Source organism: Rhamphochromis longiceps, linkage group LG10 (assembly GCF_057381845.1).
Source record: "Rhamphochromis longiceps isolate RC_006_pf linkage group LG10, R_longiceps_female_GT1.1, whole genome shotgun sequence".
Classification (NCBI taxonomy): domain Eukaryota; kingdom Metazoa; phylum Chordata; class Actinopteri; order Cichliformes; family Cichlidae; genus Rhamphochromis; species Rhamphochromis longiceps.
The window spans coordinates 34166256-34237919 of NC_140566.1; the positions used below are offsets into that span (position 1 = coordinate 34166256).

Consider the following 71664-nt stretch of genomic DNA (forward strand, 5'->3'; position numbering starts at 1 on the left):
CCTAAAACTGGACTTTGTATGTGATGATGAGATAGCCTTTATTTGTCAGTTGCAGGTCTTTTGCCCACAACCGAGATGACAGACCTTGCCGACCGTACATACAATACAAACATCACATTGGGGAGACAGGTCAGGTCAGGCAGCGAGGAGGGAAAAAAAAAAAAAAAAAAAAAAAACCCCACACACACAACATTGAAATGTGCAAAACAAAAGGATAATACAGGAATGCACAGGTATCAACACACCATAACTGTCATGAATCGCTGTGCGGCAGGCGGGAGTTGGACCCAAAATGCAGGACTCACAGACTCGAGGGAATGAACTCAAAACACAGCTTTATTTGCCGGTAGAACAAACATACAAACTAAACTAAACTGGGAAGCCACAAACTAAGAACTCACAGCGAGACACAGGGAGATCCACACACAGCATGAGGGACGACGTCACACTGACTCAGAGAAACACAGGGTTTAAATACACTGGGGAGTAACGAGGGGAATGAGACACAGAAGGAGGGCACAGCTGGGAGAAATCAGGACTGACGAGACAAGCAAAGCAGGACACATTCACATAAGAAACGGACCTTCAAAGTAAAACAGGAAGGATCACACAGAGACGCGAACTTGACAGTGGAGACGGCAACTAAGAAACACAGAGACATAACCTATAAGGCAGAGGACTCTAAGAACCGAGAGACACAGAGGGGAACACAGGTGACACTGATAATCATAACGAGACAGGGCGGGGTGAACTGAACATGACATGTACAGGCGTGAGAGTCACAAAGTAAACAGGAAGTGCACAGAGGTTCAGACAGGAGGAGAGAGAGAGCACGGGGAAAAACACAGACATAACGGGATGGGGAAACATGAAACAACCACAAAGGGAGACGAGGGCTCATAAATACACAGAGGGCACACAGGGGGTAAAAGCCATGAAGGGAAAACACTTAGGGAACAACACAACAGGGCAACTCAGAAAACATGGCCTAAATAAGGAATAAAATACAAACATACAAGAAAACCAAGAACACTGGGCCAACATGGCCCAGGACCATGACAGTACCCCCCCCCCTCAAGGGCTGGCTCCCAACAGCCCAAACCCGAAAAAACAAAAACAGAAAACCCACCCAGGGCGGGAGGCGGGGGACCAGGACGGAGGGACCAGAACGGGAAACAAAAACAAACAGAAGACACAGGAGCACATGACCACAGTCCAAATAAAGTTCAGGGGGCCGACCCAGAGCCCACAGGCACAAGAGTTCACGGTTCACACGGTCGGGGGGCCGACCAGGTGGGTGGCACAGGTGACAGAGCTGGTCCGGAGGCCGGCCGTGCGGAAGGCAGCGGCGATGGCGAAGGGGGGGGACAACGACGGAGCAGTTCAGGGGGCCGACCGCGTGGAAGGCAGCGGCGGCGGCGAAGGAGACGACGGAGCAGTTCAGGGGGCCGACCGCGCGGAAGGCAGCGGCGGCCCTCCAGTCTTAGGCGTGCTGGCCATGGCCTGGTGGGCACAGGACCAGTCGAGGCAGGACCAGACGGTGGCGATGCGGGGGCCGGACCAGGCGAAGCACAGGCTGAGGCCGGACCAGACCAGGCATAGCAGAGACAGGTGGCTGAACGGGCTCCTCGGGCCCTCCAGCGGAGACGAGGAGGTGCTGGCTGGGCTCACTGGAACCCCCAGCGGACGAGGTAGATGGCGGCACGGGAGCCGCGGAGTGCTGGATGAGCTCATCCGAGCTTCCAGCAGGAGCCGATGTAGAGCCAGAGAGAATTGGGACCCCGGGCTCAACGTTAAGCTGGCTAGAAAACTGCACTGCTACGGGGAACTGGGCCAAAGGTTCAGGTGCGAGCTGAGCTGCTGGACACACGGGGACCTGAGCTGCTGGACACACGGGGACCTGAGCTGCTGGACACACGGGGACCTGAGCTGCTGGACACACGGGGACCTGAGCTGCTGGACACACGGGGACCTGAGCTGCTGGACACACGGGGACCTGAGCTGCTGGACACACGGGGACCTGAGCTGCTGGACACACGGGGACCTGAGCTGCTGGACACACGGGGACCTGAGCTGCTAACGGTGGAGAAGTAAATGACTGCACAGGGGACCGAACTGATGTCTGTAGTAACAGTGGTGGTGAGAGTGGAGTAGGTGGTGGAGTTAATGACTTCACAGGGGAATGAACTAGAGGTAGTGACGGTTGTGGTGCTGGTGGTTGAGTGGGTGACTGTGCTAAAGGAGGCTGCACTGGGGACACTGGAGACTGCACTGGGGACACTGGAGACTGCACTGGGGACACTGGAGACTGCACTGGGGACACTGGAGACTGCACTGGGGACACTGGAGACTGCACTGGGGACACTGGAGACTGCACTGGGGACACTGGAGACTGCACTAGAGTATTTTTTAGTATTTATTTATTTATTGTCAAGAACAATGAAATTGCGTTTGGGGCTTCCATACAACCCAAAAAAAAAGAAAATAATAAATACCCCTTAAAACCCAAGTGTACATATTTAACCCAGTGTGACTCCAATGCAATAAGACAATCCTTAGCAATAATGTTCGTAGAAATTCAGACAAAGACCTGAGAAACATGACAAAATACAACAATGCAACCCATTCAATATTATTGTACTGTGAGATATGATATCAGATATGATAGTTATCTATTTAAGAAAGGGGGGGGGCAGGAGGGGAAAGAGAATAAAGATATGATGCACCAATGCAGACCAGTTCATTGCTATTAAGAAGTTGGATATGGTTATTGTCCGTGAGAGGGGGGCAGAGAGTTCAGGAGCCTCACAGCCTGTGGATACAGGCTGTTGGCCAGTCTGGATGTTCTGGCCTGTATAGACCTGTACCTTCTCCCTGAGGGCAGCAGATGGAAAAGGTGGCGCGCAGGGTGATGTTGGTCCCGCAGGATACTGTGCACCCTCCTCAGACAGCGAGTGGGGAAGATATTACTGATCTCTGGCAGACTTGTTCCAATAATTCTGCCAGCTTCTTTCACCACCCGCTGGAGTGCTTGCTGATCGGCCTTGGTGCAGCTGGGGAACCACACTAGAAATCCATACGTCAGAACGCTGCTGATGGCACAGTTGTAGAAGTTCAACATCAGAGATCTGGGAATGTGTGCGCTCCGCAGTCTCCTCAGGTAGTAGAGGCGCTGTTGGGCCTTCCGTACAACTGAGGTGATATGGTTGCCCCAGGACAGGTCCTCGGTCACAGTTACCCCCAAGAATTTAAAACTGCTCACCCTCTCCACCGCCTCACTGCCAATGAAGAGAGGCAGATGGTTGTTATGGCCCCTCTTCCGGAAATCTACAATGATCTCCTTGGTCTTTTTGGTGTTTAAGACCAAGTTATTGTCGTGGCACCATGACTCTAGTTGTTGCACCTCTGTCCTATAGTTTGTCTCATCATTGTTGGATATAAGTCCGAGCACTGTAGTGTCATCTGCAAACTTAACAATGAGATTGGACGCGCAGGAGGAAATACAGTCATGGGTGAAGAGAGTGAAGACTGAGTGATGGTTGTAGTGGAGGTGTGACGGGTGGAGGAGTGGCTGAAGTGGCTGCGGGTTGGGCGGCTAGTGGCTCAGCTACAGAGCATATTAACGGCAGGGCTATGGGTTGAATGTCTGACTGAGTAGCAGCCTGAATGGCTGGGTGTAGTGATGGTGGTGGTGGAAGGGAAACAGGTGGTAGTGTGGATGACGGAACTAAGGGCGACTGAGTGGCAGACCGAACTGATGACTGAAGCGATGGTAGAGGTGAAAATGGAGCGTGTAGTGGAGTTAATGGCTGTGCTAGCGGGGACACAGGAGACGCAGCTTGTAGCTGGGCAGCTAAGAGAGCTTCAGGAGGCTGGGCAGCTGATAAACTGTTCACATTACCGTCCATAGCACAAAACACAGCCCCTGAACGAATAGTTCCACGGTTCGACACAAAAAAAAAAAAAAAAAAAAAAGAGTCCTTACTCACCACAGCCGGCGATGTACAAGTCTGAATGTCCGGCTGTGGGGTGGCGCGCTGGCGGCGTGGTCGTCGTTTCTTTTTAGATGATGGCTCTGACGGGCCGAGCGGCTCCACATCCGGCCCTTCAGGCAGGTGGGCAGTAGCAGCTGGGGGATGAAGGTGGAGCTCATTTTGGATTAAATCCTGTTCGAGTGGGTGGAGCGCACTGAGTAGCCAGGGAAGACCAGAGATTAAACGCTGTCGTTTGGTTTCCACAGCACAGCGAAATTCCTTCCCCTCATGTTCGAGCCACAGATGCAGGAGTCTTTCCACGGAGTAGATTATGTCCAGACGCAGTTCTTCTGGTGGGTTGAGTGCTGCTGGGTCCATATCTGGTGACGTCGTACTGTCATGAATCGCTGTGCGGCAGGCGGGAGTTGGACCCAAAATGCAGGACTCACAGACTCGAGGGAATGAACTCAAAACACAGCTTTATTTGCCGGTAGAACAAACATACAAACTAAACTGGGAAGCCACAAACTAAACTGGGAAGCCACAAACTAAACTGGGAAGCCACAAACTAAACTGGGAAGCCACAAACTAAACTGGGAAGCCACAAACTAAACTGGGAAGCCACAAACTAAACTGGGAAGCCACAAACTAAACTGGGAAGCCACAAACTAAACTGGGAAGCCACAAACTAAACTGGGAAGCCACAAACTAAACTGGGAAGCCACAAACTAAGAACTCACAGGGAGATCCACACACAGCATGAGGGACAACGTCACACTGACTCAGAGAAACACAGGGTTTAAATACACTGGGGAGTAACGAGGGGAATGAGACACAGAAGGAGGGCACAGCTGGGAGAAATCAGGACTGACGAGACAAGCAAAGCAGGACACATTCACATAAGAAACGGACCTTCAAAGTAAAACAGGAAGGATCACACAGAGACGCGAACTTGACAGTGGAGACGGCAACTAAGAAACACAGAGACATAACCTATAAGGCAGAGGACTCTAAGAACCGAGAGACAGAGGGGAACACAGGTGACACTGATAATCATAACGAGACAGGGCGGGGTGAACTGAACATGACATGTACAGGCGTGAGAGTCACAAAGTAAACAGGAAGTGCACAGAGGTTCAGACAGGAGGAGAGAGAGCACGGGGAAAACACAGACATAACGGGCTGGGGAAACATGAAACAACCACAAAGGGAGACGAGGGCTCATAAATACACAGAGGGCACACAGGGGGTAAAAGCCATGAAGGGAAAACACTTAGGGAACAACACAACAGGGCAACTCAGAAAACATGGCCTAAATAAGGAATAAAATACAAACATACAAGAAAACCAAGAACACTGGGCCAACATGGCCCAGGACCATGACAATAACACAATAAACACAGACAAGCAACATGGGAAAGAGTTCCAGTGTGTACATCTGATCTGGGACATCATGGGGGAGGTAAGCGTTGGAGGTGGCGTTGGATCCGGGGTAGGGAGGGTGATGCGTGAGTGAGTGCTTATCAGTATCAGTATGTGTATGTGCGTGCGTGTCCATAGTTCAGCTGAGACAGTGTCCTTTGCCCTGCCAGGCTAAGTAAACAGTCTTCCAGCCAACCCAGGTGGCCTTGCAGGGAATGGGAAGGAACAGACTCAACACAGTCGTTATCAGGGAGTTGTTGTTCAGCTCCAGCCTTGAGCTGGCGCCGAAGGGGTAGCCGGGTTATATAAATAAATGTAACTTTTTTTTCATTGAATGTTGGCTTGATCATGTCAGCTGTGACTTCACAGCAGGGGCGGAGCGTGGGGGTGGCTTACTGGGCTCAAGCCCGGGTTGTTTTGTCTTTTGGAGTGTAATTTTTTCATAGTTAGATGTCTGGCTGACAACTGTATAAAACAAAAACTACACACAATATTCGAAGCACATAGTGCACACTGTGGGAATTTACGACTGTGCGTGAATCCCCCCCTGATATTGGTACGATCTGAGCTCAGGCACTAAGCGACTGAGCGAGGGGGCGGGGCAGCTGCTGCCTGTGAGTGAGCTGTTGGAGAAACGGAGCCAGCCATACTAAGGAGAGCTTAAGTTCGACCAGGTAACAAAGCAAATCATTCGTACCATACAAATAATGTAAATGTGACGGTGAATCACGAAAGATTGATATCAAACTGATCACTTGACCAATATTACGTTACTTGCTCTTCAAGTAAATCAACAAATGGCGAAATGAAAAGCCGAACAAATGCTATTTTTTTTAGAGAGTCTTAGCTTATGTGTGTTTATTTCATATTTTCAGTTCTTACCCTCCCCGACTAAATCGGTTTCAGTTATGTACTGTGAAAGAAATCTCCGTCCCGGGTTTCTCCGTGGATCGGGTTTCCTCCAAGGCGTGAGCACCGATAAGCAGAGTTTTGTCCTTTCCTTATAAGATTCCTAATTATTCAAAGTAACGCTCAGGTATGCCGTTCAGCTGGGTTAGTTACGACGTCGGGAGCAGTTAGGAGAACAAAATGATACAGAGACTGTTCAGGTTGCTCTCCCACAATCAACTCAAAGGTTTATTCAGTATACAACAGTTTATATAGAGGAAAAAAAGGTTCGTGTGTCAGCAGGTTCTCAGTTCAAACCGGTACAGACCAAATAAGGAAACGTCTTCCTGCCTTCTGAGCAAAGAAGTATCCTTTGTGTAGTTTATCAGTTCAGCTACAATTTATGATCATCCCAGCAAAATACACTCCTAGACATAGAATACAGAGTTCTTTCATTAGTGAATTCTGAAACAAACCACCTGGCCTTTAACAAGCTCTTTTCTAAAGGATAAGGAAGGGAGGATGGGAGTAAGGAAGTGGTCTCGTCTCTGTGGTATTTTCGACCTTGGGGTACCAGCCTGTGAGTCTTACACATTAATTCTTGGGTCACAGAGAAAGAGAAAAACAACAAATGGGCCTTATTGAGTAACAGTTTTCCTGTATAATATCACTATAAAACAATATCCTGTAAATGCTACCATGGTATCAAAATATCACAACATACTGAAATATAAGAATGGACATTAGAGGCTTCTTTCAAAGAAAAAACTCAGGTAAATGTTATTTTATATATTATGCTTTGTATGTTGTTCAGTATATTTCTATGCAAAACAAGAGGGATTTCAGTACACAGCAGGATATTCACATTTGTAACCAGATATTTACACTTTAGGGAGAAAACATAAAACATTTTTACTGTACAACATCAATTTAGAGTAAACTTGTTTTGCTTTGGATAAATAAATATTGAAATATCTTTTGAATTAGTTAAATGTCAGAATAAAGAGAGACAGAGCTCCTATTTATCATAACTTTGATCAAATGTAGGAGTACATATACACTAAGTTTATTGTTAATTAATAACAAAAGTCCAGACGATTCCATTCTGAGCTGAAGAAGCTTCTGATAGGTTTGTAGAGTCCATGTGAGTAACCTGGTGGCACAGCTGTGGATGCATATAAGGCAAAACACAGAGCCTGTTGCTTTGAAATGGGAAAATCAAGAGATGTCAACCAAAACACCAGAAAAACAACTGTGGAGCTCCATAAGTGTGGCTAAATTTTGAATACAATTTGGTGCCATTTGCAATTAAGAAATACAGACAATTTCTCTCTTTACCCTTAAAGTTAACAAATATGTTTTTTATATTTATCAATCTAAAAAAATAAACGTTTAGTCTGATTTGATGTTACAATTAAAAAAGTGTTTTGATCTGAAGAGTAAATATCTGGTTTCCCCTGTATATTTGATGATTGTCAGCACAAAGAGGGAGAGAGAGGAACAGAGAGGGAGAGAGAGAGAGAGGAGAATGAGGACAGAACAGAGATGAACAAGAGCAGGTGAGACACACATGTTAGTCAAATGGTTGTTTACCAAAAGTATCACTGTATCATAGGTACTCATGTATCTCGTACCTAGTTTTTCTTTTTAGGTTTACTATTTTTCAAATTCTACATTTACTAAGTTATGCAGCTTGTTTGCACAACAAGGCTAAATAATTATATAAACTTTTCTCAATTTAAATATTGTACTTTGGTAGAATTAAAAAAAACAAGTGTAGTTCAGGTCTATGATGATTTTTAGTGCTACTATCTAGAGATGGCACGATACCACTTTTTTATGTCCGATACCGATATCATAAATTTGGATATCTGCTGATACCGATATGAATCCGATATAGTGTTTTTTAATCAACAAAACTGTTTTTTAAATATCTTGCTGCAATTTGCAAGTCTGCAAGTTCATACTCAAGTTTAAAACAACAACTACACTAAAGCTATTCTGTTATACCTGTATACAAAAAAATATTTCATAGTTCAGCAATACTGATCAATCTAATAAACTTAAACCTACACCATCCTCCCTATTCTGGTATTTTAAAGAGTACTTAGCATAAATATTAAGCAACCTAACTAATAGGGTTCCAACTCCCAGCAACAACAAAAATAAATAAATAAAAAATAGGGAACCACCCCTCACACTCCACCTCATGATGCTTAATCGACGTAATCAACCTTAATTTGATGCAGTGTGAAAAAAAATGCACAGAAATCAATTATTTTTCAAGAAATATTAAATAGATTCAACATCTTTCTTCAACAAAATTGCAGACTGCACAGATGGTACCTTCCCAAAGGAAAAAGTACTATAGCTTACTAGGGTATATATATTAGACTTAATAGTCACTATATACAGTAATTGACTTCTATTCATTTTACAGCCGGAGAGCGAGAGGCAGTCGCTTGTTAAGCTTAACGCAGGAATGCTTTACAAACATTCAGAGATGGACTTACACACTTGCTTTACTTCTCTCGGGGATAACTTTGTCGGAGATGAAATGCCGGGTTGCTAGCGAAGCTCCACATGCTATCCAGACCACCGACAGGTCCCGCATGCCACAGCCGCTCTATCACGTGATGCATACTGCTCCGACTGCTAACGTTCTGAGGTGAGTTACGGCGTGTTGCAAGTTTTGTGAGGTGCTTTCGTGATATTTAATGGATCGGATTACATTTTTTATTTTTCTCCGATATCCGATCCAGTAATTTAGGTCAGTATCGGACTGATACCGATACGTAATATCGGATCGGTCCATCTCTACTACTATCATCTAGTTCTGACTCTTGTTCTGTCTTGGTTAAGTCCTGAGTAGTCCTGATTTTGAACTGTTGTAGTCCTGTTTTAATTCTGGATCAGTTCTGGGTCTGGTTGAATCGGGGTTTAGTCCTCGTGTCTTGATGCAGCCCCGACTTTGTTCTGCCTCGCTGCTTAATTAAAAAAATAGTTTAAGGTGTCCTGCATATGTGATATATATTTTTCCCTATATGAAGTCATTCTTTTTTGAACAAAACTCAAAGCAGAGCCTATTAATCTTTCAGTCATTTCTAACCCCCCCCCAAACCATCCCACATGCATACTATCCTTTAGGGCTAAGCCCCGGGTGTTTCAAATGTCTGGCTCCGCCTCTGGACATGATCAAGCCAACATTCAATGAAAAAAAAGTTACATTTATTTATATAACCCGGCTACCCCTTCGGCGCCAGCTCAAGGCTGGAGCTGAACAACAACTCCCTGATAACGACTGTGTTGAGTCTGTTCCTTCCCATTCCCTGCAAGGCCACCTGGGTTGGCTGGAAGACTGTTTACTTAGCCTGGCAGGGCGAAGGACACTGTCTCAGCTGAACTATGGACGCGCACGCACATACACATACTGATACTGATAAGCACTCACTCACGCATCACCCTCCCTACCCCGGATCCAACGCCACCTCCAACGCTTACCTCCCCCATGATGTGGACATTGGGTCAGCTGGAGGCGCAGTCGAAAGATTGCAGCGGTCCCAGATCAGATGTACACACTGGAACTCTTTCCCATGTTGCTTGTCTGTGTTTATTGTGTTATGGTGTGTTGATACCTGTGCATTCCTGTATTATCCTTTTGTGTTGCACATTTCAATGTTTTTTTTCCTCGCTACCTGGCCTGACCTGTCTCCCCAATGTGATGTTTGTATTGTATGTACGGTCGGCAAGGTCTGTCATCTCGGTTGTGGGCAAAAGACCTGCAACTGACAAATAAAGGCTATCTCATCATCACATACAAAGTCCAGTTTTAGGATTACAGAAAATGCTTGGATGGTCTTTGTTTGTGAAGGAGCGTTGGGAACTGATGAACAGAATCAAACTTTTGGGACGATATCTCTTCATTCCTGCTCTGTTTACATGACCCTGATTGTTTATTCATGCAGTCTGCTTCTTCAATCATTCACCAACAGCACCTGTAGGAGGCGTGGTCTTGTGGCTCTGCAGTGTGTGAGGTGGAGGATGAGGGGACATGTGGGGCAGTAAGCTCCTCATTCACGCCTCTTTTCCCCTCGTTATAAAACTCTCAGATTAACAGATGACAGTTATACAGCAGGTTTCTGTTGACAGAATGAAGATCATCATGTTTCTCCCACTTTTGCTTCTGGTCTGCTCTGTTTCAGCAGATCAGACTGAGACTGCAGAGCAACAGTCCTGTCCACAGGACTTCCACGCTGAGCTGAGAGAGCTGACCACCTCACTGGCTTTGCAGACAGAGCGGATCACTGTCCTACAGAGAGAGCAAGGTACCAGTGTGACTCCAGAAATATCCAGAACATCAGAAACAGGAATGACCAACATTCATGGTCATGTGTTTTCTTGTGAAACTGAATATTTTGGTATAGAAATTTCAAAGTAATCTTCATAGAAACTCATGGTACAGGGAAACAAATTCCTTTTGCACTTATTTCAGAAAAAGCAGTAAAGCTGAAGCGACAGAAGACTGAGATCAACCAGTTGAAGCGACAGTCAAAAGGTACTGTGTGGAAACCATCATTGACCTGGTCCATATGATACATTTATTTTATTTTGTCTTTTCATACATTTGATTTTAAAGAAAAAAAAAAAAAAGAAAGAAAACTCCCATAAAAAATGTTTATTTCAAAATAACCTATTATTTTATACCAGGAAAAAGACAGGTTTTTTTCATCTCAACATCAGGAACTGACTGTAATGTGTTTATAATGAAACAGCTCACAGCTCCTCTTCATGGCAAACTCTTCCAAACCAAATAATTCAACATTTACTTAAACACCAGTTTCTGCTGATACAACAATTCTAACCATCATTTAAAGTCTGTGTTATATCTCTACCTGCAGATATAAGTTGCTCGTTTTACTTGTTAGACATCCAGATTTTTTAAACTCTTCATGGATGAAGACATAGCTGTGTAATATCAATATTCCAACAAGGTGGTATTTTTTTTAATGTTGCAGCTGAGAATATCTCCAAAAGTATATGTGAGTTCTGGATATACATATGACCAAAAGATTAGCCTTCAAATCTTGTAGTTTTTCCTCAGGCATTTTTAGTCATTATCGGGGGAGGAACAGTGGAGAGTAGACAGGAAAATGACACACGGGACATGGCAGAATGTAACCCAAATCACTCTTCCAGTGATCTGGGGTAAGCTTTAGTGGCCATCTTTTACATACATTCAGAAAACACAGAGGGGACAGCCAGAGTTCACAGACTGTGGATAAAGATGAGGTGGAGGTGGAGGATGTGGGGACGTGGAGGAGGCCACTGCTCAGTGTAGCATGAACAGAATGAGAGCCACAGTTACTCTCCTACTTATAGATAAAAACCTGTGAATTACTTTGTGCTGTCAGTGAGATTTTTCTTTTTATTTCTATGGTATTTTCTCAGAACTAGAAGCAAAGCTGGAGAGTCAGAAAACTGAGATCAACCAGCTGAAGCAGCTGTCAGAAGGTACTGTATGAAAGCCATCCATCCATTTTCTTTCATTTATTCGGGGCCGGGTTGCAGGGGTAGCAGCCTAAGCACAGAAACTGAGCCCACCATATCTCTACCCACCTCCTCCAGCTTATCCGTACACCAAGACGTTCACAGGCCAGCTGAGAGTTAATATCTCTCAGCTGGCCCGAACTCCTCACCCTATCTTTTAAGCCAAGCCAGAGCTAAGCTCTGTGTTTCCCATGGCGGACCGGTACAGTGCATGCATCACTGCAGGTGCAGCAACAATCTGTCTGTCGATCTCCCATCCTTTCTCCTGTCACTCGTGAACAAGACCCCAAGATACTTAAAGGGGTGAGATCCTCCTCTACTTGGGGAAGGACTTGCGCCACACCCGGAATGGGCACTCCACCATTTTCAGGCTGAGGACCATGACCTCAGATTTGGAGGTACTGATTTTCATTCCCACCGCTTCACACTCGGCTGCAAACCATTCCAGTAAGAGCTGGAGGCAATCACCTGATGAAGCCAACAGCACCACATTAACTGTGAAAAGCAGAGTTGAGATTCTGAGACCACCCGAATGAAAGCCTTCTGCCACTTGGCTATCCCTAGAAATTCATTACAAAAAAGTTATAAACAGAATCGGTGAGAAAGAACAGCCCTGACGGCATCCATCACCCACTGGGAACAAGTCCGACTTATTGTCAGCTAAGTGGACCAAGCAATGGTCTTACAAGGATCAAATGGCCTGTAGCAATAGCCAGAAAACCCCATATTCCTGAAGCACCTCCCAAAGGACACCCCGAGGGACAAGGTCAAATGCCTTCTCCAAGTCCACAAAATACATGTAGACTGGTTGGGCAAACTCCCATGCATCCTCAGGTATCCTTGAAAGGATAAAGAGCTGGTCCAGTGTTCCATGACCAGGTCAAAAACTGCATTGTTCCTCCTGTATCTGAGATTCAGCTAACAGACAGTCTCTCCTTTCCAGCACCCTGGCATGGACTTAGTGATCCCCCTATAGTTGAATCCCACCCTCCAGTCCCCTTCTTAAAAATGGGAACCACAAGCCCAATCTGCCAATCCAGAAGTACTGCCCCTGATCTCCACATAACATTGTAGAGGCGTGTCAACCAAGACAGCCCTACAACATCCAGAGCCTTCAGGAACTTAGGGCAGACCTCATCCACCCCAGGGGCTCTGCCACCAAGGAGTTGTTTAACTGCCTCAGTGACCTCACTTCCGGAGATAGACGAATAGTTCCTCTCATCCCCAGACTATATTTCCTCCTCAAAAGACATGCCAGTGTGATTAAGGAGGTCCTTTAAGTGTTTCTTCCACTGCCCAACAATATTTTCAATCGAAGTGAGCAGTGCTCCACCTGCCTTATACACAGTGCAGGTAGAGCACGGCTTTCCCCTCATGATTCTCCTAATGGTTTGCCAGAATCTCTTCGAGGCAATCAAAAAGTCTTTTTCCATGGCCTCTCCAAACTCCTCCAGCACTCGAGTTTTTGCGTCGGCCACTGCCCAAGCCATGTTCCGCTTGGCCTGTGGGTATCTATCGGCTGCCTCCAAAGTCCTGCAGGCTCACCAAGCCCAATAGGACTCTTCCTTCTGCCTGGTGGCTATCCCCTCACCCTCGGTGTCCACCATTTGGTTCGGGGGTTGCCACCACGACAGGCACAAACCACCTTGCGACCACAGCTCAGGGCCATGGCTTTAGCAATGATGGCGCAGAACATGGTCCATTCTGACTCAATGTTGCCATTCTCCCTCGGGATGCTGTTGAAGCTCTGCTGGAGGTGTGGGCTCTGCTCTGTAGAAATGTTAGGTGCAGATAATTGACTCACATTTGGCTCATCAATTTATAATCTGTCCATAAAGTGGTGTCACTGTGTTTAAATGTCTTTAGTTTGTGCTCAAGGACAATTTCACATTTTTCTCAGAACAAGCAGGAAAGTTGAAGACTGAACTGCAGAACCAGAGGACTGAGGCCAACCAGATGAAGCAGCAGCAGCAACATGGTACTGTGTCGAAATCTGAAATCTAGAAATGCTGAAATATCTCTATATTTGACACATTTTCAGACACATTTCACATTTTTCACATGAAGGCTTTCAGTTGCTGATATTCAAGAAAATTACTTTTGCTGATTCCATATTTTAATTCAAGTTTCAGTTTCGCATAAGATGTTCTAGACCAGCGGTCCCCAACCTTTTTTGCGCCACGGACCGGTTTATGCCCGACAATATTTTTCATGCACCGGCCTTTAAGGTGTCGCGGATAAATACAATAAAATAAAACTAGTACCGGTACCGAAAAAAAGAAAATTTATTCATAAACCCTGAAAACCATACATTTCACACCTGAGCCTCAAATCTCACGGCCCGGTACCAAATGACTCACGGACCGGTACCGGTCCGAGGCCCGGTGGTTGGGGGCCGCTGTTCTAGACTATGACACGTTACTCATGACTCGAAAATTTCATATCTTCTTTTTATGACCTGGATTGTTCCTAATGGGTGTTCATTTACATGGGATACATGGGATAATTAATTCCCAGCCTGGTGGGAATTAATTAAGATAACTAAGTCATGATACTGGAGTATATGAAAGGCAGATTAGAAATTTGTTCCAGGTCCAGCCAAGAGCTGTCTAATAAGCTTGGTTTAATCAATTTTTAATCTATTGGATCAGAAGTAGTGATACAAATTTGGTAGTTGTAGACCACCGTCATGTTTTTTGACCTACCAGTGATGATTTTAAGAGAGGGTTTATTAGGTATCGGTGTAGTTTATTTTAAGCACAATCATAATTTTAATGGTGACAACTATTCCCAATAGCGATTTAAAATTACAATATATGAATTACAATTTAGAGTCAGTACTGCTGATTTACTCTAAGTGATTGAGTAGTCAAATACTGATGAGTGTGAAACCGGCAACAGGGTGTCAGAATGTTTTGAATGGATGATTTTTGTTTGTCTGCCTGTAAGTCCTTTAACCAGTTTCTAATTTTAAGCCTAAAACTCCACGTTCGCACGGCACCACAGTCCAAGCCCCACCACAAATTAGTATTTGAAACTACAGCCAGTCCAAACTTATTCCTAAAATATTCACTCTCAAAAATGGCAATAAATAAAAACTGCAGCCATGTTTGTAGTTCTAATAATGTGGGAGCAGGAGAGCGAGTAGAGGATTTTTGTGATTGTTATCTGTGATTAACAGAGGTGTTGTTTACAGGTGTATCCCCACTCTGTGCAGGTCATCAAAGTGAAAGCACTCTTTGAGCTTCAGAACACACATTAAGTTCATTACTGCATCTAATTTACTGAATGACATTAAACTGAGTTCATGTTTGTCTGAAGCACAAACCAAGATGCAACTAAAACACTGAATAACACAGTTTGTTGTCTTGGCAGAAGCTACAAAATACCTTCCTGTCTGATCTAAAGGACGAGTTTGGGATCCTCAAAAATAGATTCAATCAAATTTCAGTTTGACAGAGTTTGATTTCTTCTGTGACAGTGAAACGCTTTCAGCTGTAAAGTTTTTGTCATGGTCACTTTTTTGGGAAGAGTCTAACTCTAAAACAGGAAGTTTAAAATGAATTTTCTCTCTCTCTCAGTCAAACAGGTGGCGTTCTCAGCCTCTCTGCTGGAACAAGGTGAAGGATATACTGGACCCTTTAACACAGAGACTACTCTGGTCTTCAAACATGTTGTCACAAACATTGGAAATGCCTACAACAAAAACACAGGTAATAACACTGAATGTCACTTCTGAGCTATGTTGATGTCAGGCTGATGTTCCAGATGTTCTAACAGCTGATTTTCCATTTAACAAAAACAAATGTCCCACAGGTATTTTCACTGCACCAGTGAGAGGAGTCTACCACTTTGACTGGAAAGTACTAGGACGTGACAGCGCATCTGTAGGTGCTTTCTTGTTCAGGAATGAAGAGAAAAAATTTCTTGCATATGAAGAACAATCATCTGGGTTCGCAAGTGCCTCTAATGGAGTCTCACTGCTTCTAGAGGTTGGAGATCAGGTGACTGTACGTCTCTGGGCTAATTCAAGGATATATGACAATGAAAACCATCAAACCACCTTCAGTGGTCATCTGATTTTCACCATGTGAGAGGTGTGACAGCTCCAACAATTCCTGTTTGGACTAACCTGTGTGGGCGGAGCTTAGCCATTAGATAAACAGGAAGTAAATCATTTGCCATAATCAGTTTCTTGCTCTCTCTCTCTTTCTGGTTGGGTTCTAGTTTTGTGTTTATTTGTTTCTACTGACTCAGATAATTTACTTCTTCTTGTTATCTTTGATTCAAATAAATCCAGTTAAATGCTCAGTGATTCTCTTCTCTTTGTCCTTTCTTTGAGTCGGCTCTTCATAAAGTGCTGCTCCTCCATTAGGTCCTGACTATTTTCTATAAGTTGGTAAACTGCATCGTTTTTTATTGGCTCCACTGTCCTGTGTTGGTCAGTCTGTTATTTTGGTGACTGCTGGCCCACATGTTTGCTTTTAACTGGAGTCTTTCCTGTTAAGTTGGGCAAAATCCAACAGTTTTTTTCTCTTCTTTGATAATCATGCAGGTGTTTTTCTTAAACTCTTAACAGATGTTAAACTTAATCTGACTATCATGATAAAAATGTAAACATCTGATTTAGTTTGATATAAAATGTGTGTCAGTGCTGTGGAGGAATGTTTCCTTATTTTTCATCTGAATCCAGACACCGCAGCACGGTGGCACGGTGGTTAGCACTGTTGCCGCACAGCAAGAAGGTCCTGAGTTCAATTCCACCATCAGGCCGCGGTCTTTCTGTGTGGAGTTTGCATGTTCGCCCCGTGTTTGCGTGGGTTCTCTCCGGGTACTCCGGCTTCCTTCCACCGTCCAAAGACATGCAGCTTGTGGGGATAGGTTAATTGGATAATCCAAATTGTCACTAGGTGTGAATTTGAGTGCGAATGGTTGTCTGTCCCTATGTGTTAGCCCTGCAACAGACTGGCGACCTGTCCAGGGTGTACCCCGCCTTTCGCCCTATGACAGCTGGGATAGGCTCCCCTGACCCTGAAAAGGATAAGCGAATGGATGGATGAATCCAGACACAGATAACTGACTGCAAACTTACTCGGGGTTATTTCTTTCTATTCTTTACTTTCAAAATAAAAGCATCATTGAACTAACGCTGTTGATTTCTTTATATGTGTTTGATCACTATCCACAGCTCGTGATCATAGGTGAGGGTAGGGATGTAGATCGACCAGTTAATTGAGACCTTTGCTTATTCACTCAGTTCTTTCTTCACCACAATGGATCTGTATAATATAATAATATGTCTTTATCACCAACCCTTCTGTTGATCTCAGAGATGAGATACTACCCAAGTGAAAGCCTTCCACCACTTGGCTAGCTAGACATTGAAAGAAAAGCCTTCCTTTATGGAAGACGTGTCAGTGGAAATAGGGAGGTCCTCAAAGTATTCCTTTTTTTTTTTTGCCTGTCCCGTTTGGATCTTTAGCCATTGTTGTCTGAAGGCCAAGAAAGATGCCAAGTGGATTTACTTTACCAAGTGGATCATCATGGCCTTGCCATATTGGTCCATTTGATTGACCTTTATTATAATTATGTATTTATTTTATTTTCGTTTTTTAAAGACGGGACAGACATGCCTGGGTGATAGGACAGGGAGAAAGAATGAAAGAAAGAGAGGGAGAGAAAGAAAAATAGAGGAGGAGAGAAGAGACGGTGAGAAAGGGGGTAAGAAAAAAAAGAAAAGCAAACAAAACACCTGGATCACCTGTATGGAGATAAAAAACCAAAAGAGAAAACAAACAACAAAGAGCAACATAATAAAAACAACACCATCACAATAAACTAGCTAACAATAGATAACAGTAGATTTTACCTGTTGAGAATGAAAAAAGAAAACAAGCAGAAGAAAACGAAAGCAACATAATAAACAACATCACGATGATCTATAGGAATATAACAGTAAATACTAAATATTAAACATTATTGTGCAGCACGTAAGATCAACAGCGCACAGTGTGCTTTGAGGTAGGAGCCAAAAAGGGTGTAGTTTGTGTGTGTGAGCACCCTGTTATCATGGTTCCGAATAGGTAGATATCTTCAGCGTCCTCAATCGACAGTCCCGCCAGGCACACGATCCTCCATTTCTGCCACCCGTCCATCGTGTATCCGGCAGGGAAAGTCCCTCCAGGACACTCGGGCTCTCCCGAGCCCAGACTTCTCATTGAGAAAAGGATGTCAATAGCATCCAGAGACCAGTTGATCAAATCCATAATTCTCTTTAGGTTTTAGAAACAGACTGTGAGAGCGTGTTCCAGGGAAAGTAATACAAAGAACACGAGACTAGACAAGGACACAAGAGGCTAAGCAGGGAAGCTAAGGGAGAGGAGGAGAGGAGAAAAAGGGCATACGCCTCCTCCGAGAGCCATTTGTTACATTATGCAGAGCTTATCCTTCACTTTGGACCACTCATTTATTTTTATTTTCAGTTGTTACAGACGGGACACACATGGCAACAACTCCACTTCATTGTTAGTCCATTTAAAAAACTTGGTGCTTTTCCTCTGCCTTTTGCAGCAGTTTCAAAGAGCCGGAAAGTAAATAAACGGCAGACAGAAATGAGGCAGGTCAAATCGTCTTGTGTTTCACACATGCACTGTACTGGAACGTAAGTGTTTTTTAGGCCGTTTCAATGTGGACACACAACTCTGTGAAAACAACTGAAAACGATAGTGTGGACGCAAAGCGTTTTCAGACGAACGCGCCGTTTCCAAAGTTATCCGGGCTAGTGTGGACATAGCCTCAGACTATGCTCTTTGAGCGCAAAATTGATAACATTTCGGAGAGGCTCATGGCCCTCCAATGGGTGATTGAGAGACCAGTGACGGACATTTAGATCGACTGTAAAATTGATATGCAGTTGTTCGCACTACAGGAAAACACCATCATTTCATGTGGCTACCATATCAGCGCCAGCCGTGGTTTCAAGGCTGGAGCTTAACAACAAATTCTTCCCTGATAACGGACTGTTTAGACTCTTTGCCGCCATCTTACGCACCCCCATTCTGGACTCCAAACGCCTTCGAAGGCTTCCAAGGCCGAGGTCAGACGGCAGGTCCAGCGCTGGATTAGTAGCGCATGGCAAGATGGCTGTGTGTAATCAGCTCACTTCTCACCCCGTTACCCATCCTGTTGCTTGTCATGTGCTTCATGGGGTTGTGATGTGCTCTCTGTGCAGAGGAGTTTTTTTTGTTTTCTGTTCTCATGCTGACCTCCCACAAGGAGCCCAGTATGAGTAGAGGTCTCTTTTTTCCCTCCTCCATTTGCCCATTGTATTGTACATTTCAATGTTCTTCCAAATTACTACCTGTCTCCCACCTGTCTGTGCTATGTATGTATGGTTGGTTGTCCAATTCCACTGCAGGCGCAAACTTGCATGTGACAAATAAAGGTCTGATCGATCGATCGATTGATTGATATTTACGTGTTACCATAGCGACCAGAGACCCTTAAGGGGCAGAGAGGAGGATGTTACTCTCATTGTTGTTGGCGTATTTCAGGAGGATCCTGCTGATAAAGTTACACAATTAAACAGTGAATTCGCGTTTATTATTATATTTACAAACTAACACTGTCTTGGTCATATCATTTTATTTTGTTGTATTTATCCGTGACACCTTAATGGTCGGTGAAAATATTGTCGGACATTAAACCGGTCCATGCCGCAAAAAAGGTTGGGGGCTGCTGATGACAAGTAAACACTCGTGCAACCGGTAGACCGCATACAAGCTTTTAAAAACTATGCTCAGGTGTCTTTAGCCGCCACACGGTTTCCGTAGTGTAGTGGTTATCACGTTCGCCTAACACGCGAAAGGTCCCCGGTTCGAAACCGGGCGGAAACATTATTTATTTATCTTATTTCACTTTATTTTTTCATGAATTTGTCTTCTTTAAGTAACCAAACCATATGCCATGCAGTCGTGTGGTCTTGGTGCGTTGTGGGTAGGGTTGCCAACCGTCCCTTAAAAAACGGAATCGTCCCGTATTTAGAAACAAAAGTACACGTCCTAATAAGGGACGCACTTTGTCCCGTAATACAGTGAGAATCAAAAGTAGTCTATAAATGTTAATGGAATTAACGCTTTGTTTGAAAGCATAATTCCCAGCCCCTCTCCTGCTTTGTGACCAATGAGCTGACAGCACACTTATGACAATTCGAGTATGACAATTCAGATTATCTCATTGGTCGAGGAAAGGTCGCTTGCGGAGAAAATACCGGAAGACAACAGATGACCACAACAAGAAGCATGGCCAACAGGGAAACAAACGCCGACACTGCGGTGCAAGTCTCGGACAACAGTACACCTAAAGCTGGGCAGACACTGTGCGATTTTTTTCAGTCACGTTATTCAGCTCCTGCTCAAACTGCACGATTGACTCGCAGGGATTAGAAGTTTGCAGGTCACGATGCAGGTCTCACACTATACCGCCCGATGCTCTGATGCGACCTGAGTGCTCACACTGTGCCTCCATAACATGAAGGTTATAACAGAAAATCTGTCGCTCGCTCTCTCTGTCTTTCACTCACACAGACACGCACACCACCATCAACTTTGCTAAATTGCTAATGAAAAACATGATCATGCAGCTGTGATTGAGCAGCAGTGTAAATCCAACTATTTTCACGGTTGTTGTGGTCGTGATAATTTTGTGATGCCACATCGAAAAGGCTCGGATGAGCTTTCCAAAGTTCTACAAGTTGTGCCTCCATCGCTTGTGTCCAGATCACACGCTGCACAGCCGTGCTGCTCCATCTTTTTCACCGATGTTTACGTGTTTGCGCATGAGCAGTGTGAGCGGCTGTGGTGACACCCTCACGAGCGATTGATGATCGGGAGCTGGTCGTGAGGTGTTAATCGCTTCTCGTTACCCCACGTATACTACACGACGCACGATGAAGGCCAAAATCGGGCCGATCACCAAATCGGTCGCACGACTCAAAAATCGGCTCAAAATGGGCCAAAAATCGCACAGTGTGAGCCCAGCATTAGAGCAGCAATGTTTGTTCCCCTCAGAGAAAGAAAAGAAAAAAGGCTGCAAAAGTACAGGGAGGAATGGGAAAAGGAAAACACCTGGCTGGGAAAGTGCACGATAACACCTATAAAGCGTGCTGCACTGTGTGCCGGCGCACTTTTTCCATAGGCATGCTTCTAGTGGTGGGCACAAGAAGAACATGAGGGGCGTGAAAGCTCGGGGAACCCTTAACCAATTTTTTGTCCACCAGGCCACGGCAGAAGCAGTTATGGTATGTAAACACTGGTTTGTTGTTTAAACCCTCTGGTTAAGGTTAATATGGGCATGTGCGGTGAATATCAGCTCTATGTGGCCAGAAGTGTGATAATATAACTTATTTTGTGTAATAAACAACTGCAAGGATGGATGATTACAACAAATAGATGAATAATACATAAAAGTAATACATAGATGAATAATGATGATGAGTTATGATGCGTAATCATGGGAACAAGTGGGTTTACAAACAGGAGCAGCTGATTAGCATTAGAAAAGCTGAAATAATACCTCAACTGAAGCCAATTGTACTAAATGCACTATATGCGCACTGTTACAAGAATATTTTTCGTTCTATTGCTTTCTATTAATTTATATAATTTTAAGTTAAGCAGGACAGAGTTCTTTTAAAGAAAGATTTACTTATATTCTCAAAAGTTAAGAATGACAGGCTTCTGTTTAAGAAAGAGACCTGTTTTACTGTGTTAATGTTGTCATTGTGAGCTAAAAATAAATAGCTAAATGATCACTTGTTTCCCATATGGTCATATCACAAAGAATATGCATCTGCTTAAATCAAATTCAAGTCAAATGGTTAAAAAATAATTTCACACACACAAAAAAAGAGCTACAAAATTCACCACACTGGGAAGAGTGAAGACAACTGGGTTGCCCGGCCCTGGCCACGAGGTGTCCCTTATTTATTTTTCAGGGAGTTGGCAACCCTAGTTGTGGGTAACAAGTGAAACAAATATAAACTGACTGTGTGAAAACTGAATTGTCCGACATGTGTCCCTGAACGCGACCCGTACTCAGGAAGCACGCATGTGTCGCTGCAGCTGTTGTTTAGCGCCGTGTTGCAGTACGTGCTTTAAAAAAGCTATGCAGCCACAGACTTTCTAACTCCCACCAACCACCGATGTGTTCGTTTTCTGCTTCAGCTGTAGGTAAGTGCTTGTATTTCTGCCCTCGGAGCTTCTGTCCACCCGCCGAGACAACCCACAGTTAGCTTTGCAGTCCTAAGCTAACGTTAGCGCGGATGCCGATGTTGGTGTTTCTGCAGCTCCATAAACTCAACAGGAAACTCAGGGAGTTCGCTTTTAACATAAATCTGTGAAGCTAACCTTTCACCCCTGTCCCCAGGACATGCGCAACAATAAGCGAAGAATCTAAGATTTTCAAATACCTGAAATCCGCTGGTTTGGTGCAGAACTGCAGCCTATTGCTGCAAAGAGTAATGCAGCCATTCCAGGCGGAGTAAAAGTTTAATTTGACGCCAGGGAGGATAAATATTGGAGAAAACAATTCAATGAAGAATTCAAGATTAAATCTGTTCGTTCATTTTAAAAATTAGACTAGGAAAATCCCATATTCATACGAAAATTGTCATATTTTAGCAATTTCTTAAAATGATGCATATGCAAGAAAATCTGCAAACAATTGAACCATGATGCACTTTGACCCTTTTTTCTTAATGAGCATTAATGCCATTGTAACAATCATTTCAATGTTTTTTTAAGAGGTAAAAGTAAGTATACTTAAGACTACTGTTAATGCATGTTACTGTTGTTATTAGATGTCAATAAAAACTGAGGGGTTTTGCTTGTATGAAATCTTTATTTGCTTCTTAAAAATATGAGCCACACTCACAGTCGTGACAGAACAACAAAAGGACAACAAACTTGTCTTATTTGCACATTTTCTTAAATGTGCAAACAGCGCCTTCACAGCACGCTTATGGCCACAATTATGTTACACCCACAGTGATGATAACTACTTCAGAGAATAAATAGGAGAAGCTAAGAAAGATGAGCCATGAGTCCATGTGCTGGACTTTGAACGCTTAAAATATTAGTGGGCGGATCGATCCAAATATCGATGATATTGAAACCTATCATTGTATTGATATTGATCGATATGAGCCTAATGCGACTGATACTTTAGTTTCTGCGGTTTCATCAAAGAGGCAACCTGACTGTCTAAGTACCGCTGCAGCACAGAGCAGTCATCTAACTGAAGCACTGAAGAAAAACATTTAGTGCAAATGAAAATTCACCAAATATAATATGGCTCAGGTTTGATTGAATATAATTACCCTTTTGTGTTACCTGTGAAAGTAGATGTGCTGCAGACTTAAACATTTTATAATTTATGTCCTGGGTTTTAACTAATTCATAATCCAAAGGAAAAATCCCCCAAAAACACTTAATGGTCATGAAAATTTATTCAGATCTGGCAATTTGATGATGAATCACCCTTAATTATTAAAACAAGTATTAGTATAATTGATACTGACCCTGTAGTTTCTTGCTATCGGCTCATTACCAAATCTTGCAGTACTGCATGCCACTAGTTTAAAATAAATTAGTTTCTCAGTGTACTGTGGATTTGAAGTGAACACAACTCATGTGTGTTTTACTGTTTAAAAGATAAAACTGAGTTCCTGAACACATCTTTTACATCAATTCTTTTTTTCCATTAAAATACTTTAAAATACAAAACAGTAAGCTAAAGTAATATTTTTACTTACAGTAAAATATTCACCAGCTGAAGTAAAATGTTATTGCAGGTTGAGCTTTAATCATTTCTGCACTGTGCATTATCTCGCACAACCTTTTTCTTGAAGCTGCATTAGTGACACATTCACACAGTATTTTGGTGTCTGGTATCTGCTGATACTGCAGTGCTCTCTGTCAATATGTAAAATCCTCATGACCTTAAATCTATTGACTTGCGTTGTCAGACAGTCTTTCTTTTTACTGATTTGTGCTGATGTGTACAAAATGAATATTTTCCACTTTCAAAAGCGGGAAGAAAAGAGTGCGGCAATCTGTGCTACGCAGGCCTTAAACAGTGAGTGCACAGTACAATTAGCTCAATGTACTGTGCACAGAAAAGAATAGAGAATAGATAAAAGTATAGCTTTTCTTATGTCTTTTTTATACTCTTTTCTTTATACTTTGACTGCATTTTATTTTGACTTTGCACTTAAACCACTTAGGTGTGGCATATTTTAAACTAATTTTCAAATTCTTTCTGTAGTTTAAGATAAGATAACCTTTATTAGTCCCACATGTGGGAAATTTGTTTTGTCACAGCAGAAAGTGGACAGTGCAAAGTTAAATTGCAAAAATTAGAATACAATACGAATAATATACTGAACACAACTGTATAGAATAGAGTAGAATAAAATTAAATACTATACAGTAGAATACAATAGAATAAAATAATCCAATAAGATTCGTTTCAATCCTAACAATAGGATAAAAATAGAATACAAATGATATATACAACTGAGTAAACATACAAGTTTTTAGAAAAAGAGTATTGCACTTAGTGTTATTGCACGTGTGTGGGTTTGTGTGTTTGATCAGCTGTAAAAGTCTTTGTTGTGGAGTCTGACAGCAGTGGGGACACCGTGGGTGCCGCAGCCACCGAAGGAGCTGCTCAGTGCTGTCAGAGTCTCCTGCGTGGGGTGGGAGATGTTGTCCAACAGGGATGACAGCTTAGCCACCATTCTCCTGTCACTCACCACCTACACTGGGTCCAGAGGGCATCCTAGAACAGAGCTGGCCCTTCTGATCAGCCTGTTCAGTCTCTTCCTGTCGCCAGCAGACCACACCATAAAAAATAGCTGAGGCCACCACAGAGTCATAGAAGGTCTTCAGGAGTGGGCCCTTCACTCCAAAAGACCTGAGTCTCCACAGCAGGTACAGCCTGCTCTGCCCTTTCCTGTAGAGGGCGTCCTAATTATGAGTCCAGTCCAGTTTATTGTTCAGATGAACACCAAGGTACCTGTAGCTGTCCACAGCCTCAATGTCCATACCTTGGATGTTCAGTGGTTGCAGTGGAGGATGTTTGTGCCTGCGGAAGTCTAAATGGTAGAACATGATTGCAGAGTCTAATTGCTAATATGTTAGTTATAAAAATTATGAGAAAAAAAAAGATGAGAAAGAAAGAAACTCAGAATGAGCAGAGCTGCTGTAGCAGGCTGCCACACACGGGGGCGCCGGAAGCAGCTAAATGAAGCTCCAAAAACGTATTTTTAGATTTTAAGTCTGTGTTACTCTATTTTTATTAAGCACGGTTTAACTCTGTTTTACAAGTGCTCAATATTTTTTAATGCATACATCACATGGATTTTGATGAAATCAGATCCTGTTGCTTTAAGATTTTTCTAAGCCTAAATAATTGAAACTGTTTTGTCTTTACTTACAGACTGAGAAGATGTGGCAGTGAAGATGATGCCTTCAGATAATATCTTGTTTTCTCTACAAGAAAGCTGTCTAGGAATCTAGCCAGGTGCCTGAGCAAGGACCAGGATTTTTGACATAATCTAGCAGTTTCTAATGACTTTGGGCTTTAAATGTCAATATGGATGGCATTGAGGAGAGCTACATCTGGGAGCGCCGCATTGCCCATGGCATTAGGTATCAAAAAGGAGCAGTCCCCTTCCCAGAATTGGTTGATATTGGTCTGGAGTTCAATGCGGCACTTGAAAGGAAGGAGAAGTTGGATCAGAGCCTGCTGACGAATAGTGTTATGCTGGAAATTTGTCAGTTTGCCAAAACAGTGAACAGGTCTGAGAAGTATTTCCTGTTCGAAATGCTGGAGTTCAACTTCGACCTTGGCTTTGACATAAACAATGACAGTCTGTGCTACATCTATGCAGTTCGTGTCCACAACAAAATTAAACACCTGAAGGAGCAAATAAAGATGAAGCCAAATAGATGGAAAGAAACATTTCAGTTGCCAAATCCAAGTGTTTTAGCCGGGTCCAAAGAAGATGTGTCAGGACGATACTGTCCTAAATGGAACAAAATTGCTGATAGTTCAGTGCTCACTGTCTCCAGCAAGAACTGTCAGTCTTCAGACAACCACGAAGCTGAAACTACCAGAGATGCTAGCAATAAATACACTGTAAAAAAACAAGGAGGAATCCGTTTAAGAAAAACACTGGGCGCTAACCCTTTCTGTGCACAACTTGGTGTGACCCTAGCTATTCGACCAAGTCACGCCCCCAAACAGAAACTGGACCCAAGTCTGCTCACCAACGGTGTGATGATAGAGATGCTTGATTTTTCCCGAGTGCTGTGTGGAAAACACACTTACCTAGTTTATGAACTGGTCAAGCACAACTTTGGTTATGCTTTTGATAAACCTCAGTTCCGAATGTGTCTAAACAGGGTGATAGAGAGAAAATACACCTGTCTGACAGCTGAGGACAAAGACACTTTCAGAAAGGAACTTTTTAAGATCCCGGCTGAGAAGAATAAATTGGAATATAAAGGTAAAAAACGAAAAACACCTGATGCAGATAACCAAGAACTGGAAGCACAAATGCTGGCCACCAATAAAAGACAAACACGGAAGCAGCAGGCTAGCAAAATGCAGGAGATGAAGGAGGATGATTTGTCATACATGTGTCCTGTTGAGTTTGAGACTGAATTGCAGTCAGAAACAGAAGCTGAGCCAGAAAATGTGGAACCTGAAAGTTGTTTGTCAGGAAAAGAGGTAGAAATGAATGTGCTGCAGGATGTAAAGCCAGAAGAGGAAGAAGTCTTCATCTCACCGATGCAGCCTCTGAGTTATGGCCACAAATCTTCTTTGTCACCCACACAGACAAAGGATGCAAGTCAAGAATCGTACTGGTGTCTGTTCTCTGAGGGAAGATGTGCAGAAACCCCAAAGCAGAGGCTGTGGCTGAGGCGCGCCGCTCGCACACAACAGATCCTGATGTCAAGCCGAGTCAATGATATGTTCGCCCACTGCAGAGAGATCGGATTAGACTTCAACTTTTGCTCACCAAAACGGAGCTTAGATCTACAACTGTTGACCAACTGGGTAATGTGGGAGGTTTTCAAGTTAGGAACTGCTTTGTCGAGGAGTGTACGCAGTTTTTTATTTGAAATTCTCTTAAACAACTTTACTCTTACGCTCCAAGATGAGCAACATGAGCGCAATTTCTTAGTTTACATGATGGCAAAACATAAAAATCTTGTGAACCACCCGAAGAGTCAGAATATGGATTTTCTCTGCAAGCCTTTCAAACTCCCTGAGATATACCACATGGTTGATGTGACCAGCAGTTTTCAGACTCAACAGGAACTCCAGAGTCAAGGGCAGAAAGGGTTAGATTCATCAGATTCAGCAAAGAGGGAAGAAGCTGAAAAAGAAGAACACCCTTTTTGTAGAAAGTTGGGTCTAAATCTTTGGTCAACCGTAGAACGCCCGTCAGACCAGAAGCTTGATTTGACCATCCTGACAACAGGCGCTGTGCTTGAGATCTTCAGCTTTGTAAAGGAGCTGTGTGGTGAGGCCCGCAATACTGTTAATGACATCCTTGAGCACAATTTTGATCTTCATCTGCAAAGTGGTGAGACTGAGGCCGCGCAGAAGATCCAGAGATGGTACACAACACAGAAAAGCTTGATGAAAAAGCAAAACATGTCACCGAAAATCAACAGGTGGTTAAATATGATTGTCCCGCTGAATGGCAACTTGCAAGAGATTCCACACTCACCAACCGAAGATGGGGACCCAGATCTAGAAGGGGAATTGGATGGCTTTGGTGGATTTGTCAAACACTTTGACTACCAGAACTGCAAGGAGATCGGACTGGACCTCGACCTCAGCTCCAAATCAGAAACCAAAACGAAACTTGATTTGAAGGTTCTGACAAGAGGAGTTTTGTTTGAGTTGCACCAATATGTGCAACAAAATTACAACCGATACGTTCCTGCTCTGTATGAGATTCTGGAGTACAACTTCGACCTGAGCTCTCAGAGCCACCGGAAGGTGGAGTTCGCCTGGTCCATCGCCTCACAGGTCCTAGCCATGACTGGCAAAAAATGCAGAAAAGGGGATTACCTGACCAAAGTTTTTGAGCTCCCTTTCGAGGCCCCCAAGTTCCCTGAGTCTTCCCAGGTGGTCTTTAAAGAGGAGCCGAAGGATGACTTTGGCGAGCCGGACCTTAATAATGACAATGATGACATTGTGTTTGTCCGAAAACTGAAGCCTGTTGATATGGAAGTCGAGATAGAATAAAGTTCTAGCTGCTGTTTGTATTTCAAATGTCAGTTTTCAGGATAGAGTTGCGACTGAACTGCTTTATATCTACCAGGTTAAATCAGTTAAATTCACCTTTACCCATTCATATAGAAATGGGGATCCTCTTTCTGTTTCTGTTCAGCATGTGCCTAAAATCCAACTTGACCTTAACCCTGGTGGGCATAAAGAGGATGAGACTGCTTGATCGAGTTTTGTTTTGGTCTATAAAGTGGCAAAAAACAGCTCTCGCAATCACATTTTTCTTTTTTTAACTGTTGACATCTTGGGATTACTTGTAGCAAATATCTTTTAACTTGAAGAAGAAATACTTGCATTTAAAAAACTGAAACTTGATCATGTTTGAATTCAGTCAGGAAGGCCAAATACATTTTTAGGATGTGCTGCAGGTGTTTACAGGGGCAGGAAAAATAAAGATTCTCTAACTTGATTTCTTGAAATCAGAGTTTAATGTTAGTGCCCAGCAGATCCAGCTGTGTCTCAGGATGTGGGGTCTTTGCAGTCTTAGACGATAAAGGTTCTAAAATGTGAACGACGTGTTACTGCTGGGCCTCCTCGACTGGTTCAGTGCTGCTTTAGAGTAGAGTAGAGTTCTTTTGCTGTAGAGTTCTTTTGCTTACCATTAGGTGCGTTACGACTGGAGTGTAACAGAAAAAAGCGGTGCCACTTTTTTTTTCTCCAAACGAGGAAGTAGACTATCCACGTTAATGTAAACCGGTCGAAATTCAACCATCAGTGACGTGAGTTAAAGAGGACAGAATGAATGGTCACGGCTGGCATTGGTATTTAATTGTTTTGACTGATTCGTGATGTCACCTCCGTCATTTAATAAAATGTGAAAGAAAACATTCCACCTTAAAATTTGGTCAGTGTTCATTATTATTTGTCTCTTGACTTTATTTCAATAGTAAAGATCAAAAGTCGGTGAAATATCCTGTTATTGTAAAAGTTTACATAAAGCCGCGCTCACTGCTGTGGTTTAATGTTCACGTCGCTCATTTTCTTGATTTACATGAAAAAAAGAAAATGAGTTTTGAGCTTTCGAGTCATGACCAGATGTTTTGGCAGGGGGTACAGATGTTCCAGTTCATATTTTGTTTATTTTATATGTGAAGGAAAATCAGAAGTCATCATTTTTAACTTTTATTGGCAAACCAAATTTATTCAAAGATTCAGTGTTTTCTAGCTTTTGAAATTGTCTGTGTGCAAAATATCGGTTTGTTAGTCTGGTCAGCCCTTAAAAAGTTGGTGGATACTTTTTTAAACTTAGTTTTTACATTAAACGTGACATGCATGGCCCAGGTAAATAAAAGTGATCACAACATGCACATTAATGGGACATCGAGTGCTCTTGAAGTTCTGACTGCAGGATTGTAGGTTGCAGCTCCTGCCCAGGATGTTAAATCTTTTATTCCTTACTAAATATTGTAAATGTGTTAAAAACACCTGTTAAAAATGTTGAAACCTGCACAAACATGTGTGGACTTGTAATAAATCACAAATGTGCTTCAACTAAACTAATGCAGCTTGCAGTGTGCTGTCACAATAATTACAGGCTTCCAGTGGATTATATAACCAACCCTGCAGATTTGAACTGATGGAGTCAATTTGCATTTTAAGTGATTCAATTCAAAGTGTAAAAATAACCCAATGAGACTAATTGACTTGTAAACTTTCATTAGTATATCCTCACATGATGGGTACATTAATTTTTAAGTTGATCATTACACCATATTTAGTCAGGCTTTTTCAGGGCTTCCCATCATGCACTCTGTCATGGCCCATTTATCCTCTGCAGGCTGCAGCTGGGATGCTTTTGGTCTCAAATTAAACAGGTGTCACTCATCAGTTCCTCTGAAAGCCTTCAGGACATTTAATAAACAAAGGAGAGGAGATGAAGCTGCAGTGTTTCTGTTCAGTGTCCACTAGATGGAGCCAAAGGCCAGGTTTATAAATTTGCAACAGGACAACTGATATAAAACGATGCACTTAGATTAACTGCACAGAAAATGAAGTTTTACATTTTGATTATGTTGGAGAGGTTTTTTTTCTCACTGGAATTTCAGCCGAGTGCACGTCAAACAGAAACCGTCTGCAGCTTTTATTTTTCGGTAAAGGAGACGCCATCTTGTAGCCCAAACGTCCACAGAGCAGCCCAGCTCAACAGCCATTCATCTCGCTTTGATGAGAAGCTGTTGTGTTCCTTTCTGGCACCAGCAGAGTAGCTTTGCTTGATTCACAGTTCAGAATAATCCTTTCTGTCAGTCTGGGCCTTGATTTCATTCGTCCTCTGTTAAGTAAGTGGTTTAGCTTCTCTGTTAAACCAACTTCTTTTTCATGAACTGTTGAAAAGAAACGCTTGGAGATCCAGGGGGTGGGGCTTCTGTGCCTGAGATAACCATATTAGGAGCTTCCTCTCTGTGTGACATCAAACAGAAAGTATACACACACACACACACATATATACTGACGTGAGGAGAAGCAGTAAGGATCCACTTTAAGGAGGATTCAGAGTCTGGGTTTTCTCCTGGCCTGCTGCACGTGCTCAGTGTTTTATTCTTCTGCCCACATTGATTTTTTTTTCTATTGTGATGACATCACAGAGAAAAAACACATTTTTCTGAATCCTGAACAAATCCACTGAAACCTCACTGGATTAAAAGCTCACAAAAGTCTCATTTTTAAGCTGAAAGTTTTCTTTTATTTTGAGTGACCACTGGGTGACAAATTAAAGAGAAAAACCTCCACGCAGTGTCTCAGCCGGGTGCTGGGCAGCTTCAGCGCTTCTTATCATTGACTCTCAAAGTATCCTGGAGGATGGACACTGAATTTCCCACTGATATTCCCACACTGGGACTTTTGGACCAACAAACCGGTCCAAAAACTCCCAAATCTGTTGACTGTAGGGCTCACTGGATATGACTTCCATTAAAACACTGAGTCAGTGATCCTCGTGTGCTGAACATGGAGGCATTTCTTTAACAGATTGTTAAAACAGAAGCATTTTAAAACAGGTTCAAAATCAGAGTCTTGCTTCTCAAACAGCAGATAAGAGATTTATTTTGCTGTGTGTTATTTAACCATGTGTGATTATGGATGCACAGCAGCCACCAGGACACGTCCCGGTTCTCCTGATGGAGAAAGACAAAAATCTTTGCTCCTGTTTTGCAGCATGTAACACGTAATCTGAAAGTAACACGTCATGATGCCTTCATGTGCTGTTATTTGTTAAAGGGTGAATGCGGGGATCACATGTTGGTGTTTGTTCACATCTGGAGATAATTCTCAGGGTTTGGTCTCTAAGTTCAGGTGAAAAACGGACACTGATGGGAGAAGTCTTGAGTCTGTGATGGTGAAGCCGGCAGCCTCCGTCCCCGCATGGATAAAGGTTTTTAAAGAAGCGGACGGGCTGGAGCAGCACACTTTGGTCCTGTTGGATTATGACAGAGCTCTGCTGTGAGCCCACAGAGTCTCTGAGCAGATCATGAGCTGCGGTGAAGACGAGTGGGAAATGTGTGGGAGAGCAGCTGCAGAGGTGAGGAGTGTGCACATCCATATGTCGGTGCAGATGAGGCACTCTGGGGATGGAGCGTGTCGCTGCATGGGGAGCTCAGATTTGTCTGTGTGACACTTTGGAGTATAGCACACACACACACATGTAACTGCACTCATCCTGTGTGCCCTCATGCTGGTGATGGGGGTCATATCCACGGGAATAATTCACACCTCTCATTGTGAACACACTCACACACACCGAGCACTTTATTACCTATCCACCTGACAGCTGCTTCACAAAACCTCGAGAGCAGATGAAAGCTGGAGTTCACAGATATCCAGGATTCATTTAGCCCTGACTCGGTTACACTGAGGCAGGAGCATAGACTGTCAGTTATGACGGAGGCTTACTCTGTGCAGTCAGCTGTTCCACATTTTGCTGTGGTTTCTTTAGCCTGCACCGACATGCTCACAACACTTTTTTTAAAGGTCCTCTCCTGCAACGCTTCGTCTGAGCTCCCTGTCCTGCAATAGCTATCAAGCGACTACGCTCTTAAATTGACGACTTAATGAGAAATTCATAAAAACAAAACAAACAAGCAGAGCTTTAAAAGAGAAATCGTCTATCCAGACTGTGTTTTTTCCTGTGTCAGGCTCTAACATGTTTATTTCTGCTGTAAAGTTGGATGTTTTAACATGAAATTCTATGTGGACTCACTCAGTTTTGCAGCCGACTCAAGTGGCCAAAAGAGGAACTGCAGTTTTTCACATTTCACTGTCTGTGAAGGTTCTCAGTAATCTAAGGTCCACTGTGGACAACTGTCCTTGAACAGAGGGTGGGGCTTATGACACCACCTGTCTGTTATCTATAATCCAATTTTGAGACTTCTTCCCAGACGCCTTAACGCCCACATTCTTGCCCTGACAGCCAAAGGAGCAACATCTCCAGATTATTAACAGCAGCCACTTTTTCTGTTTGTACCGCGTGTGCCCTGGCCTGAAGAAGACCCTGCGGGGTCGAAACGTTGCCCCGGGCACACTACCATTTGGCCTATTTTGAATTTATTAAAAATTTATTTGTTTTTTTTATTTTTATTTTATTAAACTATAATACCAAAGGATGCATCATCCACGGCTTCATCACAGACAAGGGTTAGGGTTAGAGCCTTCAGTTTTCAGGCCCCTCTTCTGTGGAACCAGCTTCCAGTTTGGATTCAGGAGACAGACACTATCTCTACTTTCAAGATTAGGCTTCAAACTTTCCTTTTTGCTAAAGCATATAGTTAGGGATGGACTTCCTAAGGATATATGCTGAGAGGAATCCCCCCCCCCCCCTTTCATAGTGAGTATGAAAGAATTTCTCTACTTTGAATGTCCTCTTGTGTTTAATGTTGTATTTACTGGATGCTGAGGTGAGGGTTGTGTAAGGATGAGGGCGACAGTATTAACAGGGACTGTCTCTGTTTGTGTTATGTGGATTGTATATTGTGGCATAAAATGGAAAAATTCAAGTAAAGCACCAGACTTCACAAGCACAGCGCAGCACTGCAGACTTCAGTCATAGCAGATTGGCTTTAGTCGACCTCGGCAGTTAAATCATAGGAGACCGGCTCACACTGGCCCGCTGAGCAAAAGGCTTTCTGCTATCTATACCGACATGAAAGGAGTGTAAGAGCAGTGACAGCTTCATTTCCTCGATCACCAGCGTGGCAGGCAGGCTGTAAGGAGGTCAGGAGTGAGCGTCCGTCTCAACAGTATTCCTGCAAGCTGCACAAAGACAGCTGAACGCAATGTTTTCCTGTGACAGTCCGACTCATTAAATCTGCACTTTAGTGGCCTCGGGCTGCCAGTTACTGTAGTCACGGCATGTTGGCTGATGTTTTTCCACTGAAATCTTAGTTCATTGACTGCAGCCGTCACTGAAACTGAGCTGGAGGCGAAACAGAAAAGAAGAAACACATTCTTTTTTTATCTGTGGCTCCCAGTTAAAGAAGCTGTTGCACTTCAGCTCTCAGACAGTATAAAAGATGGAAGCAACTTCTGAAGAACTGCTTTAAACCTGCAGTCTCACTCATGGCCATCCATTAGGAAACAACCTTCTTCACTCACCTCCGCACGTCACTTCCTGATTAGTTTATGAAGTCAGACACTCATTTGAACTCCCACTAAAAAAAAAAAGAAGATGTTCATTTTGTAAATTTGGAGTCATTCTTAAAGTCTGAAAGGAGATTTAACCAGGGACAAAGGTTGGCTCTGCATAATCCTCTTTATCAAAGGAAAAGTAGGCTTCATTCACCAATGGATAAGGTCACAGTGACTACATCCATCTTTTATACTGTGTGTTGCTAGTTTCAACAGTGTGGAGGCAGGAAAATAATCCAGGTTTAAGTGAAGTCTTGATTTTCTCATTTTTAATCTCCCTGTTAGTACAGTTTCATTAATAACGGAGGAAATGGTCTGCAGCTCACTAACCCCCAGGCTGCTGCAACAAGGACTCCAGTCTTCAGTGTGTGAGTCATCAGCTCGACCAGGTGATGAGGTAGCGTTGTTTCAAACTGTACGGGGCGCATTTTAGCTGAAATTATGTTTGCAATCCTTCACCAGCTGATTGCTAACAACCCCATTTTGTCACATCATTTTCTTAGCTGGTTAGCTTTAGCTATAATGGTAACTTAGGTGTCACCTTTGACTCGAGTTTCACATTGGATGGGCATGTGAAATCTCTGGTTCGGTCTTGTTTTTATCATTTAAGAAATGTGGCTAAGCTAAGCCCGATTTTATCTCGCCCTGAACTGGAGATTGCTATACATGCATTTATTTCGTCACGCTTGGATTATTGTAATTCGCTGTTTATGTGTCTAAGCAAAGGTTCTCTGGATCGTCTGCAGGTTGTGCAAAACGCTGCAGCTAGGCTTTTGACGAAATCCTCCAAGTACTCACATGTGACACCGTTGTTATCTCAGTTACACTGGCTTCCTGTTAAATTTAGAGTTGATTTTAAGATCCTAGTCTTGACCTACAGAGCTGGGGACGGACTGGCACCAGCCTACATCTTTGATCTGCTACAGCCCGATGTCCCCAGCAGGTCTTTGAGGTCATCTGATCAGGGCTTACTTGCTATAAAAAATACTAAGAGGAGGACTGAGGGTGACAGAGCTTTTGCCACTGTGGCCCCGAGACTGTGGAACTCTCTCCCCATTAAGAACTGTGGACTCAGCAGCTGTTTTTAAAAAACAACTCAAAACTTACCTTTTTAAAACTGCTTTTGGTTAATTTTTTGCCTGTTTTATTTTCTCTTTTTAAATCTTTTTATGACTTGTAATCTTATGTGCAGCATTTTGTGATTCTGTCTTGAAAGGTGCTATAGAAATAAAAATGTATTTATTTATTATTTAACGTGTCCCACTCCTGCTGGTGGAAATTTGGGTGGTTTCTCTCTTTCTGCTATGTACCCAAGATGGCAACAACTGACAATGAGAAGTTACTGTATGAGTATTTTGTGAATACAAAATCCAGCATCCACTAAGATCTACGATCTAAGACGCCACTACCAGTGACCACAACCGCAGATGGGATTGTTTTGTAGACATACAGTGAAAACGATCCAGCTCCACAAGTGCAGATAAATGATCTCTTATTATGGATGTTTTTTCCTTTTTACCTCATTTGACCTAAGGTCTGATGAGGTTATGTCATGGTGAGGTGTCCATCCATCCATCTGTCCACAGTTCATAAGACCTGTTACTCCTCTGAATCTAAACCACTTACACACAATGATAAACTAATGGGTTCAAAGTCACATTTGTCATTTTCCTGGCAGCAACCTTTGAACTGACGCTCTGGTTTCAGACCAGTCTTTCAGTTAATCTGTAAAAGACTCGTTCGTGTGCAAGTGTAGAATTCAGAAATGTGCATTCTGATGGTTTATGGTACTTTACTCCTCCTTTTTACAGGTGAAGGAAAGAAGACGTTTTATAGAATTTATTCCAAAGTCAGAACTAGAGGACCAGAAGCCAGAGCTTGTCTGTGTCTTTGGGGGCCACTCCACTTCCTGTTAATACTGTTGTACAGATATTTGCTTCAGTTCAAATGGAGGTAAAAAAATGGGTGCTCATGAGATTGTCCTCAAAATTGATGAATGAATGAAACCAAAACACTGCCAACTGTCCACCTGTGGCTGAAGAGCAGCTTGTAGCCCTGACAGTTCAGACGCTGACCTGCTGGTAAGCATCGTTTAAGGAGGTCTCCTGGGAACTACTGGCCCTCCAAAACGTTATATTCTGCCTACACTCGGATATTCTGAACCAATCAAATGCAGAAAATATGTGCATGCTTGGTCAGTTAAGGCACCCTGTCGCTCTGTTAAACATCAACAGAAACGTCCTTGTGAAGAAGCCAGTTGTGGTGGTTGTCAGGAAGTTACTGACTTGAAGTGTTGTTTGATGAGAAAAGTCAGAATGTTGGATGCTGCAAAGTACCTGATGGTTCTGTGGCGCCTCTAATGACTCACAGTTATTCACTCATTTTAAAAAACTGAAACTGTAAAACAAAAAATGTCTGAATTATTGGTTCAGAATATCCGAGTGTAGGCAGAATATAAAGTTTTGGAGGGCCAGTAGTTCCCAGGAGACCCCCTTAAATGATGCTTACCAGCAGGTCAGCCCCTGAACTGTCAGGGCTACAAGCTGCTCTTCAGCCACAGGTGGACAGTTAGCAGTGTTTTCTAGCCTTTACAAGACAGTTTCACTGTGATCCTCCTGTTTCCTCTCCTGTTATGTAAGTCCTTCTGTCTTGTGGAGGCGTCTTACATAAGCACTGAGGCTTAATTCCTCCATGCAAACCCCAACAAAACCCTCCTTGTCCTTTTTCTACAAATTTTCCCCTTGTTGCTTCTTCTTCTTCTGTGATATCCTCTCGCTTTCCCTCGTCTGTTGTTCCTTACCTCCTCTTACCTTTAAACTTCCTTCTTCCTTGTCCTGTCATACTCTTTTGTTGGTTGCATAAATTAAAACAAAACTCTGTAAACACTTTGCAGTTTCAGGTGCACCCAAGCTACCTCTGTCTCGTCAGGACCTGTGCAGGTTTTGGAGCCTTAAGGTGAGATGACGTCTCGGCCTGATAACGTGAACGGTGCAGAAACACCACAACCTGCAGAAGGCCAAGCTGCAAACTGCAGGTAACTTAGGTGATAGATGAAATAAATAAAGATGCATTTAACTAACTGCATGCACTCACTGGGTTTGTCTGCTTTTGTTTAGTGCAGGACTTTCACCTATAGAACATAAAGAGTTGACATCTTTCATGAGCATGAAGGGAACTATAGCTTGTAAAGAGCTCTTAAAACACACACAGGACCACAGACGTGTTAAAGTGAAGCCATTCTTTTTTATTTTTTTTTATTGACATTTTAGAATCACTATACAATACCATCAACTTCAGCTATCTGTCAGTACATATATTTTTTCTTTTTTTTTCTATATTTAAACAACTAAAATATCCATACAATAAGAATGAAAGAAGAAGAAGCAAAACAGGAAACAACAAACAAAATAAATAAAAAATACATAAGGAAAAAGAAAAAGGAAAGAAAAATAAATAAATAAATATAGGGAGTGTGTTTTTGTTTCCATTAATGTAACTAATATTTCCTCTAGTCTTCTAGTAGTTAACAAAGTCAAAATCTAAAGCAAAAGCAAAATGTGAAGCCATTCTGCTCCTTTATATCCTCAGACTCTAACAGAGTGGAGTTGTACGATTTACTGCTCAAAATAATCCTTCTGTACCTTATCCCAGGCCTCAGTTCTATCAATCAATCAATCAATCAATCAATCAATCAATCAATCAATCAATCAATCAATCAATCAATCAATCAATCAATCAATGTTTAGGACGAGCGTCCTCTGCTGTAAGAGCAAAGATATGACAGAAAATAAGGAAAAGCAGATATGAGCACTTAAAGGCCACAGAAGGAGCAGGAGCAGTGTAAAAACAGCTGACTTGGTAGAATTGCAGAGTTGGTTGTTTACCTGTGACCTACCCGACAAACACCACAAATCCATCACTATTTCATAAAGCACAACACGTGCAGTGCTTTCCCAGTAAGTTTTTATCACTTTGCTGTTAAAAATTCTGTCTCATGTTCATGAAAACATGATGGAAGGCGGCACGGTTCAGGTGGTTCTCCCTGAGATGCCTCAGGATGTTACTGCAGAGCTCACTCACAGCCTGAGCCAGAGAATGGAAGGAAAACAAAACAGTGACGTGCTCCTGCAGCACTGCTGTCCTGATGCAACACCTTTCACTGAAATCAATTTAGGCAAACAGCAAGATTAGGACATGCAACAGCCTGACAGACGGCCGAGGGAAAATCACATGCACACAGTACACAAGTACCATGAAGCACCATCTATGTGCTACACCTACTGAATGTGCTGTGGACAGCCACGATGAAGCTCCTGCCACACAGCTTATGTTAATGTGGGAGGAGGTCTGGAGCTCCAGCAGAGAGCCAGTGACCCCCTTTATGTGGACTGTGAGCTGTTGTGGCTCCTCGGTGCTTCCCCTTTGGAAGAATACCACTTATAGCTGTCTGTGGAAAATTACACAGCGGCATCCTATGACAGTACCACACTGAAACTCAGAGGCAAAAATCAATAAAGTACAGATGCAGGAAGAAGAACAGGAAATGCACAATATACCAAAATAAAGCAGGTAATGAATGCAACTGAAACATGTGAAATCACGGTTGATACTCAGCATGAGATCTGACAATGATGACAAAGCCTGAGGCTCACCGTGAGAGAAAGAACAACACTTTCATTTAACTTCAATTGAAATCAGGTTCAGATGTTTTTTAATGAGTAAAGTCCAATAAATGTATCGAGTCCAGAGAGACAGCCCATGGGTTGTGGTTCACTGTCAAAGACTCTTTTTCAGCAACTGCTTTTGGAGAAAATCCCTGAAATATTTCCCTCAGGCGTCGGTGGAGACCAAAAACAGAGCAACAAGAGTTTGCATGATTTAAAACGGTTGTTACGCTAACAAAACAAAAATGACATCATCCGACTGACTCAGTGAGACGGAGTAGATCCTCTTGGTTTAAATATTCAAACTGCGTGTCTGTGTGTGCGTGAACTGAAATTAAAATGAAAAAGAAAGAAATGCATCCGCATTGGCGTTTGTGTCCGTGTCTCTGTGCGTGTGTGGTAGATGGTTGGAGGGCTGTTGAATGATGCAGAAAGCGAATGTGCTCTGGGAACAAAAACACACCAACAACACACACGGGGGACTGCAGAGAGGGAGGGAGAGAGCGAGGCAGGGGAGTACAGCATGTTGGAAAGTGGAAAGATTCTCCGCGTGGAAGTCCACACTCACACAAACACAGAGTAATAAGATCCTTTTCACCACCTGGCTGAGTCCGAGGTTGCTGATCTTCCACATATGTTGTGCTGTGAAGTGACAACACCTCGTAGGGTCATGAGACGCAGCGTGTTTCCTGTTTCTGGCCAACACAGAGACGACCTCAGCTGGTCACCACAGAGGGGGACGTTAGCTGAAGCCATGAAAGACTTCTCATATTGGGAGAAGTTTATCTGACCCAACCTTAATGCATTTCTTTAAACCATCCGTGGTTCTCACCTCAGATGTTTCTGATTTCTTTCCCTCTGTGAGACATCAGAAGTGTAGAAGCTGGATTAGCATCATGGACTGTGGGAACCTCAAAGACTCGCACACAGATACACGCTAATTACCAACACTGGAGCCTGGACTTCTAGGATGGTCAACACGGGGTACACCTCTCACACCAGTATCCGGATGGCTGACGTTGTTGTTCTGAAGTTCTGACTGTAAACGTGTTTATTTCTGCTTTGATACTGGAGTCCGTGCAGACCGACATCAAGTGGACATCAGAAGAACTGCAGATGTTTGTTCTTCTGCGCTGACAGCTTCGGAGGGTGCTGTCGATGTCCCAACGCTGTTGTGATAAGGAGGCGGCAGAGATGCACAGAGTGTGGCCCCGCCCACTTCAGTTTTACTCAACCAATGGAATGTTTTTTCAGACTTTAGCTTCCGAAATATACATTTTTCTTTTTCCTCCTGTCCTCCAGTTTAGCCAATCTGGAACCACACACACACACACACACACACACACACACACACACACACACACACACACACACACACACACACACACACACACACACACACACACACACACACCATCTGTTTTCTCCAATTCCCTAAATCTGTCTGAATCATCTGGAGTCACAGCTAAATCTCCTTCAGGACTCAGTTTGTGTGCCTGTACATGTGTGTACTTGTATTACTCATATTGGGAGGACAAATATCTTCCCCACACTCCCAACTTGGGGACTCATCTTCCTTCGGGGGACAAAAATTAAGTTCCCATAAGGTACATCGGTAAATTTCTGGGTCACGGTGAGGGGAAGCTTCCAGGATTAATACAGGCTGGAAAGATGGAAGCATGTGTGGCAGTGAGTATTTCTATCTTTGTGAGCACCAGTTTGAGTTTTAGACTCAAATACTTTAACACGAGCTTTCAAAGTTTTTTTCCTTTTAAATTTGGTTGCAGGTTAGAATGAAGTCACTGCACGTCCTCACAAAAAATGTGTTGATGGCTGAGAGCAGTCCCAGCTGAACGTGGAACAGAGAGTTGCTGATGAGTGAAATATTTGTCCTTTTTTTGTTTTCTAACAGCACGCTGTCTCCACATACTCGGCTTGTCATCTGCCTTTTGCCCTCCAAAGTAAATGATAAGTCACTGGATGATAATACGTCACTTCATCGCACGACTGGAGCCTGAGAAATTCTAAATACACAAGAACACACATGCTCCAGGCATTTGTTTTTTATGAGGTTGATAGAAAAGGTCAAATAATAGATAGAATTCCTTTTTTTAGACATTTTCAGATGCTTGTATTGCAGCAGTAAATTTTTCTGTAATTATGAGGGATGTCACAGCACAATCGTTACGATTTAAGGCATGAAGGGAGGATAACCTGTTGCATAACCAGGTCCTGTGAAAGGCTGTACCCCCTTTGCTTTGTGCTCTCCGTTCAAGGTTTCCTCCATCTAGCATCTACAGACAGGGAAGGCGCTGACTTGATGTATGTAGGCTCAGACCTGTGGGGAGGAGAGGCACTGAAATCAGAATAATAATCAGACCACTTCATTGAATCCAGAGGAAATTATGTGCTGCAGCTCATGAAGGTAAATCAGGGGAAAAAAGATTGTTTTCTTAAATGTTATAGTGATGAAATAAGAATGAGTTTTAATGACATTTTTAAGGAAACAATATTCAAAATGTGAAAAGTCACAGACTATAAGAAGATCCTTGAATCTCAGCTTTGATCAAACTTGCATGGTTAACTTTGCCATCTGTCTGTCCATCCGTCCACACGTCTGGGTCATGGGGGTATATGTCAGTGTTACATGGTGAGAGGCAGCTTTACAGACTGTTCTACTTTAAATAAAGCCTGGCTAACAGTGACGTTGATGTTTTTTACAGAAAGTCGAACCTCTACAACCGAGAGTAAAAGCAGAAAGGACAGAAACGTGAATGCTTCTGGTACACAGCAAAACTGAAGACGGATGTGAGCGTGAGTGATGTCTTTTATTTTTCCTGGGAGTGTTGTGTCGACTGGTAAAGTGCTTAGAGAGCATGAAGCAGCTGGACAGACCTGATAACTAGTGTGCTACCTGCCAAACACACACACACACACACACACACACACACACACACACACACACACACACACACACACACACACACACACACACACACACACACACACACACACACACACATTGTGAACTTATTCATGTAAATATTCAAACATTCTTCTTGGTTGTTTTCATTTAAAGAAAAAGACATTTGAACCTCTTTGAAATAGATAAAGGAGTGCTTCTTCTTGAACAGAGAAAATTAGCATTTCCAGTCATTAATTCAACCAACATGAATACATTTTAAATCTTTGGCATGTTTTCTGAAAGACATAGTTTCTGTGTATTAATTTATAGGAATGCACCCCCAGATTCACCTTGAATGCTGAAACTGAGGAAGCTTTCGGGTGACCTCGACATGAGGTGAACATGCAACCCTCTCAGCTGGAATCAGATGCGCTTCCATTGCACCACAAGGTCCCACTTGCACACCTTCTTTTCCTCTCTACACAAGTTGTTAAATGCAGGCCTGTAAAAGGACTAATTTGACCGGTCAACAGAACTAGGACTACCAAAAGACACCACAAGGCCAGCCAAAAATAAGCCAGCGGATACCAAGACCTCCTCACTGGTCAACATGAAGCTAAGTGTTTTGGGTATGTCAAACTGGGAGACCAAGGACCCAGTGGAGAGGCTATGCCTCTCAGCTGGTGTGAGAACACCTCAGTGTCCCCCAGCAAAAGGTGGAGGTTGGAGGAGGTGGCTCTGGAGAGGAATGTGCAGCATTTATTTTACCACTCTGCTGGCTCCATAGTTCTGTCCAACATGTTTCCTAAACAAACAACCCCAGAAATTCATTGACCCAGATGTGATGAGAAAACAGATCACACAATTTTGTCACAAGGTCCAGTTGGTAGCCAAAAAAAGTTTAGGGAGTTTTGGAAATAGATAAAGTTGTTCTTGAACAAAAAAAACTTCTTCAATTGTCAACTCAACAATGTGTAGTAACAGAACAGTGCCTTCAGCTTTGACTTGGAAGTTGAAGGCACTCATTTTGACCTTGGCATGAGTTGAACACACAACCTTCTGAGCTGAAATCAGATGCGCTACCATTGCGCCACGAGGCAAGACACATGAGCTGGAAAAGTTTATGGAATTTTTTTCTCATTGAAAAACTTCAAGACTTCAGTAAATCTGAACTTTTTGTTTTTGAAGCCTGACGAGTCAGAAATGGAACCCCCCAGTACACCACCAGTTTCATATTTTGAAGGGGTTGGTTGGGTCGGGTAAATTGACTGATTTTCAGTTACAACCTTGTTTTCATGCTCTCATTATAGCAAAGGGTCTGCTTGTCCCGCAACATAATTAATATGGGCCATGAACACTACTACAAAGAAGGACGTCAAAGCAAGAGTATACCTGCTGCTTGGACTGTGGCATTTCCTTAGACTCTGGTAACACGGGGTTGTTTTTTTGTAGCCATTTCCCCCATTGCCCGATTTTAAAAATGGCTGTTTTAATTTTCGTAAACTAGACGCTGCCAGCTGAGGTTCTTTCTAATAGTTGAGAAAGTGGAGTGGGTAGGGGTGAGCTGTTGTTACTTTTAACCCATCGTTTTCTCCTGTTTTTGGATAGGACAAGGAGGTCAGACTCTGTCTTTGTTTTGCTTCTTTTTTCTCTCCATGGGCTTATAAGTGCGGGCATCATAGCTTAGCTTTGTGCTGTTTATCATTTTGGCCTCGGCTGACGCTGAAGTGTTGATGCTCCTGTTCTGTTGTTTTCCCTCAGTACTTCATAAATAAACGCCATGTAATAATCAGTGATTGTTTCCTGTGGCTGCTTGGGTCTTGGGGGGTCAATAGACTATGTGCCTCATCCATTGCAGGAGCAGCCTGGACCCAGAAACAGGGAAAAAAACGAGAAAAGTAAAAATATAGTTAGTTGAAAACATTAAATGTTGCGGGTATTTTACAAACTGCTGAGACTGTTTGATTTTGTTTGTTCCCTCCAAATGTTAAAGTTTCATTGGGTTACATGTTGTAAAGTAAAATGTCCATTATAAGAAACTAACTGCTAAAAAGCATTGTTAGTAGCCGTGTTTCAAAGAGAAGTAAATGTTTGCTAATTCATATACATTACAGCATTTCTTTGGGTCAGTAAGTTTTATTCTGACTCCTCATGTTATGCTTAAAAACTGTTTACGCTGCAGTTTGGAGTGCCACGCTAAAATTACCTAAAGATAGCTGCAACTGCTGTGTGAATGTAGCGACTCAAGCTGAGCACTCAACACGCCAGACGTTAACCTCCCCGTCAGCCTGAAATGTACCTGAGGATGATGAACGACTGTGAGGAGACGAAACCGAACACACCAAGGAAGAAGAAAATGACCATAGAGAGAAAGTACTTCTGTTTTTAGACATTTTGCTTTTCTTCATTCCTGGAAGTTGTTCTTTCTGCAGATGCTATTTTTTTCCCTCTTGTTTCCTTCTGTCTGTCTTTTCTCCAGACTTGGTATTTTGCCAGGAGCAACAAGGTGAATTAACAGAGGACCCTAATCCAGACGGACATGAGCCGGTGGATCCTGTCGCCCACAGGTTAGCTGAAGGCTAATCAGTAAATTCAAACTGACTGTCGGGAAGAGACGCTGCTTATCACACTCCTGAGGGAGGAAGAGCCAAAGGCATGCTAACTCATTTTATATAGAAAGAAGAACTGATGAGGTAAATGGCATTCTACAAACTGAAATTAACAATTAACATCGACTGTGAACGATCAAGCAGCCTGTTTATTGTCATCATGAATACATTTAAATAACTTTTTCTCCTGCTTTGATCACATTTTTTCAGTTTTAGTGAAGTTGAACCACAGTTTTATGACCCTACACCTGTTTTTATAGCTCCTGATACATGTCAGGTACACAACGTGACCCACTTTTAAAAACAGTCCACAGCTCGAGGTCGGAAGGACTGGTACTGCCAGCGAATCACTGCTCAGCACATTGTCACAGCAACTGATTTTTATCCTCTTATTAATTTCATCTGTTTCTAGTATAGATAAAACCTAATTGGTTTGGTGTAGGCAGTAAATGGTTTGGGCTTAACTATGAAATTGTCCCTGTTTAAAAAGCTCAGTGTAAAAGACAGACTGTGACGCCAAACAGCTTTGAAGTCCTGATATAAAGTTTCAAGCTGAGGCTTTTCTCAAAACCAAGGAATGGATACAACTCATCTGGAAATTAATTGTCAACCACAAGTTGTTAGCCAATGGGCAAACCTTATGTAATCCTACTTCTTACATTTAGAGTGACCAAAATTTACTAATTGGAATGAATATTTCATGCTGTGAATTAAAATATGCTGTATAGCCCACAAAGTCATCGGTTGTTTAGTTTTACTGGATGGCTTTTGAAAGGAAAACACATAAAGGCACTTCTGCGTTGAGTTTATACTCTTTATTGCTTCACCACTGAAGACTCTCAACAACATGTGCTGAAGGCACAACCTCACTTCCAGAATGTTGGGTTGGTGTGTAAAGTGTAAATAAAAAATAGAAGTCAAAGATCTGTAAATCATGGAAACTCGTATTTTATTCACAGTAGAACAAAGCAGACAGACAAAAAGTGACATTTTGATTCTGATGGCAGCAACACATGTCGTTGAAGAAGGTAACAGTGGAAGAATTAAATCCTTCCAGTACTTACTGACATTGCTGATGAATGTAATCAGACTCAAGCTTTCAAGACCTTTCAGTAACACAATGTCCTTTTTCAGAGGCTGCCTCCTTCGGATCCACCATCTACACAGACTCTGATGTTTCGACATGTAAAAGCATTGATGGACATAACCAGCATACAATTTGATAACCCCAAATCAACTGCACATAGCTCACTCATGCGACGGAACATTCGTTCAGACAGATCCAAACCTTTGTCCCTTGCGGTTGTCTTTCTGTGTTTCGGTGCATGTTTGCCTTGTGATGATCAGTGAGTTGAGGTGGGAGGTCATCACGCTTCTTAATTCTCAGCTGCATGGCCGCAAGCAGGGAGGGGAGGAAAGCAGAGTGAAGAAGTGGAGGTTTATGAAACAAACTGATGGCTGGAACAACTGCGTAGCACATATGGCCTTAGGCAGGGAAAGACAGGAGGGGAATACAAGATGGAAGAGGAGGACTGAGAAAGGAGAAGTAAGAAGAAGAAAATGAGAGAAAAAAGCTGGCCTTACACCAAATCATCTAAAAGACACAACCTGAGGCCTGTTTCAGATTGTTTGGTTGGAAAGTCCAAAGTTTCCCCGTCAGAAAGCAGCACATCCTCGTGTCCAAAATGACCATGTCTTTTTTCCTACTGCCACAAAGGTCATCAGTGATGTTCTGCAGACGGTTATGACAAAAAGATCTTTTAAAAACAATCAGCTTTGCTTAATCCACCATTTCGGAGCTAAAATAAAAATATATAAATGGAAACAAACCATAAACCAAAATGTTCATGTCAGCTTTTTGTTTGTTCCCTTTAGAACATCCATACAAACAACCTGAAGGAAAGCTTTTAAAGAATAGCAGCGTCAAACAGACGAGCGCTTGAAGTTTGTTTTGCCAGATATTTACTTGGTTTAGGTACCAAAACCACTCAATAAAGAAAATTAGTGATTATCTTAGCAGGTTTTTACACTTTACCATGGAATCCAGTGTGTGTTTTGTACTCCTACAGTGCAGATGTTATCAGTGTGAGTTATGGTGTCACATTCTGTTGAGGGGCCTGAAAAAACATTTAATAAACCAAACTCAGGACATCCATCCATATGACCTAGTTAGAGTGTTTAGATTTAGTTTATCCAGCGGACTTCTTCACACTTTCTCTTTCCTCCTTCCAGCTATACTTAGTGTTACTCGTCCCTGTTTGTAAACTGCCACAAATCCAAACAGGGATTTAAGAGTTTTTAGTGTGTCAGCGCCTTCCTGTCCCCTCCAGATCCATTTTCTCTCTCTTTTTTTGGCCCAGTTATCCGAGGAGGATCCAGAAACCTGTCAGGCCTATCAGCACTGCCCAGCGGAGCATTGGAGCCAGACGGACAGATTGGACACAACGGGAGAAAAATGAGCAGAGACTCGTGGGTAATTTGGCGTGATGATACGATTTGATGCAACATCTGCGACCATTTTCTTTCCCACTGAGTTTCTGTTTCTATGAGCCTGCTCTTTAATCAGGAGGCAGTTGTCTGTTAAATGGATGATTGAGTTTATGGGAAAATAGAAGATCTGTGTAGGTTCGGGGGCTGGACTGAATGAACTGGATTGAAACTAAAACTGTATGGATAAATTACTGCATAATGAGTGGATGGAAAGGCTCGATGAGTCAGTATATGAACAATGCATCACAATTGTTGTTGCTAATTTATCTTTTTTGAAGATACAACTCTGTAAAAACAAACTGAGTAGAAACAAATTGAGTTGTCAATTTCAAACAAAACAATCCTCAAACTGAAAAATTAGAATTGAATATTTAAATAGGAGGCATGCTTTTTAATGTTTGGTATCATGTGAACAGATTTGACTGTTGATCACTCATTCACTATGCTTGTTCCATCTACAATAAACACACAAATCAGAAAGCAACATGGGGTTGGAATCTTGCCCAAGGATATTTGGCATGGAGACTGGAATAGTTGGTCCCAGAAATGACAACCTGGGGCCCGTTCTTCGTACGTCGCTCACTACATCCAAGATCAAATGACAAATCCAAGATCAAACCATCGCGCTAACCGTGAGCTCGCTAATCCGGTTCTCCGAACACACCTTCCGTTGACGATTAGTACAGCTGGACGCAGTAATGTGAGATCACTGGGTGTCGTAAAAGGGGCTACGCATCGATAGTAGAAACATTGATCGGCAACCCTCTGATTGGTCGGCGAAAATGTCGAAGGAGCGCGCTCGGCTCGGTATTTTTCGGCAGCAGAGCAAGAACTCCTGAGTGAGGGATTTCAGGAGTTTCAGAGTTTAATCAGAACGCAAGGGAACACTGCAAAGGCTGCAAAAGCAAGGAGAGAGGGCTGGCAGAAAGTTGCTGACAAATTAAACTCGTAAGTAATTTAATAATAACAATAATAATGGAGTGGATCTATATAGCGCTTTTCAAGGCACCCAAAGCGCTTTACAATGCCACTATTCATTCACTCTCACATTCACACACTGGTGGAGGCAGCTACGGTTGTAGCCACAGCTGCCCTGGGGCAGACTGACAGAAGCCAGGCTGCCATATCGCGCCATCGGCCCCTCTGGCCAACACCAGTAGGCGGTAGGGTAGATTTATTATATTACACTATATTATCCAATATTATATTACATTATATTATATTGTTATATTATATCCTCTTTCACATTAGAGCCACAACAGGACCCACTAGAACATGGGAACAAGTAAAAGTGAAATATAAGAATATTCTATAGAATGGTAATATTTATCACTTATATTGCTTTTCGTCTCTTGGAAAGAGACCCTGAAATAATCTGTTTGTTTGTTTATAACAGCAACCAAGAAAAGGGCAGAGCAAAAAAAGACAGGTGGTGGTCCTGCACCCCCTCGTCAACAAGTTGGTTAAGTAAATAATACCCTCACGGGGAAATCGATATCTCTCAATGAGCACACTGTCGCGCTGAGCTAAAGGATCCTGTCTGTCCCGCAATATATGCTGAATTCTGAGGACTCTCCTTATCAATCTTGCACCTTCCGCAATGGGTTGCTCGCGTAAACGGACAGGACATGGCTGCGACAGGCTTCCCAAATCCACCTTCGCTTTTATAGCCGTGGTCTCTCATCTTGATTACACGAAGTAATTTACAATTACTACTCTGAAATATGAATTACATCTGAAATAATCACATACATGTAATAGAATGTTAATAGTACATTTCCCTTTTTTAGGAAATGACCTGTATGTATCTGTGTGACATCAATAAAAGGATCAAGTGCTGCATTATCTTCAGTTACATTGATGTTATTTATTTATCGCTGTTGTTTTCGTATAAATGAAGCGGACATACCTGCGTGGCCGCGATCTAATCCTGTTTACATAAAGTAAACCTGCTCCCGAGAAGGTTTACGCTTACGGCTCTGTTGCTATGACAGCAAGTCCCGGATGAGCTTCGGGGAACCGAACGATCCAAGATCACGCGAAATCGTCAACAATCTAATCCAGCTAACTTACTTAGCGAGGTACGAAGAACAGGCCCCTGCTCTACCTCCAGAGTTACAGGCACCTCACATACTATTGTTATTTGTCTTATCTATTATAAGTAAGAACAAGCCTAAAGACACTGCTCCAGGTGAGGCTTGAACTCACAACCTCAGCATTGCTCAGCCCAGTACTGCCTATAAGTACCACGCGCTAACCGATTGCGCTACTGGAGCTTCAGGCAAATGATGTCCTGATGTATCAATCAGCAGTTTGCTTCTGTCCACTTTTGATCACCTGCTCTTATTTCACCTATTGTACCTGGAAGTTGATGATTGTCACAGAAGGATGTCACTGCTAGTGGCTTCCTGTGTGGATGAGTCCTCTCAGGAGATATGTCAAACTTAGCAACTCAGAAAACTGAACTTTACTTTGTCTGTAATGTGCTTTTTCACATCTACTGCTTTTCATTATCGAAACCTAAGCAAATTAAAGCTGTTGCTTAGTGTTTCCTGACACACTCTCTCTCTTTTGTGGTGTAAAACTAGTTTTTTAATCTAACCTGTCATGTTCCCCATAGTGAGGATTTTTAAAGCAGGTAAATGTCTGCATTTGGAGGGTTGGGGGTGATAAAGGTGGAGATCATTTTACTTCTGACACCCCCGAGAAACCTTCTGTGGTATTACTTTCCCGTTAAAAATCTTTCATTAGTGTTTGATCAGGTTTCAAGAGTAAAACTACTCGATTAGGTTTACAAGGTAAACCGTTTAGATAGAAAATAAAATAACTGTAAATAAAACTAGGTTTGAGTGTAAAAAATTGTTGCTACTTTTTCTTGTTTGTAAGGATGATTTATCCCGGAGGACTGAAAAAACATCTGGTAGACCTGCAAACAGGGCGTGAAACATACTGTATCATAGTTTAATTTATATTGGTTTCAAAGTTTATTTGAGAGAAACAAATATTCAGCGAGTCTGCGTTCAAAACAGAGCCCAGTCCAATGGACATGTGGGGCATAATTAGTATAAGCCTGCACGCACATGAAAAGATTAGCTTACCAAAGGTAGCTTGTTAGCATTACTAGCACCAGCTGTTTTCCTTTGTTGCATGCTAGCATCCACACACAGGTGCCAAATGTGGTTACACATCGCTTCAGTAGCACCACAACATGTTTGAACCAACATGGAACTGGAGTTTTATGTTGATAAAACATGAAGAATTCGTTTTACCAACGAATTTTTTTAGTGCTGACTAGCAGGAACACCAACATTAAAATGTATCCCTAGTCCCTCAAGACAGGTCGATCCTTCTATTGTGGCCATTTCATCTTTTGTCAAGATATCAGGCTGTGAAGTAGGAAAACTGATTAATTACTGGGCGAATCATTGCATACCCTCAATAATTTCAACTGTGTGACTTGATTAATGATAGAAGGATTGATAGTGATGAACATTAGTAGACAAAATAGACTAATGAGTGATGAGATTAATGGATTGAAGTATAGATGAATAAACATGTGGCCTGCCTGTGTGCTGTCAGAATGGATGGATGGACGAGTAAATGTTGGATGCTGTATGTGAGGATGATGGATGGAGCCCTGCTGGCTCTCCAGATTGATGGATAACAGACTGGATGGATGGTTGAACTGTAAGCATGAACCGTGAAGTGTTTCCAAAAATATTCCAGTCAGAAAAAACAAAAACTCCACCTGACAAATTTCCCAAGCGAGGAGGAGAACAATGGGAAAAGTGAGTAAGTGTGCAAATAAATAACCGAGTTCAGTGGCTTCACAAAGACATGAAGAGGATTAAGATGAGAAAAATAAACACAACACAGTATAACTCCAAAGGGTTTATGAAGAGGGCAACAGTTTGATATGAAGGAGAATAACAGGAGTGGGCATGCTGTCACAATCATGTGTGGAGAGTGTGTTTACTCTGAAAAATAATGCAGCGAGTGCTGTGTTATGATTAATCATCCCGCCTTAAGGCTGATTTTAATCGGCCGGAGATATTATGTTTTAAACAGAGATCAGAAGAAATAAAGTCTGTTGAATACATTTTTCACTCTGCATTTACTGGTCAGCTTTCTTTGAGATAACGTGAACGTGCAGTCAGTTGTAGAGAAACTCTTAGTACTGATGCACTTTGACGTATCCATCCATGCATTCTCTGCTGCTTATCCAGGTTCGGGTTTAAACAGGCACATCGGGACTTCCCTCCCCACGGCCACTTTATCCAGCTCATCTTGGGGGACACTGAAGCTGGGTCTGCCCCAGGGCTTTCTCTTCTCCCACTAAAGGGCATCCTAGTCCTTCAATGTGGATGAGTAGCAGCTCTACTGTGAGCCTCTCAAATGGTAAATGGGCTGATGTACATATGATGTACATACAGTGCAGACAAGTACTTTGTCTGATATTTGCACACACTCCAACAGATGAATTAGTAGCAAGGATACTACAGGGTCACCAGTAATTGGACCGGCGACCCTCTGACCCACTCTTCCTCCTGTGTCAGGGTTGGTTCTTACAGCCAGCAGTGACCTTGTGGAGTTTAAGCTGTCAGCTAAAACAAGCAATTTTGGTGGTTGTATGTGTGCCAAGTTGCATCACTGTTACGCAGAAAACTAATCACGCACTAGAATTTAGCTCGACAATTTTAAGTGCAAACTTCATGGACCATCTATACCACACGGCCAAAACTATTGTTTACAAGTGATCACATTTAAGGTGTAGCAGCTGTCACCTGTAGAAAGGGCTACACTTCCTAAGAGACTAAGTTGTAGAGTTGCAACACAAAACCAGAAATTTTGAAAAGTGCACAAAATAAAGTGTAAGGTTTATTTTGTGCAGTTCCCTCCTTTACATGAGCAACTGTATACTGTAATACTGAAGGTGAGAGTTGTGTGTATAAAACGAGGAAATTAAATGACAAAATGCAGAATCATTCCTTTGTGTGAAATAACCTGTTACTTACACAGCCCCTCTGTGAGTCTGAGTCCCTCCACCTGCCTAAACCAACCAATGTGTGTCATGAGAAACGGCACATATTTGTGGCAATAGTAAAAAAAAACAACTATACAGGTCAGACCTCAAAGACCTCGTAATTGTTTTGATTTCAATTTGGATTTACGCCATCAACTTATCAGAAGGAAGTGAGTCATTGCTATCCATCCCATTCAGATTGTTCGCAGGGACCCTTCAGTGCACAGTGCCATTAAAGTTATTGAAGGCAAAGATGGTTTCCAGATGCTGTTTTGTAGGTAATATTCTTGATCCCTTCCTTGCTGTTGGTACCAGAGTTTTGGTGTCAGATTGATGGTTTAGAACGCCAAAAAGTGTTGCCCCATTTATGATGAACAGCTTCTGTTGTGCACAGTGAGCCGTGGATGTGGAGGTGTTGGTTATTTAGCAGGCTTTGTGGTGAGTCATCATTCATCCTCTTGTGAGGTTCATCTGTTAAACACTCTGCCAGTGCTGTTGTTTTTCAGGCATTAACATACTGAACCAATGAGTCTGCAATATTAGCATAAAACTAAGCCTTCAATGGTGACACTTCATCATTATTGTGGATATAAACGCCTTTTTCAAAACTGCAACTCAAGTAACTGTCTCCAAACTTTAGCTTGTAAACTGGATATACTTTTGTTTTTTCAGACTATTCTTGGTAAACACTGAGGATGGTTGTGTGGGAAAATCTCAGCAGACCAACAGTCTCTGAAGTACCAACCCCACCCTAGCATGATTGCTCATGCTACATTCAAAGTTACTTAAATCAACTTCCCATTTCTTCCCATTCTCGTGATTCAGCTGAACTTCAGTAGTGGTGTGACACACCTGGTTATAACGACACTCGTTATAACCAGGTGTTATAACTCCTGGCTCTGTAAACACTGCCAGGAGTTTATGGCTCAGTCTCTTTCGGGTCATGCTGCATAAAATATACATTTTGTTTTGTTTGGATTCACAGTCGAGTCCACGCCTTGCGTGTCACACCCTGTTTCAAATACCAAAATGGTGACAGCACAAACACTCATCTAGAGGCTCCATAGCAAGACAAACCAGTGGGGGGCGTCACCGTGGATACGTTCGTCTTTTATATTGTCTATGGTAGTGACACTCTCAGGGGGCCAGCACTTACCTCCCGTCACCATGTGGGGCTGCCGGCGTACAAACACGTCTCATATCTCATGTAATACAACTTTCCTGCGTAGCTCCCTTTTGATTTGGATTCAGTTGCTTCAAAGGCAAACGTCCTTTTACAAGAGAAGAAGAACCACCTGCGGGGCCGTCTCACCCTGAAAAGTGTGTCTGAAAGAAAGAAAGAGTGTGAGACTCTAAATTTGTACGAGTGTGTGTGAGAGGAAAAATTGTGTGCGTGTGTCTTGTAGAAAGTCTCGCTCCTCATCTCTGACATTTCCAGGTCACTCAGTTATCAAATGGCTTCTCCGCCCCCTCGCTTTCCTCTCCCTCTTTTTCTCTGGTTTTACCTCACCATCTCTGGGAGGCAGAGAGGGTGAAAGAAAGGAGGAGAGGAAATCAGATTAAAGGTGGAAAAGACAGAAAGAAGAGTGTTTGATTTGATTTTGATTTGATATACCTTTATTAGTCCCACAACGGGAAATTTAATAAGGCTGCCGACGTATTGCACGCAATGGCGGCACCATCTTACCCTCCGACCATACATACAGTACATTACACAAAACATCACATGGGGAAGACAGGTCAGAGAGGTCTAACAATGGAAAATGCACCACATGAGGAAAGATAAGGAGAAAAAAATAACTCCCCCCAGACTGAGCTCCAACAGGGAGATGGAGGGGGGGGGGGAGTGTGTGCATATCAGTGTATATGTATGCGTGTGCGTGTCCAGAGTTCAGTTGAGACAGTGTCCTTCGCCCTGCCAGGCTAAGTAAACAGTCTTCCAGCCAACCCAGGTGGCCTTGCATGGAATGGGGGGAACAGACTAAACACAGTCGTTATCAGGGTGTTTTTTGTTCGGCTCCAGCCTTGAGACAACAGCTGGTGCCAAAGGGGTAACCGCATGAAGTGATGGTGCTTTTTACTTTAGTGCAAACAACTCATATGAATTTCAAAGCAGTTCTAACAGTCCAACACTGGTCTCTCAATCTCCCATTGGAGAGCCGCGGGCTTTGCCATACTTGCGTTCTGTGATGTTGTCATTCTTGTGCTCAAAGAGGCGATTTCTGAGAGCTCACGACAGTTTGCCTCCCCGAGATGTAATCCAGTCTGCAGTCAGAGATCTTATTCTGAGTATTTACAGCAGCCGTAAGCCTCTCCAAGATCTTATCCGTGCTGCACTCAATGAGCCCATTTTGAGAAACTCACGCCTCTCCCATCGTTTCAATCCCAGCGGGCAGCCTTGTGGGGGGTTTGAACAGCCGGTTCCGCTTCCTTAATTCTTCGATAAGTCAGGGCCAAGCCAGCTCCGATCAGCCAGAACCCTGTTATCATGGTTCCGAATAGGTAGATATCTTCAGCACTCAGGCTCACCCAAGCCCAAACTTCTCGTTGAGAAAGAGGTGTCAATTGCATTCAGGGACCAGTTGATCAAATCCATAATTCCTCTTTTAGGTTTTAGAGAACAGACTGTGAGAGAGTGTTCCAGGGAAAATACAAAAAAACCCCCACGAGACTAGACAAGGACATAAGAGGCTAAGCAGGGAAGCTAAGGGAGAGGAGGAGAGGAGAAAAGTGCGACCGCCTTTGTCAAGAGCAAGAGCAGAACCCATGATGGAAGTCTGGTGGGTTTTGCTTAATCAGTATGTATAGAGTCCCACAGGGTCAGCCAAATATCAAAACAAAAGTCTAAATCTCTGTGGGTTATAAACAGCACATATTCTAATAATCCAATAATCAGCCAACTCCAGAGTAAACTGATTATCCGGTCGTTAAGTGATGACGTGACGAATCCTACTTCCGGGCCTAAAGTAGTCTGCGTTTAATATGGCTTTTGTGTTGTTAACATGTTTAATGTTTTGTATTTTCTTCTATTTAATCTCAAAAAGCTCCTAAAACAGTCAGTGATCACGTTAACTTTTATCAAGTGGGAATAAAGTTAGCTTGTTTATATTATGCTAACATAGCTGTGTCGCTAGCGGGCACGTAGCACATCATTATATACCAGCTAGCCCAACTTCAGTAACCCTACAAACATCACTGCTGTTTAGTTTTCTGTCTTCATTTATGTTGGAAGTGATAACAGAGCTGTACGTTTTAATTTGTTTCCAAAACCCCGCAGTCAAGACATGCTATGTTGTATTTAGATAGAAGCTAGCGAGCTAACTCCCTGCTAACTTCTAACTCTGTTAAATGTCATAAATTCCGTTTTCATGGATGCCTGGATGTTAAACTCAATTGTTACACCTGGTAGAGCAGAACGCTGATCATTTTATTAAAGATGAAAGACTTTAGACAGTTTTTCAACTCTCAGTAATGCCATAGTGATCGTTTGATATATGGACCTGCAGCGGAGTTTAGGCCCAGACACGGCTAGTGACGTCAGACTTAACGACCGGATAGCTGTCAGCTGCAGAAGTGTTACTCCACATCTTTCTCTCACAGATGATTGACATACTGGGTGAGTTTGCCCAGATGGTCCACAGTTAGACTTACTGATGATGGACACTGGTCTCCCTCAGAAATACCATTTGTCATCGATTCTTTTCATAACTTGAGAAGAAGAAGAAGAGTCATCTGCAAGTTGTCGTATTTGGTGACCACGGGATCGCTTCTCTAGTGTTTTTGCAAAACCTCCATCTTACACCGAGGCAGTTTGTAGAAGCATGCAAAGTAAAAGTGCTGAGAATTAACCACTCCAAATCTGAAAATCTGTAAATCTGTGGCACAATCTGCTTATAAATGGGGAAAAGGTGGAATGCCAAGTCCGGGTTAGGGAGTTTTTCCTTCCCACTGTCACCAAAGTGCTTGGTCATGGGGGTGGTGTGACTGTTGGGGTTTCTCTGTATGACTAAAGGGTCTTTACCTTACAATATTAAACACATTGAAGTGACTGTTGTTGTGATTCAGCGCCATGTAAGTTACACCGAACTGAATTGACATGACTGTCAGTCATCTCTAGCTGCCATGTTGCTGCTAGTCACTTCCTGTGTGTAGGAGGATCCGAGTTTGCGCCACTACTCCTCCATACTGTTAAGGAAGTGGTTGGAGAGAGGGAGGTGACAAGTGAAGTAATTAAGTGCATTTATCTTTATTTTTACTATGATAATGTGTAGAGACACCTTCTACCATAAAGATGAAACTGCTCTGAATTAAATTATGATAAACTTTGTTTGGCATTAGTGTCACAGCAACCTCAACGTTAAACACAATCTCCAGTTTGGCATTTTTCCCGTGTTGTTTTGAAGTCGTAACTACTTTGTGTAAAACATGAACCACTGAAAAGTTTGCAGAGAGTTTCACATGTTTTTCTTTAGTTGAGTCTGATTCTGTTCACGGTTTTCATCTGCAGGCTTCGTCCAACAAATAGAAAACCTCGTGCTGTCTGTGTCTGAGGAACAAAGCAACAGACGAGCTTCAGTCTCTGGAAAACAAATTGATTTCTGCTGTTTAAAGTTTTTATGCTGCGCTTCCACAGTCTGTCTCTGAGAAAACCAAAGATAAAACCTTTTATTACTTACTTTACTTTTATTTTCTTCTTTTATTGCAGCTGTTCTCCAACGTCATAAAGTTTAAACTTTCCACCCACAGATGAATATGAAAGACTAAATAATAACACATGAATTAGTGACACCGTGGCAGTTTCCTCTCTAACCAATAATCCCTGAAGTCAAAGTCAAAATATTCTACACTTTGCCCAGCAGTCAGAGACCCAAACATGTTGAGTTAGTTATCAAAGAAACAAGGAAATTGGAAAAAAATCCCCATTTGGGAAGTGGTTACCAGCAAAGACCCAATCAGCTGTTTCCCTTTTGGCTTTCTGCTGGTTAAGTAATTGATTAATAAATCAAAGCTCAGCCGAGGCTACCAGAGTGCTCCCCGCAGAATGCTAATGTTTCCACGCTACCCTTTCCTCTTTTTGTTTAGCTCTCCTGGTTAATTTCTTGTTAATCTTATTATGTTTATTTAAAACTGAGAACACATCACCCTCCGTGCAGACCGCAGCATGGGAAGGCTGGATGTAGACGGAGAGTTATTGTTCATCACCAGAAAATAGAAAAAAATAAGCTGCTGATTTTAACCCGTATACATGTCCAAATTCTGAAAGGAAAATGGAAGTGATGAGATTATGCTTTTTGTATACAGCACACACATTTCTACAGAGCAGCAGTGTGTGTGTGTGTTTGTGTGTGTGTCAGGGAAACTGTGCGTAGGAGGGGGAATACACAATTTGTTGTGCTTACAGCTGAGGTGCTGAAATCAGCAAAAACATTTTGCTTCAGAAGAGTTTTGCTCCCACTTACGGCTGCTTTCACTGCACATTCCCCTGTTACAGCTGAGAGGGACGCAGGCGCGCGCACGGCTGCTGTAATTGGTTCGCTTCACCTGCTGAGACTCACTCACTCACTCACTCACACACACACACACACACACACACACACACACACACACACACACACACACACATACAGGTGACAGGTAAACAGAATTGTCAAAATGACAAGACAACCCTGTTTAGGGAGTCAGCTGACTCCCAAAGCAGCAGCCCAACACTCAGAGCTGGATTAATGCTCCAGAGTGAGGACGTGATGAAATATTCAGCCCTGCTTGTTAACTGAACACACTCACAGAATTTTGGTCCAAACCAGTTTAAAAGAGGTGGTTTCATGCACTCAGGGCAGTAACCTGAAGAGTTTATCTCTGGGGAATTCATGGATGGGAAGAACCTCTGCTTAGTATTCCACCTTTAATCTGTTTACAAAATAATATTTAATTAGTATTTTTTTTTAAAATATCGAATTTTTAGTGAAATGGGAGCCTGTGTTGGAGGTTTCAGGTGTTAAAAGTCTAACATAAAACCAAAAACGTCCTTGAATAATCACAATACTTTGATATAATATTCATTAAGCACTTAAATGTGCTCTACGCAACGGTGCTTTCATGTATTAGATGCTTTTTATGCCAAGTACACATTAACTTCATAAAAAAGTGTTTGGTTTTTGCTAACATCATGTGCATCATGTAACATCATGTAACATTTATTACGTTTATAAGTTAGTGAGGAACATTAGCTACTGTTAGCTTAGAAACCGTGAATCACTAACACTATCGGTTAAGATAACTCTTTATTGTCATTGCACAGTCATACCTAGAACAGTCCAATGAAATTAGAAACTGTCCCACGGTGGCACTACGCACAACACAACACAACACAACACAACACAACACAAACAAGACAACACCACTCAGTAAGTTAATAAATAAAAAGAAGAAATAAAAAGAATGAGTGTATGGATGCTCCATATAAGAACCTGTCCATTTACCATTTACTGTAGATTGTTGTCAAATGACTTCGCCAGCTAATGTAATTCATGATACTAAACAATGTCAAACAGCATCTAAGCCATCAGCTATCTGTGACTCAGCTAGCTGTGGTGAAGCATTGGGAGCTTCATCATGAAAAACCACAGATTTCACTTAAATGGCTATTGGTGTTCTTGGAGCTGCTCTTTAAGCTTCTTTATGATATTTTAAAGGTCTTTTGTGGGTTTTACTGAGGCGGATTTACTGTTTTCTGTTTTTGTCATGAAATGCTTGAAATAAACAGCTTATAAATAATAGTGCCTTTTTCAGCTCTCATCACCAAGTCATTTTTTATTATATCATCACTGGTTTTTCTTTACACAGTGAGGATAAGAACAGGTGCTGTGCTGCGTCAACAATTACTCTGACATTTACAGTGAACGATGATGGAGGAAGCTATTGCTCCTCCATCTCCCACATCAGCCCAGAGGCAAACAGATCAGCAGTATCTGGTAATGATAATATGGCGGTATGAAAGTACAAACACACGCTCAGCCACTGTGCAACTTCCCAAAGAGTCCTCAAATAAGGGGATTTTTTTTTGTTCTTGCTTTATAAGTTAGATTAGATAGTAAATGTTAGCATTTTTTCTAATTGGTTCAATACTTGTCAGCCCAGACTCTTTGATTTCATGTTTGCAGTGATTGAGATTGCATAGAGATGCTTTAACTTCTCACAGAGTGACCATATGCAGATGGCTGACCACTGTGATGCTTCTTTTACAGCCTGGATATTTGTGAGAGTTAAGATGTAGATCGATTTGGCATCTCCAGTGTTTTTCAGGCCTTTTTTCAGCTGAAGTGCTTCTGACTCTGGGCTCATTCTTTGGAGATTCCATCAGGTCTTTCCTCGTCAGCAGCTAATGTCTGATGTTTTCTGGGAGAGTTTTGTGAGATCCTCTGGGTTCATAAACTGGGAATTTGTACTTCAAGTTCAAGTCAGTCCTGTCTTCTCTAATAAATCTTACTGGCCATAGTCCAATCATTTTCAAACGTTGGCAGATTCTGGTTCATCTTGTCATCAAAGTCCTCAAAGAAAGAAAATGCTGTTCTGTACGGCTGACCAAACAAGACAGCAAGTATCTGACGAAGATGCACCAAGCTGCAGTTGCCCATTGTGGGGACAAACAGACCTGGCTGGGATCTGTTTTGCCCTGTGAGCTGAATAAATTCATGAGCAGTCGTGACTCAGATTTGTTCAAGTGGAAGAAAATGATAGATGGAAAATTTCCCTTACTACATTCATTAGCTCAGTAAAGACTTGTGCTGGATCTCTGCACTTGTGAAAATGAGCTACTGTTACCTTAAAGTGCAATGTTGGCATTTGCTGCTCAGATATTGATGGACAAAGCTGATACACTGGTATACATAATTTTTGTTTTGCTCATTCTGCAAATTCTGTGCGCCGATCTGGGTCATCCCGATCTGCAAGCAGTTTGCTGACTGTAGCATGGGAGATGGGTGGTCTCGTAGGGTGTCTTACATTGAAATCTGCTGCAATGACCCGGTTACTGCGTTCACCAGATATCAACACAATTTCGATCCGCTCCTCACGTGTTAACCTCTTCGACATGTCAATGGCTGTGAACAAAGAGAAACTTGTAAATAACTCATGAAAGAATAAAGTTAGGTTGAAACCAAGCACACCATTGTTGTTCTTGTGACATTACCAATAAGTTTGATGTGTCACATGATCGTCTTCCTATTGAAAAAACAAAAATTGTATCCAAGATGGCCGACTTCTAAATGGCCACCATGGTCACCACCCATCTTGAGGAGTTTGCCCCCTCACATATACTAATGTGCCACAAACAGGACTTTAATATCACCAACCATTCCCATGTTATTACGGTGCATCCATATAAATGGCCCACCCTGCACATGGAAACAACATCACCATGTGTCTTTCTGTGGTTCTGTTCTTTTTAGCTTTGACCCAGGAGATGATGTCAGGGTTTCAGCCATGTTTCCTGGGACTGTGTTATTAAAGGAAGGCGATGATATTAGCCAAAGTGCACCTTCTCATCCAGCCAGCATTCATCCTTGAGGTCTTTTCACTTGCAAAACTGAACAACAGCATTTGAAAAGAGTAAACCTCAGCTCTGTGTCACATGGTGTTTTTATGTCTGCCCGATGAAGGCCATGCGCTGCAACGCTCTGCTCGGATAATAGCTGTTCTATAATGTTGTTGTGCGCGCTGTCTTTGCCTTCTTTAAAGACGCCCTTACATACAGATGCTCACGTTGGAGAAGGTCGTGTTGAGTGGACGGTTTAACAAAAGTTAGGTTTCGGTAACTGTGACAAAAGTTTCCCTTAATCAAGTTTGGGAGAGTTGACGGGTGTGATTAACGAGGCCCCGTGCTTTCAGGCCAGTGTTATCAGGTGCATAATTAAACCTGTAAATCAGCGAGACATACATGTACAGTAAGCACGATATGGCTGATATCGTCTAACACAGAGTTGTGTAAGAATTAAGAAGCCCCCTTGCTGTCCCTGTGAAAGGCTTTCTCATTATTACAGCTTCATATTGGACTCACAGGAGCAATAGCAGCAGTGCTTTATTAGCCTACAGATCAGGCTATTAAACATTTTAAGATGAGTTGAGCTTCATTAACGACATCCTGTATCCATATGTGTCATCTAATCTGTCTGACCTCAGGGGAGCTGACGCGGGGAAGGAGGAAGGATGGAGACCTGTTATTTTAGGGTGAGTAACAAGGAAAATCTGCCTGTTTTTCCCACACAAACAACATTCACGTTATTTGATTGGTTATGAAATATTAACCTGAAATACAAAACATGTCCCAGCAGGCACCTGAATCTTTAAACGCACTGTTCATAATTCAGAACTCTGATCAATAAATCATAACAGGGGCGATCGTGGCTCAAAGAGTTGGAAGTTTGTCTTGTAATCAGAAGGTTGCCGGTTCGAGCCCCGGCTCTGACAGTCTCGGTCGTTGTGTCCTTGGGCAAGACACTTTACCTGCCGCCTACTGGTGTTGGCCAGAGGCGCCGATGGCGCGATATGGCAGCCTCGCTTCTGTCAGTCTGCCCCAGGACAGCTGTGGCTACAACTGTAGCTGCCTCCACCAGTGTGTGAATGTGAGAGTGAAAGAATAGTGGAATTGTAAAGTGCTTTGAGGGCCCCGGAAAGTGCTATATAAATGCAATCCATTATTATTATATGGATGAAACGGGCCGTGTATTCAGGGCTGACTTACTGACTCAAACAACAGCGTGGATGTGTTGCGTTATTTATAATTTACACTCGGGGTAAAAAGGCAGTTCGGGGTTATTAACAGTAACCTTACAAACGTATTCAGATGGTGAGAAAGGCAGACGGCGTGCGTGTGTACAGCTCAATGATTTCTTTCCACATTAATCAAAAAACCTTGAACTTAAGAAACCACACAGAGCTCTCACACACTCTGATACTGTGTGTGTGTTTTCACTGCATAATAGATGACCGACACAGCGCCCTCCCTCACACCGCAGGCCAACACGCAGCTTTACACGGACACAGGAAGTTGTTCGTCTGAACCACGACTCCGTGAAGAAGTGCGTTCCCAGGCGAAGCGTCAGATGACAGTTCTGTGCAGTCACCCCTCAAATAAGGAGGCGCTGGAAGTAAGATTGTGTGGTTATTTAGTGTGACATAAACTCATTTAACATCTTATTTTAATGTCTTGTGGTGCCAGAACAGTTTAAAGTCTATGTTACCAAAGTTCACAGGAAGCTCAGGCTTTGAGACCTGAGTGAGGAATTTGTAGAAATGATAAAAATCATTTGGTCCTGGAAAGATAAAGTAAATTTGAGGTTGTCAAAGGAGCTTGCAAAGAAAAGCGTCTGGACTTCTTTAAGTTACTTGAAGACGTTTCACCTCTCATCCGAGAAGCTTCTTCAGTTCTAAGGTCAAATGGTGGAGAGTCCCAGATATAAACCTAGTGGGAGTGACCCCCCACAGAGGGACAAAAGGACCCCCTGATGATCCTCTAATCGCCTGAGCCAAGGTGTGAAACTGGGTGTGGGTCACAATCAGCCAGAGTTTCGGGTGAGTTCATTGTGATACCTGGCCCCACCTTATCATGCGAATTCCTGAGGTCAGATGGCCCAAGATGTGAGTGGGGGGAATTCCCACTAGGTTTATATCTGGGACTCTCCACCATTTGACCTTAGAACTGAAGAAGCTTCTCGGATGAGAGGTGAAACGTCTTCAAGCAACTTAAAGAAGTCCAGACGCTTTTCTTTGCAAGCTCCTTTGACTATGATGACCTGGATGACTGAGAACCTTCACAGACATAAATTTGAGATTATATGGAAAAAGCAAAAGAGGATCCCAAAAGAAAGACTTTACATTAATTTCTTGTGATTTATTTAACATTATTAAAATTTTTTAATCCATATACGTCTCAGCTTATTCAGATTAAAATAATATTTTTCAAGAGTGTTCAGGCCAAGATGGAGAAAAGAAATAGACCTTCTGTTTCTGAAAAAAGAGGAAAGGAATGAAACACAAGTGTGGAGTCGTCCAACAGGAAACTTTCAGTGTTACGAACTTCATTTTCCTCACAGGGGAGTTTAAGTTCACACCAATCACATATTCATTCTTTTGAATTCACTGAACTTCAGAAACTAAAGAGTTTTTATGTTTCAGAAGGACAAACATTGCTGCATGTTAAAAAAAATCTTAAATCTGTGACAAACTTGGTCATCAGTCATATAACATACTGATGACTGCTGACACTCCACCCACTCCACCCTGCCTGCACCTCTCTGCAGTGTCACTCATTAATTTCTGTCTGACTTTCATTCATTTTCTCTCTGGAGCATACCTCCACCTCCACCTCTGTAGGTTCTCCTCCACCACCTACTCTCCTTACAGTTTTCTATCAGGCTGGAAACTGTTTATTTCTGCTGTTTTTCTGTCTCGACTCAGTTTTGGAACTAGTTTTAGCAATAGCCTTGTGTTGCAGCCGTACTGATAGCTTATCAATGCTTTATCACCACGTCATTTACTTTAATTCAGATAATAATCCAAATCAAAAGGAAAAGTTAAGACTATGTGATAGGATAAGAACAACAAGCTCCATGTGAGTGCATATTTTCTCTTCTTTTTGAAACATCTGGACTTATTTGGTTTACTGAGAGCTGAAGCTTCTGAGTTTCAGAGGTGTGAAAGCTTTGTTTATGACGCGCAGCTCTCTGCTGCTGCTGAAGCAGAGTTTAAAGTAGGCCACCTAAAAGGCAGAACAAAGCACAGAGAATGCTGGGGTAACTTTTGCTTTAAAAATACATGAGGCGGCGCCCGCCACTCCCCACCTATCAAACATTAAGGAGCAGCGGAAAACACGTTTAACGCACACTCGTTCCCTCACAAGTACATGAAGATACACGGAGGCAAACATCAGACACATGCAGACCTGAAGACGTGCTTTTAGAAACAGACAAACATACACAGATATATAAGCTGCTCCTTAACAGTACTTTAAACACACACACACACACACACACACACACACACACACACACACACACACACACACACACACACACACACACACACACACACACACACACACTGTGGGCCACAGAGGCTTTTACTCGCTGTCAGCTGCCTAATCACCCTTAAAGAGTCTTAACGAGCTCAGTACAACCTGGGAATCGATGACATGTCTCACTTTATTCTGAGGTTAATCCACCACATCTGTCGGCTACTGTCATTTGTTTTTAAATGAGATAATGAAGTATTTGTTTTTTTTATAGTAAAGTATGATTACACAATGAAAGATTGTGGATCATAAATTCATCGAACAGCAGATGTGTTTATCTGCATGAAAGCCATGAAAAGAAGGTTTGTAAAGCATGCAGTGTGTTCTGACTACAGAGAAACTTGAGAAAAATTCAGGATGTTTTAATGGAGTCTGGTGACTCACTGTGAACAGGTAAGTTAAGGAAATCACAGCTCTGAGTTTAAATATTTAATCACATGAAACTGGAGAAAACCTGTCAGGCTGATTTGAGCACAGTGTAAATTTAAAATTGGAGAACACTCACAAGCCACTTCATTAGGAACACCTGTAAAGCCTAATGTATTCCAACCAATTGGATGTAAAGTAATAGTTTTACGTGAGAAGTTAAAACTGAACCGAGTGGCTGCATCGAGGTCCAGCAAGAGATAATCAGGATGATTGTGAAGTGAAAATCATGCAAAGCTAATTTAGTAGAATACAATAAGAAAGCTTTGGACTGTCCTCCTTTAACCTCCTAGGACCTGGCGTCCACATATGTGGACATCGCATTTTGGGATGTCTAGACCAAAATACTTAATTTTTCTCTACAAGGGCCTGATATCCACTTACGAGGATGTTATACTGCCACTGTTCTATCAAAATTTAAAACCAATGTCCTCATATGTGGATGTCATTTGTCTCAGAAACAAAAATAAGGTAAAAAAAAAAGATCTGGTAATTCTTTGTTTTACATTCATCAGGTCCCAAACGACCCAAATAGCAAAAAAAAAAAAGAAAGTAAAAATACATGCCATGAAATAGTTCGGGTGTTAGGAGGTTAAAGTGTTCCTAATATTACATCTACCTGACTAACATATGTTCAGACTTAACAGTATGACATTAATAACAAACACTAAGTTGGCTTTCACAACAGCAATCAGCCTCTCTTCCCAAAGCTCCTTTCCTAACGCACACTAATGATGTCGTACTGCAAACATTAGTAGATCGGGTTCCTGGGCCATTACTGCTGATACCGATACTTTTAACCTAAATTGCCCGCTTAATCACCGTGATTTTGGTTTTCCACAATGATTAGTTAACAAAACAAAACACACCTTTCAGTAATTTAAATTTTGTTTTTTGGAGACCTTGAATATAAATGTGTGTGTTTAAATATGCTACAGGCTTAAAATCACCAGAAATGACAATCAACTCAAAAAGGTTCAGACATTTTCCATAGTGCATGTTTCAGGCTTTCCCCGCGACCCAGCCCCGGATAAGCGGAAGAAAATGGATAGATGGATGTTTCAGGTTTATGTTTTCATTTCTCCAGCACTGGTATCAATACTATCAATATTGGTATCGATCCACCCACCTCTAACATGCACAGTTACACATGAGCAGTCCTCATATGAACGAGCATCAGCCAAAATAGAGACTGCTACAACAGAGGCTCTATTGTATGTACTGCATGAATGATGAATGGCCTACAGTATGCTCCGTAGTTTATCTCACAACGCTAATGGTGCTGGTCAGTCAGTCCTTATCAGGAAATGCAAAGCAGGGTCTGAGGGTTCCAACATAAAGCTGAACCTCCATGATTACGACATTTCACTGCAGCTTTTACTGCAACAACATTAGACTCAAAGTAGGGGAGAAACCCGCTGTCATATGGTCTACGTGCTGCTGCTGAGGAGAGACATTTCTGTAGTATATGTCGGGATGAGGAACGTGAGCATTGATGCTGAGCTGACGTGAGTTCCTCAGGAAGTGGATTTTCATGTAAACCACATGATGGCTTGGTTTGGAAAAGGAGTCGCTTGCTGTGGTTGCAGAGCGGATAGCGAGCGAGTAGGGGAACTCTGGTTAACAGACCAAACATTACTCGAAAATCCACTGGCCTTAAAGTCTGGCTTCATGGATTCATCCTTATTTTAAATGCCTCTTCATGCATTCATCTTGGAGTGGTCTGGCAGTAGTAGGTAGGAATGTTTCTTTTCCAATGAATGAATAATGGATAACTTTTTTAAATACAGTTCACAGGAACTGACCATATTCTTGTCGTTCCTAACAGTGAACACGGAGAAAAATTTAAATTTTTCAGGAGTTACTGCTGGAGGATTCTGCTGCATTGCTCCTCATCCTACACCCGAGGTTTCTAATAACTTTCTGTGTGTGTAGTGAAAGATGTGCAGGAGTGGCTTCAGTGATTACAAAGCCCTGAGTTCCAGAGCTTCACAACAGATACTGCATGGACGCTTTGGTGTAACTGTGAGCTCAATGGTTAGTCAGTCATAATTAGTGAAGAAGCATACACAGTGAGGAAATATCAGTTAGGTCCAAAGACTTTTAGTGAACACAGGTAAAATAAATGTGACTCAGAGTGGGCAATCCCGAGTACACTGGCAACAACTAATGGAAGTGAGAGTTTCCATTGACAGAAGATTATGTAGAAAATGTGTAACTGTGCTGTGAGCACAGACTGACATCATCCACTGGTTTCCAAAGCTTTGTTTCAAAGCCTTAAGGAAGACATTTGCAGTGATGTGGTGACCAGAGATTAAAGATGAGATGATGGGTGCAGTAAGTGCTGGGATGGGAAGCTGGAAGGTCTTGAACCTTTCCCAACTTTGAGACAGGCGATCGAGTCGACCAATGAGAGTGAAGGATGCATTCATTGGCATGTGAGTTGAAAGATCTTGGCAACCGACGCCTGCAGTGTCCACTAGTGGCCAATCAGCAGTGACGAAGCAGTGTGAGATGAGCTCCCTTTTAGATCCATGATTCCCAAAAACAACGACGTAGAAACAATAATGACTTATTTTGTTCAGGGCAGAGTTCTCGACCTGTGAAACACATGCGGTCCTGCAGTATCCTCCCCCTGTTACATCCAACACCTGTGCCGTTTGCAACAACTGAAACACTTTCTATGTGGATGGGGTCTTCAGGTTTTCCAGTCAAGTCAGACCTGTACTTTCCTTTGTTTCTAAATTTGTGATTTGTTACCAGCAAACTTTGGGTTGTGGGTCTGGATGTGAAACCAGTGCATAAGAGCCTTAGACCTGCTTTCTGTCGTCCATCGCTCCAGAGTAGATGGGCTATTTGTTTGTGTAGCTTCCATTGAGGCTCCAGTAGTCAGCAGGTCTCGGACTTTGTTGAGTCGTTACAATAATTATCCATTTAAATAGAGTAATAGCAGCACACCATCCACCAAGCAGACCAAACAGCTTGCTTTTATTAACTGCAGTAAGCACCTCTGAACAACATCTCATCACAGTGATGTGTTAAACATGCTGGAGTCCAGCCCTGATCACTCAGCGAGGCTTTGTTGTGTTTCAGCCTGTGTGCAAAGCTGGAGACTGAATCACTCTGTGAGAAGGAAAGCAGCCCGAGGACACTGCTGTCATTGTGTGTGTGGTGCTGTCAGAGTTTGTGTGCGATCACTGGATGTGTGTGTGTACTGTCAGCAGTGATGTATTGATGGCTGAGAGGATTTGATTACACTGAAAAGCTAGAAGGAAAAAAAAATCTCAATTACTTCTTTCTTCATATTTTTGTTGAGGAATGAAGAAAGGATAATTAGGACGACCCTGTTAATGTTAGAGTCACACCCTGAGCTGAATCTCGCTGTGTCAGCTGATCAACAGTTAGGATGAATTTGGAAATAATCTGGATTCTGATTCAGTGGAAGGTCTGAAATGTTTTCAGGTTTGAATTAAAGACATTAAAAGGTCTCTACTACTCAAACTTTAATGGTACAGAGTCTAAATTCAGAGTTTAATGTAATAAACTACTTTTCTCCATGGATGCATTAATAGTTCTGGATACAGCGCTGCAGCCCAGGCTTGCTGCTAATCTTTCCCCGTGGAGTCCTGGTATAGAGACACCTGTGTAAACCGCTGACTACTGTTTTGACTCTTTCTGATATGAATTTCAGATTAATGCAGGTGTAATAATTGTAAATCCCCTCAGAGGTTGAAAAAGTCACACAGATGTTCTTGACGTTTCTCTGGAGAAATGACCTGATTGGCTGAGTAGTGTCACATGGGATGATTTACAAAGCATGTGATTGGTCGGTGTGTTTCCTGTGTGCATAATTTGACTACTGTGTGAACAAATAATTAGATCATTAAAATAACTGTGGATAGAGTTAAATAGAAACAGTTTGTTAAAATCTAATGGGTCCTTACAGAGTGAAGTCTGGGTCCAGACCGCCGTCTGCTAATTGGTGACCTAGGATTTAGAATCAAAGATGGCTGCAACCTCGTGGGGGCGCTAGTTTAAAACACTCGTCTTCTTTCCCCACTTGTTGGCTGTGTTTGCTGGCATGAAAAATCATTGTGCAACAATTTATGTCCATTTTACTAACAAAGAGATTTTCAGTGTCAAGAGAGCGTCTTGGTTAATTAATTCTTTGCACAGGTTCAGCTGAATGTTGTAAAAACAGAGGCAGCAGCATTCGAACAGCAGTGAAATCTCTGTCTTTCTTTCCTCTGCTGCATTCAAACGCTGCCAAACCAGCAGAGCAGCGTTTGGCTGTCAGTCAGGCCGTGTTGCTCCAGAGGAGAGCGGCAGACTCAGTAACAACCTGCTGACTAACGATAAACTGCGACACCGAACAAGTGAGATGTGAACTCGACACCTGTCCTGACAGCATGACTGTGTGAATGAAAACAGATGATTGTGCTCTTCAAAAGGATGATCGCAGCTCAAATTCACACTGCAGTTTAGTCCTAATCTGGAAGCAGTTCAGCAACACACTGGCAGTCGATCAAGCTGCAAGTACACATGTTACAGCTGTAGGACAAGAGCTCCGGAGATAAGGAGCTGCAGTGATGTAGCATCGGAGTGTCTAAGAGTGTCTTTTAGTCATTCTGTCTCGGGCCCAAACAATCTGATTCACAAAGAAAAAACAGCGAGGAAAACATTACCCGACACGCCGCCAGCGCATCAACACGGACAGCATTGTTTGCTTCATCACAGCGGCTTTATTTCTAGTTTGGTAAACTGTTTGTTGATTGGTTGTTTTTCTTTGCTGAGGTGAAGCCAAGCTCATGTTTTTCACAATTAAATACCAAATTAAGACCCAAATATTCACATTCCAGATATGAACTACATGCTTTTTGTTCTTACACGAATCAGTCTTTACATCAGCCTCAAGTAAGTAAAAACAACCTTGAGATAACAAACAAATGGCACACGCACAGGTGAACAACCCCGTGGAGTCTGGGATTCCTTTGCAAAGGAGACGACATTAGAAAGCAAAAACTAAAGATTTACAACAAGTTCTGCTTCAAGCACCGACCACTAGAGCTAAAGAATGAAAAGTGCGAGGTATAGGTAAGATAAGATAAGATAAGATAAGATAACCTTTATTAGTCCCACACGTGGGAAATTTGTTTTGTCACAGCAGGAAGTGGACAGTGCAAAAGTTATGAGGCAAAAATTAGAATACAATAAGAATAAATACAGTACACAACTGTACAGAATAGAATAAAATAAAATACTATATACAGTAGAATAAAATAAAATAAATATACAATAAGATAAAAATAGAATACAAATACAAATACTATATACAACTGAGTAAAAATACAACGATGACAGAAAGGATTATTGCACTTAGTATTATTGCATATGTATGGATGTGTGTGCTTGATCAGTTAAAGTCTTTATTATGGAGTCTGACAGCAGTGGGGAGGAAAGACCTGCGAAATCTCTCCGTCCCACACCGTGGGTGCCGCAGTCTCCCACTGAAGGAGCTGCTCAGTGCTGTCACAGTCTGCTGCATGGGGTGGGAGATGTTGTCCATCAGGGATGACAGCTTAGCCGCCGTTCTCCTGTCACTTACCACCTCCACTGGGTCCAGAGGGCATCCTAGAACAGAGCTGGCCCTTCGGATCACCCTGTTCAGTCTCTTCCTGTCCCCAGCAGAGATGCTGCCGCCCCAGCAGACCACGCCATAAAAGATAGCAGAAGCCACCACAGAGTCATAGAAGGTCTTCAGGAGTGGGCCCTCCACTCCAAACGACCTGAGTCTCCGCAGCAGGTACAGCCTGCTCTGCCCTTTCCTGTAGAGGGCGTCTGAGTTATGAGTCCAGTCCAGTCTGTTGTTCAGATGAACACCAAGGTACCTGTAGCTGTCCACAGCCTCAATGTCCATACCCTGGATGTTCAGTGGTTGCAGTGGAGAATGCTTGTGCCTGCGGAAGTCTACCACCAGTTCCTTGGTTTTACTGGCGTTGATCTGGAGGTAGTTCAGCTGGCACCAGTCCACAAAGTCTTGGGTCAGACCTCTGTACTCCTTGTCGTCCCCATCAGTGATGAGGCCGACTATTGCAGAGTCATCAGAGAACTTCTGCAGGAAGCACTGGGTGGAATTGTGGGAGAAGTCTGCAGTGTAGATGGTGAAGAGGAACGGAGCCAGAACCGTTCCCTGTGGGGCCCCCGTACTGCAGACGACCCTGTCCGACACACAGCCCTGAGTCCTCACATACTGTGGTCGGTCGGTGAGGTAGTCCAGGATCCAGGTAGTGAGGTGATGGTCCACTCCAGAGTTCACCAGCTTGTCCTTTAGAACCGAGGGAAGAATGGTGTTGAAGGCACTGGAGAAATCAAAGAACATGATTCTCACAGTGCTTCCAGCGGTCTCCAGGTGAGCGAGGGAACGATGTAGGAGGTGAATGACGGCATCATCCGCTCCAATGCCAGGCTGGTAGGCAAACTGAAGTGGGTCCAGTGATGAGCTTATTAGGCGCCGAAGCTGAGCCAGGACCAACCGCTCCAGGGTCTTCATCAGGTGGGATGTCAGAGCCACCGGCCTGTAGCTGTTGAGGTCCTTGGGGCGTGAAGTCTTTGGCACTGGTACAACACAGGAGGTGTTGTGTAGACTGCTAGTGCTCTGCACCGAATGTTACCACCATGTTTGTGGAGTTTCTATCTAAAGAGCATCTCCAGTGCAGTTATTATTTTCTCTGCTGTTAACTGCAGACCACTGAAACAGTCCAAAACAGTCACTAAACCAGTGGTTGACATCAACACAGCCATCGTTTACATGTCTGTAATAGACCCGAGGCACAGATGGCAACAATGATGAAATCAAATCGGTAGGAAAAAGGCAAAAACAGGAAGGAAATCAACTTAAAAAACACAAGAAAAGAAAACAGGAAGTGGAAACAAATCTAAAAGAACACAAACTGAAGAAAAGGGGGAAAATAAGAAAAATGAAATGTTGGTCCTCACTTTTCGCCTGTTTTCTGATGGTTATACTCTGATGGAAAAAAGACCTCGACACCTGCTGATGTCTAAACACGAAGCCAATCAACCCCCAACCGCCGTCTCCACAGGAAGTGATGCGTGCTTTGTTTCTGCATTGTTTGGAATAAATGTAGAGAAGGAGCTGAAGTGTTTCTGCCACTTTTCTGTCTTATTGTACAAATATTTTAACATGATATTTTCTCAGTTTTAGGCTTGTAAATATTTCATGAAGTCACTCTGAGGCTCTCCTCGGTGTGTTCCCTACATAAGAAAGCGTTATTATTGTTTTATAGAGGATCATTTAATGTAATTGCCTCCTGTTTGTGTGAGTCACACTCTGCTCCCTGCTGAGTTTGCTGAGCTGCAGACAAACAGCTCACTTTCCCTTTGCTGTGCCAAACTGCATTTAGCAGAGAGGATATTAAATAGTTAATACATTTTCTGAAATATGCGTAAAACTGAAACCGCGACAGACAGCAGCACTTCAGAAGTATTATGTTTTTGCCTTTTAAATATGCACTCTGCAGCAATTTTAATTTATTAACTGCTTTTTGTTGCTTGATTTCTCACATAATGATGTGACTCACATATTAATGAAAATACAGCCTGAAGACCTCTCTTCTACTCGCTCACAGCATTAACAGTAAGCAC

At 42.6% G+C, this 71664-nt stretch overlaps 3 protein-coding genes, 1 long non-coding RNA gene and 2 other non-coding genes across 7 annotated transcripts; 4 read left to right on the forward strand and 2 right to left on the reverse strand.

Annotated features, from left to right (window-relative positions):
* Positions 1-1483: 1483 nt before the first annotated feature.
* LOC146661272 (uncharacterized) lies at positions 1484-4477 on the reverse strand. Its single transcript, XM_085419744.1, has 4 exons — positions 3530-4477; positions 2069-2322; positions 1594-1924; positions 1484-1503 (listed from the first exon to the last, which is right to left on the reverse strand). Exons 1-4 carry the CDS (start codon positions 4350-4352, stop codon positions 1484-1486), a joined length of 1428 nt encoding a protein of 475 aa, XP_085275870.1. The 5' UTR covers positions 4353-4477.
* Positions 4478-10343: 5866 nt separating this feature from the next.
* LOC146661273 (uncharacterized) lies at positions 10344-16349 on the forward strand. The gene is made up of 6 exons (XM_085419707.1): positions 10344-10609; positions 10777-10839; positions 11733-11795; positions 13732-13809; positions 15413-15544; positions 15648-16349. Exons 1-6 carry the CDS (start codon positions 10402-10404, stop codon positions 15923-15925), a joined length of 822 nt encoding a protein of 273 aa, XP_085275833.1. The 5' UTR covers positions 10344-10401; the 3' UTR covers positions 15926-16349.
* Positions 16350-19653: 3304 nt separating this feature from the next.
* On the forward strand, positions 19654-19726 carry trnav-aac (transfer RNA valine (anticodon AAC)). Its single transcript has one exon. It is a non-coding gene; the product is annotated as a tRNA-Val (tRNA).
* Positions 19727-21905: 2179 nt separating this feature from the next.
* On the forward strand, positions 21906-29677 carry LOC146661275 (uncharacterized). 2 transcript variants are annotated; one of them, XM_085421380.1, is made up of 2 exons: positions 21906-22060; positions 25332-29677. In XM_085421380.1, the coding sequence occupies exon 2, from the start codon at positions 25488-25490 to the stop codon at positions 28158-28160; it is 2673 nt and encodes an 890-aa protein (XP_085277506.1). In that variant the 5' UTR covers positions 21906-22060; positions 25332-25487; the 3' UTR covers positions 28161-29677. The 2 variants fall into 2 exon arrangements, with proteins under 2 accessions (XP_085277506.1, XP_085277507.1); XM_085421381.1 differs by having other exon boundaries at positions 21919-22056.
* Positions 29678-36787: 7110 nt separating this feature from the next.
* LOC146661276 (uncharacterized) lies at positions 36788-43204 on the forward strand. Its single transcript, XR_014913480.1, has 4 exons — positions 36788-36852; positions 40759-40907; positions 41206-41296; positions 41718-43204. It is a non-coding gene; the product is annotated as an uncharacterized LOC146661276 (long non-coding RNA).
* A 5465-nt stretch (positions 43205-48669) lies between these two features.
* trnai-uau (transfer RNA isoleucine (anticodon UAU)) lies at positions 48670-48762 on the reverse strand. Its single transcript is given in 2 exon segments — positions 48670-48705; positions 48725-48762. It is a non-coding gene; the product is annotated as a tRNA-Ile (tRNA).
* Between the last annotated feature and the right edge of the window lie 22902 nt (positions 48763-71664).

Coding starts and splice junctions, on each gene's coding strand:
- LOC146661273 (XM_085419707.1), top strand. CDS start 10,402: ATGACAGTTATACAGCAGGTTTCTGTTGACAGAATGAAGATCATCATG. Junction 10,610..10,776: donor TGTCCTACAGAGAGAGCAAG/GTACCAGTGTGA, acceptor CACTTATTTCAG/AAAAAGCAGTAAAGCTGAAG. Junction 10,840..11,732: donor GTTGAAGCGACAGTCAAAAG/GTACTGTGTGGA, acceptor GTATTTTCTCAG/AACTAGAAGCAAAGCTGGAG.
- LOC146661272 (XM_085419744.1), bottom strand. CDS start 4,352: ATGGACCCAGCAGCACTCAACCCACCAGAAGAACTGCGTCTGGACATA. Junction 2,323..3,529: donor TCCACTACAACCATCACTCA/GTCTTCACTCTC, acceptor TGCAGTCTCCAG/TGTCCCCAGTGCAGTCTCCA. Junction 1,925..2,068: donor CTCCACCGTTAGCAGCTCAG/GTCCCCGTGTGT, acceptor CCAGCAGCTCAG/GTCCCCGTGTGTCCAGCAGC.
- LOC146661275 (XM_085421380.1), top strand. CDS start 25,488: ATGGATGGCATTGAGGAGAGCTACATCTGGGAGCGCCGCATTGCCCAT.